The sequence below is a fragment of the Urocitellus parryii genome, chromosome 9 (assembly GCF_045843805.1).
Source record: "Urocitellus parryii isolate mUroPar1 chromosome 9, mUroPar1.hap1, whole genome shotgun sequence".
In the NCBI taxonomy this organism is placed as follows: domain Eukaryota; kingdom Metazoa; phylum Chordata; class Mammalia; order Rodentia; family Sciuridae; genus Urocitellus; species Urocitellus parryii.
Window position 1 is genome coordinate 22,817,172 of NC_135539.1, and position 61,672 is coordinate 22,878,843.

At 44.7% G+C, this 61,672-nt stretch overlaps 1 protein-coding gene and 1 non-coding gene across 2 annotated transcripts; one reads left to right on the forward strand and one right to left on the reverse strand.

Annotated features, from left to right (window-relative positions):
- Nucleotides 1-17,119: 17,119 nt before the first annotated feature.
- LOC113190929 (U6 spliceosomal RNA) lies at nt 17,120-17,222 on the reverse strand. The gene has a single exon (XR_003301840.2). It is a non-coding gene; the product is annotated as a U6 spliceosomal RNA (small nuclear RNA).
- A 5,334-nt stretch (nt 17,223-22,556) lies between these two features.
- On the forward strand, nt 22,557-52,681 carry Tmem248 (transmembrane protein 248). Its single transcript, XM_026400325.2, has 7 exons — nt 22,557-22,783; nt 41,312-41,488; nt 44,391-44,676; nt 46,922-47,072; nt 47,725-47,908; nt 49,373-49,516; nt 50,014-52,681. The coding sequence occupies exons 2-7, from the start codon at nt 41,330-41,332 to the stop codon at nt 50,032-50,034; spliced, it is 945 nt and encodes a 314-aa protein (XP_026256110.1). The 5' UTR covers nt 22,557-22,783; nt 41,312-41,329; the 3' UTR covers nt 50,035-52,681.
- The last annotated feature ends 8,991 nt before the right edge of the window (nt 52,682-61,672 follow it).

Here is a 61,672-nt window from a genome sequence, read left to right on the forward strand (position 1 = left end):
TGCAAAAGAAAGGAGACAAAGGGCAGAGAGACACGTGAACCCGAAAGCCTGGAGCTAATGCACCCCCTTCCTCCAGGCCTCTCACACCCACACTTCTGGGAAATCTGTAAATGTGGAGTCCCTGGAAGTTCACCCACTTGTGAAAGTCACCTTGTGCACCGTTGGTCAGCCTGTGCCATGAACAGATGAAGCAATGGCGGGACACCGGCTTAAGAACCCTGTTGTCCAGGGACTTTAAAGCATTGCCTGCTGATCAGGTCTGGAAGACCACATGAGCCCGAGGAACCTGAGGACACATCAGGCCCCAGGACCCTGGGCGATTACCAGACCAGGGCACCGCACTCTGTCGCCAGGCCCCTTGTCCCTCAGCGCACATCGCCTGCCCTCCTCAGGTGGTCTCTGCCTCTGCTGAGTGTCCCTAAGTCCACTTCTGTGCACTTTGTCCAGGACCTCACTTGCTCCAAGCTGAGTTCCCTCTCCAGCCCTCCTCGGACCCCTGCTGCTGACAGCTCTACCCAAGGTCAAGTCTTCAAACAGAAATGAAGGGAAGGTGGTGGAGGGATGAGAAGTTGGCAGGTGGGGAGGACCTGTGCTGCAGAGCTGAGAGGCTCGCCTTTGGTTTTGGGATTTTTGTACCATTTTACAACCTCCCATGAATTGATTGGCATGAAGGTGGCCAAGGAATTCCAAGTTGTTGCAGAACACGATATTCTTACTGCATCAAAGTGTTCTCTACATGATAAATTTAAAGGGAAAAACTATTAGAACTCTTCAGATAGAGGGGTCTCCAAATTAAAAGGATTTAGTCAGCCATTACATAACAAGAATTTTGAGGCTGCTTTTGCTGAAAACATGGGACTCTTCCCTTGAGACTGCAAAATGTGGAAAGAAATTTACATTTCTCCCTCTGTTTTGCTTCTGTCTCCTCTGTGCTGAGCCAGTCAGCTTGGATTCCAGGAGCAGCAGGTCTGGCCAGAAACATCTTGTAATGAGTAGAAACTGCCCAGCTCCTCCCACCTGCCACAGCCACCTTCTCATCCCCAGACAGTGGTCAGCCAGACTGCCGTAGTCGGGAGGCTCCTGTCAGTACCCCAAGGACAAGACTGAGGACGTGGTTCCCCTTGTCTTCCTAATGTGGCCATAATGACCGAAGTTTCTTTCCTGCTTTCACTGTTATTTTTCCCATTTAGTAAAGGACAAGTGCCAAATGTGACTAGGACCCTGGCTTGGGGCTCCAATCTAGGATGAGTACAATTAGATACTAGCTAGAAAGGACCAGGTCTTCTGACACATTCTTGCAATTAGCAGCCGCAAGCTAGGTAGCATCTAAGTGTCTGCCAAACCTACAGTCAGGAGCTGTTGGTGATGACAGTTTGGAAGGGAAAAGATGAGCTGTTTACTCTGAACTTATGCTGGCCACTGATGAGGGTCCCAGGGCAGCTGGAAGCAGGAAGGGCCATGGGTTTGTACAGTCACTGAAGAGAAGTGTTTGTTTCTGGATTGGGGAAGTAAACAGGAAGGTTTGTGAGTCAAGATGTGCAGTCACAATGTGGATAGCTTCTCTCCTCCCTCGATTCTCTAGCCTCTAGTTGAATTCAGGATAGCTCAGACTCCTTCTGTGTCACTTTCTGATGGAGAGACGCAGGGTCAAGAGCAGTGGCACCACCTGTGATTCATTCTTGTCAAGAACAATCAATTGCCATCTAACCAAGTTCTCCTCCCTGATGTCCAGTCTATGATGTCAACCGGAAATACAGCAGGTCTTTGTTTCCAACAAGACACATGCGTGAGGCCCTAGTAGACCATGGAGTCATTTATACTCAAGTTCCCTATCATCAGCCTGGAACTGAGTTCTCATCTGCCTCCTGAGGAATCAGGATGTGGGGGCCCATGGCTCCCAGCCAGTGTCCTTCCTGCCCTTAATCATCACCGCTCTTAACCCCTAGGAAGACTGCCCTGAAATAACCCTGAAATAAATTTTCTATTACTCTGTCTCCCTAGACCTGCAGCTTACAAGAAAGTAAATTCAAAATGACTAATCTTTTTTTTATCAGAATTCTCTTTTTTTAATACCTTTATTTACTTTGTGTGGTGCTGAGAATGGAACCCAGTGCCTCACACGTGCAAGGCAAGTGCTCTACCGATGAGCCCCAGCCCTGACTCATCTTGTTGGTGGTTATTTTGCTTTTTACAGCCCTTCTATGTCTGTAGAACCCACCTCTTCTGCTCAGCAGCCTGTTGGAACTCTGATTCTATCTCGTGGAGTATTGCATATGAGTCTAAGGTCATAAAGCCACTAAAATGTTGGGGGCTTTTTTTTTTTTTAACCAGGGATTGAACTCAGGAGCACTTGACCTCTAAGCCACATCCCCAGCCCTGTTTTGTATTTATCTAGAGACAGAGTCGCTCTGAGTTACTTAGCACCTCGCCTTTGCTGAGGCTGATTTCAAACTCATGATCCTTCAAATCCACTGGGATTACGAATGTGGACCCCCATGTCCAGCTTAAAATCTTAGTTTGTTGCAATTTTGACAACATACAGGGAAGAGAAAAACAGAAAAGAATAAAAAATATGGGACATTTTCTGTGATAATTGTCCTGGTTCTTTAAAAATGACATCTTTATGGGGAGAAAAAAAGATGAGGGGGGACTGTTTTAGAATCAAAAAGATTTAACAAAAGGGGGAAAAACACCCACAATTTAGGACAACTTCATATGTCTGGAAAGGAGCTGATTAGTAGGTGATGTAAGTGTGACATTTTCACTGTTTCCAGGGGTGATACCTGGTGTTGATAGCCGTCATGGGGCTCCTGTGGGGCTGGGCAGAGGGGAGTGCGGGCAGTCTGCGTGTTTTCAACTGTAACGGCAGAGGTCCGTGGGTCACGGGTTCCCGTGATGCTGGCTGGAGGGGCAGTCTGTTTTCTGTTTTGCTAGACCATGCCTTCTCTCTCCTCTTTCCTCTGGCTGGAGTCAGAGCTTTACTTGGGGCTCTTTGGTTTGTTCTGTAGGCTTTTCTTAGCTGCAGGTTTCTTTTGAACCCAGTCTGGGAAACACAGGAGCCTGGCTTCCAACACAGCTAGGTGGTGACAAGACACCACCTGGTTCAGCCTGGGAGACCAGCTGTGCATAGTGAGCTCCTAGGGCCGGTGCAGGCCGAGTGGGGAATCTGAACTCTGCCTGCAGTGCAGGAGCGTGGCACCCTGTCCTCTCTGGGGTGGTGTGGAGGCTGACTGGAGACCCAGGACTCCTGCTGCTGGGGTTGAATCAGAGTTCTGCTCTTAAAAAAAAAAAGCCAGGCGCCATGGACACGCCTGTAATCCCAGCGACTCGGGAAGCTGAGTCAGGAGAATTGCAAGTTCAAAGCCAGCCTCAAAATGAGACCCTGTCTCAAAAAAAGAAAGAAAGAAAAAAAAAGGACTGGGGATGTGGCTCAGTGGCTAAGGACTGCAGGGTTCAATCCCTGGAATAACAACAACAATAAAAAGCTTTTAGCCAGCCTAGATGTCCATCAGTGGATTCATGTATTTAAAAAAAATGTGGCTGGGGCTGGGGCTCAGTGGTAGAGCGCCTCCCTAGCATGTGTGAGGCACTGGTTTGGATTCTCAGCACCACATATAATAAATAAAAATGAAGTTCTATCAATAACTAAAAAAATAAAATAAAATAAAATGTGGTATAGGGCTGGGGTTGAGGCTCAGTGGCAGAATGCTTGCCTGGCATGTGTGAGGTCCTGGGTTCCATCCCCAGCACCAAAGTTTTTTTAAAATGTATTCAATTATGCGATAGGAGATGGTTCTCATTCAGCAGTGGTTCCACTTAGGATTTTCAACTTTACAATGGTGGGAAAGTGATATATGTTCTGTAGAAATGTCAAGTTTTGAACTTTGATCTTTCCCTGGGCTCTCTCCATGCTGGGCAGTGGCCCCCAGAACTGTTCCTAGCCGGCCACCGATCCCAGGGCACCGAGTCAGGCGGGTGCTGCCAGGTTGGGGTGCTCAGGAGATCGGGTATCTTCTGTGCGTCCTTGACCTACGATGTTTTCCTCTTACAGTGGGTTGGCTCATCAGGAAGTTCCCCAACATTAGTCAAGAAGAGTCTCTATCAGCACAAACAGGTGGAAACAAAACGTAAAACAATGCCACTGGGGCCAGGGCTGGGCTCAGGCAGAACGTTTCCTAGCCTGCGTGGGGCACTGATCCTCAGCAGCACATAAAGACATAAATAAGTAAAATAAAGATACTGTGTCCATCTACAACTAAGAATTGAAAAAATACAATCCATTTACAAATGCTTGACATTAAATATTAGGGTATAAATACTACTGGACAATTATGCTGACAGCTGCACCAACTGCCAATGATGAAGCCAAGGAAGAGCTGGACAAGCGGAGGGGCGCATTGGGTTCGTGTATTGGATGATTCTCCCTGAACTGACCTTTAGATTTAATAAAATTCCAGCAAGATTTCCTTTGGTAGTTCTTGATGAGCATATTCTAAAATTCATGGGGGAAGGCAGAGGAACCAGAGAAACTAGAATTGCCTAAGCAATTTGGAAAAAAAAAAGGGGCAGGGGACATAGATCAGTGCTGTGCATGTGTGTGGCCTTGGGTTCAACCCCTGGCACTGCAGAAATACCGAATGGAAGGAGGAAGGGGTCAGGGAGAAAGGGAAGAGGACTCCTCAACTTGAGGTCCTTCACTGGGGGGCGGCTGGGACTCAGTGGTAGAGCACTCGCCTGGCAGGGGCGAGGCTCAGGTCTCACTCTCCAACCCTGTGGGGAAAACAAAAGCAGGATTCAGTTACAGCGATTGAGAGGGCCCTGCAGTCGCATAGGGGATGGATGGATGGATGGACACACCTTAGGACCAGTACAAAAGCAGCACAATGGAAGGGTAGATGCTCAGCAAACGGTGCTGTAGAAAGTAGACAGCAGTAGGCCCAAGAAAGAGACTCCTCCTAGGAGTACTTTGACTTCTATGATTTCTGCAGAGAGACAGTCTTGGGTAGGACCAGGTCAAAGGGTCTTAGACTTGACGCCAGAAGCATGATACATAAAGGGGAAGAAAACAATGAAAAATCACTTAATCAAAATCAAAGACGTTGTTCTTTGAAAGACCCTGTTGATGGAGTGAATGACGGAAGAGAGAGAGAGAGTATCTGCAAAGCACATATCCAACCAAGGGCTAATATCCACGCTGCATGAAGAGCTCTGTCAACTCCCCCGTTAGAAAAAATCAAAATGCTACTGTCATGTAAAACTAAAAATAAAAAATAGAAATAGTTTTTTTTAAAAAATAAGTAAATAAATGTGTTGAATTTATATTTTTAAAAAAATTAGAAAATGAGCAAGATTTGAACATGGAAGAGCATACATGAGAGCGCTTAGTGGGGAAAGTACAATCTTCTCACAAATGGTGCTGGGAAGACTGGACAGCCACGTGCAGAACCGATGGTGTTGGACCCTCACCTCACACTGTACTAACTCAAAATGGGTCAAGGATCTGAAACAAAACTGTGAGACCCAGAAGAAAACATGGAAAAGTGTGCTTGATGTTGGGTGTGACTGCTGTTTTTTGGGATATGACACCAAAAACACAGGCAAAAAAAATAGAAGTCAAAATTTAAAACTTTTGCAGGACATGGTGGTGCACGCCTGTCATTCCAGCAACTTGGGAGGCTAAGGCAGAGGCTGGCAAGTCAGAGACCAGCCTCAGCAACTTAGTGAGGCCCTATCTCAAATCAATTAGTAAAAAGGGAACTGGGGCTGTAGCTCAGTAACAGAGCGCTTGCCTCTGTGAGGCACTGGGTTCGATCCTTAGCATCACATAAAAATAAACAGGCATTCTGTCTATCCACAACTACAAGAAAATTTTCTAAATTAAAGGGGCTGGAGGTGTGTGACTCAGTGGTAGAGCACTTTCCTAGCATGTGGGAGGGGCCCTGGGTTGATTCCCAGCAAAACACACACACACACACACACACACACACACACACAGGGTAAATGGATTGCTCTGTGGGAGGTTCCCAGGGCTCAGCCACGGCTTCCTGACTGGGCTCAGGCTGAAGCCTCCCCTGGTTGCCTGCTGCTACCTACAGGTCATAGGCTGGGGCACCTGTGGGGATGTGATACTTGTGTGGCACCCTTGGGATGGCAGGCAGGTGGCACAAAGCACTGCAGAGAATAAACCAGCGAGACCCCACCTCTGAGGAGGAGGCCCAGTGCCTGTCTTCACCTGCAGGCGTCCTGGGAGGGGGAGGCCATCTGCTCTGCCCAGTCCTGGGCTTCTCTGCAGAGGGCACCTGTAGTTGGAGGAGCAGAAGGGGACACTTCTCCCTGAGAGTCAGGGGCCATGTCTCTGATGTGCTTAATTGAAAAACCCAACCTTCACCCAGATCCAAAAACTCAAAATGGCAAAAGACCTCAAAAATATTAGAAATAGTGACTCCAAATCCAAGTCTTGCTGCAGTGGTTTCCAGGAGACTAGAGGAAGCCACAAAGTGATCCCCTTCCAACCACTCTCCTCCGAGGCCCCAAGGTGTCTAGTGGGCAAAGCTGAAAGCCTGGGCATTGGTACCCTGAAGACCCCTGCCAGACTTAACGGCCACAGAACAACCCAGACCTGGCAACACTGCAGAGTCACCAGCCACGGTCAGTAGGGACAATGTCAACATCCGACCTGTGGGAAAGGGACTCAACCCATGAGGATCAGCCAGAACCCTCAGGGACTTCTAACGGACCAAAGGGAAACACAGTAAAGGGAAGACCACAAGCTCAAGCCAAGACAGTGCTCGACTGCAAGCCCTGTTCTCACAGGAAAGGAGTGGCCAGTGTAGCCTCTTCAGCCCATAAGCCAGGACCAAAGGCTGTGATCTAGCTGCTGGTGAATGGACGACAGAAAAGCAAGACAGGGCTGGGAGTGTGGCTCAGTGGTAGGGCACAGGAGAGGCCCTGTCCCACCCCAGCACTGCAAAAGAAAACCAGGACGAGGCCCAGCAGGACGAGGCCCAGCAGGATAAGGCCCAGCAGGTCGAGGCCCAGCAGGACAAAGCCCACCGAGAGGAGGCCCACTAGGATGAGGCCCACCGGGACAGAGCCCACCAGGTGAGCAGCCACACGCTGTGCTGCGTCTGAAGCTCCCCAGCTCCTTGGCTAAGGCAGAGGAGAGAGCAGGTTGGTCACCATGGGGAAGAGTCCCAGGGATCTTCCCAGGGGTCTTCCTCTCCTCTCGCCTTCTCTACTCTACGTTGGACACAGGTATCTGTCTCATCAACATGATGGTGCAGAGAGCCCAAGCCAAGTGCCAGCGGGTCTGTGGGCGGTCCACAGGGTGCTTGGATGTCCTCATCAAGGATCCACCTTCACCAGCAAGAGTGTCACAGGAAGAGACATCCCCCTGGGCCCTCACCTAGGAAGTTTCTCAGAGTAGCCACAGGAGGAGGCCAGGCCATCCCTGGACGCCTCTCTTCTGACAACAGTGTTGCTCTGGAAAGGAAGCTCGTCCATTGTCCCCAGAGGAGTTAAGTTCTTCCTCAAGTTCACCAGTCACAGGGGGCCTCCGGAGGGAGGGATGGGGAAATGCATGGAAGGAGGGGCCCAGCGGGCAGGAGCGTGTGGGGAGCTGCCTTCAGCCATGCTGCCCACTGCCCGGCTTTGAGGAGGCCAGAGCAGCCCTGAGCGGGCGCGGGGCCTGGGAGGGGGGGGACCGTGAGAACGCTCAGGGATCGAAAATTTCTGAAGACAATGTGAATTTCTGAAAATGTATCCTGTCTGTCTACGGCCAGAACTAAATTCCTGTCTTCAAAGATATTTGGCTTAAAAGACAAAACCCTTAACAGAGTTTAGGAGAGCACTGCAGTTTTATAAATGAAAAAAAAAATTGGACAGAACTGTGTAATATGAAGCAAACTCACAAGAGAAAGACAAGTAAAAACTTCTGGCTCTCATAGTCCTTTTGAGGAAAAGAGGTCATGAGATTTCACTTGGTCTCTGTTTATGGAGCCTCAGATTACCAACTTTATGTCTAGAACTTTATTTTTTAAGGTTCTAATTGAACTATCTTAGGAATTTTTAGCATATTTTATGTTTTCAGTATTCATAAAGTATTAGATCAGAAGTGTCTGTTGCACTATTGATGAAAGTGATGAAGGGAAAAATCACACTCTGTTCAGTGATGGCACTGCTACTGTAAATGGCCTTGGGCGGGGCTGGGGTCGTGGCTTAGTGGTCAGGCCCATGCACAAGGCCCTCAGTGCGATCTCTAGCACCCCGGAGTAGTAATGATAGTGATCATCTTAGGTGGTGGATTGTAAATTATAAAAGATGAATACAAAGTTGTGTCTAGTGCTTGAGCAATTAAATTCCATTTTTACACACTAATGGACATTTAACATCTTATTTTCATTTAATGCGAACCTTGTTTGGGTTATATATTGAAATTAACATATTTTGGTTCTGAAAAACACTGTTTTTACATACTGGTTTTCTTGGATTTATTTTTCCATCAGCAAAAACATTTCTCTTTTAATGTTATTATACTTTTTTTTAAAAAGAGAGAGTGAGAGAGGAGAGAGAGAGAGAGAGAGAGAGAGAGAGAAAGAGAGACAGAATTTTTAATATTTTATTTTTTTTTAGTTCTCGACGGACACAACATCTTTGTTGGTATGTGGTGCTGAGGATTGAACCCGGGTCGCACGCATGCCAGACGAGCGCCCTACCGCCTGAGCCACATTCCCAGCCCCAAATGTTATTATATTTTTATACCTTTATTTTATTTTATTTATTTATATGCGATGCTGGGGATTGAACCTAGCGCCTCACAGATGCTAGGCAAGCGCTCTACCACTGAGCCACAGCCAAAGACCCCCATTAGCAAAAATTTTTTTAAACATTGACACCTTTTCCAGTTAAACAACGTTTAAGTAAAGTCCAGATCCTTTTATTTAGGATGGATCTATTTAATCCTTGTCCCAGGAAGATTGTCGGCATGCACTTAAGATATTGGTTGTCTTCCTAGGTGATCATATATCACATGTACATATGCTAGATGCTTAATCAGGGCTAATGCCATCTAAGAAATGTTCTCATAAAATAAACAAAAAGACAAATGACAAACTACATTTGTCAGATAAAGGATTTCTAACCTTTACATAGAAAAAACTTTCAAATAAAAAAAAAATCACATGTGAGGCACTGAGTTCCATCCTCAGCACCACATAAAAATAAATAAATAAAATAAAGGTATTGTGTCCAACTACAATTGAAAAGCATTTTAGGACTGAGTGCAGTGGCGCACACCTTTAATCCCAGCAGCTCAGGAGGCTGAGGCAGGAGGATCACGAGTTCAAAGCCAGCCTCAACAATAGCCAGGTGCTGGGGCTGGAGATGTGGCTCAAGCGGTAGCGCGCTGGCCTGGCATGCGTGCGGCCCAGGTTCGATCCTCAGCACCACAAACAAAGATGTTGTGTCCACCGAAAACTAAAAAAAAAAAAAAAAAAAATAGCCAGGTGCTAAGCATCTCAGTGAGGCCCTGTCTCTAAATAAAATAGGGCTGGGGGTATGGCTCAGTGGTCAGGTGTCCCTGAGTTCAATCCCTGGTACCCACCCCAAAAAATTATAGGGCTGGGGTTGTGGCTCAGTGGTAGACCCTTGCCTCATATGTGTGAGGCACTGGGTTCAATTCTCAGCACCACATATAAATAAATGAATAAAATAAACGCCCATCAACAACTCAAAACAAATTTTTTAAAAATATTTATTTTTTAGTTGTAACTAGACACAATATCTTTATTTTATTTATATTTATTTATATGTGGTGCTGAGGATCAAACCCAGCACCTCTCATGTGTAAGGTAAGCGCTCTACCACTGAGCCACAACCCCAGCCCTAAAAGAATTTTTTTTAAAGTTCACAAAGGACATGGGAAACAATTCAGTCTTTAGACAACAATAGGAAAAATACTCAGTCTCATTAATACTCAAAGAAATGTAAAATAACTGAGTAGCAATATACAGTTTTCCTCTTTGGCAAGGATGAGAGTGTAGGTTCACACTGTTGTGACTGTGAGCGTGCAGAGCAGTGCCCTTCATTGAAGGGAGCATGGACGGTGACAGTCACAGGGGGTAGGTAGCATGTGTCAAGGGCCTGAGACCACTTTCCTCAGGCTGGGGCATGGCTCAGTGGCAGAGCCCTTGTCGGCACACACGAGGCCCTGGGTTCAATCCCACCCTCACACAAATAATAACAATGGAGGAAACTGCCCTATAAAACATTCAGCATGGTCCCAGGACTGTTTTAAAGTCCCTCAGCACCCACGGGAACAAAGAAAGGGAAGAAGCAGGGCAAAAGCCTGTAGCAGGAGTTACCATTGGGTTTGGGGGATTACAGGTGGCTTTAATTTTCCTTTTAAATATCTTCTAAAATTTCCTAAATTTGTATAATACCATGGTTGTCTTATAATCAGAAGATGGAAAAGAAATATTCTAAAGGTATGAAGACAAATCTACCCAAACCATGGCACAACACAGACTTTCAAAAGGGCATATTAGGGCCGGGCACAGTGGCCCACGTCTGGGATCCAGCGGCTCAGGAGGCTGAGGCAGGAGGATCCAGAGTTCAAAGCAACCTCAGCAAAATCGAGCTCAGTGAGACCCTGTCTCTAAATAAAATACAAAATAGGGCTGGGGACGAGGCTCAGTGCTCGAGGGCCCCTGACTTCAGTCCCTGGTGCCCCCCACACACACCAAAAAAAAAGTACATATTAGAAGTTTAAGGGCTCTGCTGGCTCTGCTGCCTCTGCGCGGGTTTCCCAGGCAACCACCCAAACAGAATGCTCCCTACAGGGTAGAATCACCCTCTGAGAAGGTTCCAAAGCCTGCCCCCTTTAAAGGAATAATGAGTTCTCTGCAGGGAAGGATCTGGTGTGGACTTCCTCTGTGGAGCGCCCACTGGGTGGTTTCACCAGAGGAGTTGATCGCTCACTTAATGAAAAGTCGAGGAAGCTGAAAGGACAGCCTTTGGATCCTGGTGCCCGCCCGAGGCTGGTAAGCTTCTTACATAGAGGACACTCGCCTGAGAGGGCCAGTGGTCAGGCTGAGCCTGAACGTCTGACAGCACCTACTGTGGGGGGGGCAAGGGCTATGGGCAGGTATTCTGGTCATCGTCTCCAGATTTGAAAAGTCAGAGGACTAAGTGGACATGACCGCTATCGTAAGTGGGAAATTCTCTTTTCAGTGTGTAAATAATAGCACCTTATCCTGAAATCCCAGTCCTTGGGTGTCCAGTGAACTGGTGGAGGGGACTGGATGAGGTGATCTGCTCAAGGTTCCTCTGAAACCACACTGACTGTGGACGCTAGAGTGGAGCTCAGGATTAGCGTGAAGGCAATGTGGAGAGACAGGACACAGACGCTGGACTCCCCTGCGGCGTGCTCATAACCCAGCAGCAGTGGAGGCTGTAAAGACAGGGAGGGGTGTAGCTCGAGATTCAGATGACCCCAGAGACAAAGGAAGGGAGGCAGGAAGGGCGCTGGCATCTGCTGGGCGTGACCATTATGGAGCCCTTCATGGTCCAAGGACTGTTGTAAAGTCCCTCAGCCCTTCATGGTCCCAGGACTGTTTTAAAGTCCCTCATGAGTCCCTCATGAGGCTAAGGAAGCACCTGAGCTCATCCCACTTCAGCACTCACTGATGTAGAGATGGGGCCTCACTAAGTTGCTGAGGCTGGCCTTGAACTTATGGTCCTCTTTGCCTCCTGAGCCGCTGGGATTACAGGCATTCGACACCAGGTGGCTTTCCCTTTGTAGCAAACCTCGTCTAACAGGGATGGTAGTAGGTGGCCTTCACTGAGTGTTTGATTCACGCCAGGGACTGTGTTAAGACCTTCACAGGACACAGACCCTGCCAGGTCCCTAGCTCTGTTTTACATGAACGCTCCTCATGGTCCCAGAGTTCTGAGGCAGGAAAGAATGGCAGGTCCCAGGAGTGCAGCCCAGTGGTGACCCACCCGCATGAGGCCCTAGGTCCAACTCCAGCACCCAAAGCCAAACCAAATCAAAGCAAAGCAAAAGTTGGCCGACGTTGGCCTAGTGTGTCATTTTTGAAAAGTGACAAGAGCACTGAAGGCAACACCCACATGCCATCAGCATACACCCTAAGAACAGGGACATCCTCCTGCGTAATTATGGAAATCCAACCTTCCTGCGATGAGCAGACCGTTCGGAGTTTTTCAGGATTTCCCAATATTGCCTTTCATTGCTCGTCGCCTAAGTAGTCTGGTCTCCACACACCTTGGATATGGAGCTGCCCCTCTGTTTCCCACGACGCTGCTGCTTCTGGGTTGGTAGTACTGATGCGTCGGCCTCGTGGAGCATTCTGTATCCCGGGTTCGCTGGACCACTTCCTTGTGATTAGGCTCAGGTTGCCAATGGCCGGGGCAGGCACACCAGAGTGATGTGTCCTCAGTTCAACCCATCAGCAGGCTGCTGACCATTTTATCATCACTACTTTAACTTTTGGTGCTGGGGTTGGAACCCCGAGCCTCCCTGTAGCCCTGAGCTGTACTCCACCTCAGCGGCCATTTCTGACATGCAAACCGCCCAGAGGGAGGGAGACAGGTGTCACTTGCTAGATTCCAAAGACAGGTCTCAGAACAGCCACACTGAGCCACCTGTGGCTGCTTCAGGACACGGGCGGCAGTGGCCATGATGTTAGGTAAGGCCAGCAAGGCTGTCCCAGGCCTGCAGAGGCTCAGTGCCTTCACCTCCTTCTCTCTCAGTCAGAACCCGTGGATCTGATGACCAGGGGGGTGGCTTTCCTCACGTAAAGGCCCGGTCCAGCTCTTGCCTCCCCTAAAGCTCTCCTGCTCTGGGTACCAGCATCTGTCCAGCACAGGGATACCACCTGCATGAGCTCGCTCAGGAGAGGAGTTTCAAACCCCGCGGCGTCTGGTCCCCCAAGTGGAGGCTCTCTGAGCTGCAGCCTCTCCGAACAGAGCGTGTGGGCATTACATGGGCGCTTCTCATGACCACACACTCTGAGGGCCTGGCCTGGCCTGGCCTTGCCCTCTCGGGAATGTGGACTCGGTTCCTCGCCTCGCTCAGCGAGCCAGGTGTCCCTTGTCCATCCACCACCTTAGGCTTCCAACCCACAATGAGGGGAAGAGCTGTCTTTACACCTTCTGTTTCACACCTTCTGCTCACAGTGACCAGGTTGTTCTAACCGGAGCTCTGCCTTGCCCAGGTAGTGCTCCTGCAGCTTGCTGCCCCGCTGAGCCTCCGTGGAGACAGGACCCACGAAGGGCAGACCTCAGCAGAGCTACGCTGGTCCTGCTCCAGGGGCCGTAGTCAGACCTCCCGCTGGCTCATCCACAGTGCAGCCCAGCCTTGCCCCGGCCAGCGTGGACGTGGGCAGTTTAGTGGTCAAACACGCACAAGATAAAATCTACCAAAGGGTACGATTTGGCACCTTCGGGTCACTGTACAGCTAGCTCTGCTGTTCATTTCCAAAACTTGGTCCTCACCCCAAACTGCTACCCGTCTCCAGTGACCGCTGCTCCCCTTCCCTTTGGTGTGGGTGCCTCATCTAGGCACCTTGGGAAGGTGGACCTGTACGGTATTTGGTGTCTTTTCATTCAGCGTGTTCCCAGGATTCACCCACAGTGTGACATACACAGCCCTGCATTCCCATGACAGGGACCTGTCCTGAGCAAAGTGTCCTCATGAGATTCCAACCTTGTGCAGACATCAGAGACGGCCTGGGCTGCAGTGGCTATGGGGGCTGCAGGCGACGAAGTCTTAGGGCCCCTGATGCAGTCCCTCCCGCCATGCAGATGGTGGCTGAAGGACATTCCATCGAGCACATGTGCTGTGTCTCCCACTCTCCTGCTGGCAGCCATGCTCGGTTCGATGCATGAGTTGGACATTCTGCTGCCCACGGGGGCTCGTGAGGCTGTTGGAGTGCTGTTCGTTGAGGCCTTTGAAGTTAACCCCAAATCCCCATGATCTGCCAGTATTACTCCTGGTCCTCACTGGGTATCTTGAGCAAGTGTGTGGGCATCTTGTGTTTCCCAATTAGAGCAACAATTTCTCATTGTTCTCCAAGTATCTGATTTAATTTCCAATTTGCTATTTTGAACTGGCTTAGGTGACATGTCCGTTCCTTCGCCTGAGACGTGCCTGTCATTCATTATTCACCTCACCCAACAGGGGGAGACCTTTCCTCAGACATGATCCATACCCATTGTGCATTCAGGTATGAGACACCACCCCAGCACAAAGTTTACGGATCACATATTCTAGCTTGTTCGTGGACTTTAAATAATTCCTTTCACATCAGCATCTGCATAGTCCCTAAATTAATTTCTTTCCCCTTGAGCAGGCCTTGGCAATGCTGCGTGCCGTGTCCTTGACACAGTAACTGACTTACTTCTCCACCCTGACCATTTGGTGCATACCCGAATGGCCGTGGCCCTTCTGGGCACTGGGGTCAAGAGATCCTGACCTTCCTGTCAATCCTCACCCTCCATTTCTGCCTTGATCTTCTTTTATAAATAAGAAAAGTCACTTAAAACTTTTTTTTTAAAGCAATCCCAGTATTCCAGCAGACCTGCCAGTGCAGGGAGATGCTGCTGCCTTACCTAAGCAGGGGTTTGGTTACCCGATCTGTAGACTCTTGGGTAACTTTTCTTTTTGAAATTTGTTCTGAGCCTTGGGATTTTACATCGTGGAGACTCTGAGGAGAGTTAAGGCAGCCTCTATTTCTGTGAAATCCTATCCAGGTTTGTGTAGCACTCTGTCAGTTGCCTGCCTTGTGGGGGTGCAGTGGTGCTGCTGGTCCATGCTACTCGGGAGGCTGAGGCAGGAGGATTGCTCAAGTCCAGGAAGTGAGACTCTGAACCGGGCACGGTGGCACACGCCTGTAATCCCAGTGGCTCCGGAGGCTGAGGCAGGAGGATTGCAAGTTCATTGCCAGCCTCAGCAACTCAGTGAGATCCTGTCTCTAATAAAATATAAAAAAGGGCTGGGAGTGTGGCTTAGTGGTTAAATGCCCCAGGTTCAATCCCGGTACCAAAAAAAAAAAAAAAAAAAAGTGAGATTCTCACAAATAAGTAAATAAAATAAAACTAATAAATATCACCACATGAAGGGCTGGGGCTGTAGCTCAGTGGTAGAGCACTTGCCTGGCATGTGTGAGGCACTGGGTTCGATTCTCAGCACCACATATAAATAAATAAAGGCCCATCGACAACTAAAATAAATAAATAAAGATCACCACATGATGAAAGCCTAAAAGTTTACTGATTTCCTGTTTTGATTTTCTTTCTTTTGTGAAGTCCTGACTTAAAAAAAAAAAAAAGAAAAAGAAAAATCGGTGTCTGCAGTCCCCTCTCAGTGTGCAGAAAGTGTCCCTGGGGGTTTATGGGCATTCGCAGCCTGTGCGACCATCGCCACACTCCAGCTGTGGAGAGTTTTCATTTTCCCTCACAGAAGCCTCTTGGCAGGAATGTCTAAGGAAACTGTGGAATATATACACAGTGGAATATTCCTCAGCATTAAGAGAGAATAAAACCATGGCATCTGCAGGACATGGATGGAGTTGGAGAATATCATGCTAAGTGAAGTCAGCCATCCCATAAAACCAAAGGTTGAGTGTTCTCTCTGATAGGAGGGTGCTGATCCATAATGGGGGGGGGGCATGGGAGGAGGAGGGACTTTGATGGGGCAAGAGGGAGGCAGGGAAGAGGAGGGGGAAGGGGTAGGAAAGATGACGAAATGAGGCGGACATCATTACCCTACGCACACATGATTGCACAAATGGGTGACCTTACATCATGCACAACCAGAGAACTGAAGTCGTGCTCCATTTGTGTTCAGTGAGCCGAAATGCCTGCTGCTGTCCAGTACAGCTGGTTAGAACGACAACCCTCTTTTCTTCCTTCCGATGGCCGCCTCCCCATTGACACTTGCCTCTCCCTCTCTGTGGTGTGCATGTTCTGAGCATGTCACACAAATGCCATCACATGATACCGGTCTTTTGTGACTGCCTTCTTTTCTCCTCCCTCCCTTTTCCCTTCCTTGAGACAGGATCTTATGGCATTGCCTGGTGGGGGTCTTTAACTGGGGGGCTCAGTGATCCTCCCACCTCAGCCTCCGGAGTCCTTGGGACTCCTGGCCTGCCACGCCCACCATAAACCATAAAGCTTTCTTCCTTCCTTTCTCTCTCTCTTTCTTCTCCCCAGGTAATGAGGATGGAACCAGGGCAGGTGCTCGACCACTGAGCCACAGCCCAGCCCTGACTCTGTAGTGCTTGAGTGAGTGAATGTAGAAGTGGGAATCCCAACCTGGTACCGCAGGGCTTCCCTGTCTCTTCTGACTTGTGGCTGGCCTCGCCTGCTTCTGGAATTGTGGCACTCAGCTGAGGCACAGTCTTTGCTCTCACCTCAGGGCTGGCTCCACAGCCGCCAGTCTCTTTCAAACCCACTTCCTGGCATTCGACCTCCAGCTCACGTCCATGTTCACCACTGGCCAGGGGTCCTCCCCCTTGTGGAGAGCGCTGGGCTGTGGGCACTATAGACTTAATCTGAGTGGGACAGGGTCTTGCTAGCTTAACCAGGCTGGCCTCAGACGTGGTCCTCCTGCCCTGGGCTGGAAGATTCTTGGCCATCACTTCTTCTGGATCCAAATCTTACCTGATCATTCCATCCTGAAGTAGAAAATGGTGAACTGAAGAACTGTTCAGGGCTGGGGATGAAGCTCAGTTGGAGAGTGCTTGCCTCACGTGCACAAGGCCCTGGCTCAATACCAAACCTGGTGCAAAGTTAGGACGGTGCACACTGTTTTCAGCCCAAGTCTGGGTGACTGCCCGATTAAACTCTAAAATGACTTACCACCTAACCTTTAAAAATTATTCTATTTTTTTTTAAAGAGAGAGTGAGAGAGAGGGGAGAGAGAGAGAGAGAGAGAGAGAGAGAGAGAGAGAGAGAATTTTAATATTTACTTTTAGTTTTTGGCGGACACAACATCTTTGTTTGTATGTGGTGCTGAGGATGGAACCTGGGCCGCACGCATGCCAGGCGAGTGTGCTACCGCTTGAGCCACATCCCCAGCCCCTATTTTTTTTTTTTTTTAAATATGGAGCGCTTCACGAATTTGCATGTCATCCTTGGGCAGGGGCCATGCTAATCTTCTCTGTATCGTTCCAGTTTTAGTAAATGTGCTGCTGAAGCAAGGATACACACACACAAAAAAATCAATCTATTTTTATTTAATACTCTTTTATTTTATTCTATTATTTTGTATGTATATATTTATTTATATAGAGATGGGCTCTCCTTATGTTGCCCAAGCTGGTCTCAACCTTGTGGCTCAAGTGAGCCCCCCTCAGTCCCCTGGGACTACAGATGCCTGTAACTACACTCAGTTTTACTCCCTTCATTTGGTTTTGCAGGGCTGGGGATGGAATCCACTGCTTTACACATGCCAGACAGGCACTGTACCACTGACCTATATCCTGAGCCCTTTTTATTTTCTTTTGAGACAGGGTCTTGCTCCGTTTCCCAGGCTTCCCTGGAACCTGTGGGCCTCTGGCCTTGGCCTCCTCAGTGGGTAGCCCACAGTTGTGTACCAGCTGACCAGCTTCACTCTTTAAGTTCTTTCCCTCTCTTGGGGGTGAGTGCTGGAAGTCGCACGCAGGACCTTGTGCGTGCTAGGCGCATGCTGCATGGCTGAGCCACATCCTGTGTTGCCCCCTTTTTAAGTTTGCAAGACCCCATGCCCACCCTTGAGGTGACACTGCCAGCTTCCCCATCTCTCTACAGCTTCCCATGTGCTGGCAGCAAGACTGCCCTTTCTCGTGTGGCTATGATAGACCTTTCTGTTAGGCCATCCAATAATCTGGGGGTTTCTGTGTGAATCTCCCCACAGTAGCAGCCAACAGAGGATGTGAGGTGGGCCCCTAGTTTCCCGCCACCCCGCAATGTGCAAAGCCAGCAGCTGCTCCTTAGTCCCAAGCTCTCAGGACCCATTTTCATAAAGATCTAGCAAAGTGCTACCTGTAGTGACATAAAGACGACTCAGCTCTGCCACTGAGTCATCCCTCTCACTGCCTCTTCTTCCCTTTCATTGTCATCTCACCCCACTTTATTTTTTGTTACCAGGGATTGAACCCAGGGGCACTTAATCACTGAGCCACAGATCAGCCCTTTTTATATTTTATTTAGAGACAGAGTCTTGCTGAGTTGCTTATGGCCTTTCTAAGTTGCTGAGGCTGGCTTTGAACTCACAATCCTCCTGCCTCAGCCTCCCAAGCTGCTGGGATGACAGGTGTGCTGCTGGGCTCTCAGCCCATTGTATTATCTTCTTTGTTGTAATGAGTCTCATGGGTTTGGCTGATTCATCAAAAATTAGAGTGCAAACCAGACAGGGTACAGATCAACTGAAGGAGGTTCTAACTTACTTTACCTTGCTAATGCTGAAAATACCAACCAAGGAACTGAAATTTGAGCTGTCCTGACATTGTTTTGTGGTTTTCTTCTGATCCATTTCTGTAGCTCCTGAGTTTCAGATTCTTTCATTTCCAGATTTCATTGGAAAATTTTATTAGTAGTATTCATTTTTGAAGTCTGTCTTACTTCAAGCTGAGGGTAGCTCGTTAATTTTCAGCCCTTTATCAGAATCACATTTCTTTCTAAATTATGCCTGAACTGTATATATATATATATATATATATATATATGTGTGTGTGTGTGTGTGTGTGTGTGTGTGTGTGTGTATATATATATATATATATATATTTTTTTTTTTTTTTTTTCGTACCGGGGATGGAACTCAGGGGCATGTGACCACTGAGCCACATCCCCAGCCCTATTTTAGAGACAGGCTCTCACTGAGTTATTTAGTGTCTTGCAATTGCTGAGGCTGGCTTTGAACTCATGATCCTCCAGCCTCCCGAGCTGCAGGGACCTGAACTATATTTTTAGAGTGGGTAGAAGTCCTCCAGAAAATCCCACTTGTGACACCAACAAGGTTTAACAGCACTCACAGCCCCTCCCAGAGCCAATGACAGGGAAAAATACAATATAGTAACTACATCAAAGTAAAGACACATCACAGCCAAAAGCTGTCTCAGCAAGAGATCTGGAAAGGCCAGGTTGAGGCTCCTATCATCTTTCTCCTGTAAGAGACAAGAAAAACCCATTTCTGTCTTGGATCAGGAAGCATCACAATCCACATGAAAACACCTTAGAACAGGGAGCTGAAAATGGAGTTTATACTATTTATTTAAAGAAAAAACATTACTGGTCACATAGGCACATCCCTGCTTGAGACTGGCCTCAACAGCAACATCCTGCAGGTCTTTTTGAGACCAGGTGTCCCTCATCAGTCTCACCAGCCTCCGTCAACACTATTGGGAGGCAGAAGCAAGCCGCTGCTGATTGCCCTGGGTTCATGGTTACGAAGGGACACTGTTTATGAGTTTGTGCCCCATCTTGGCCAGGGGCAGTGCCCTGCAGAAACTCAGCAAGACTTTTAGACTATCGCTGAGTCTATCAGAATTAGCCCTCTGCACACCCTACGTCATTGTGATCAGTGCTTTACCATCCATGTGTTTGGAGGGTCCTCGACAACTGAAGAGAGCTGGTGTCATGTGCCAACCTCAGGCAGGAAGAATGCGAGATTCAGAGGAGGGCCGTGACCCAGAGAATCCAGGGCAGTGGAGAAAGCTGTTTGCTGGAGTCTGAACTTTGAAACTACATGTGATAGTTTAGAGAAAACTTTTCTTTCGCTGCTGTGATTGAACCTGGCGCATGCTAAACAAGCACTCTACCAGAGCCACATTCCCAGACCTACAGAACATTTTGAGAAATGGGACACACTCAGATTCTGTGGTAAGGAGAGCCCAAACAGAACATTCTGGGGGCTTTGGTTTTACGACCTGCTGTGTTGAAGAGGTGGATGCAGCAGGACCAGAGAGAGCTGTTTTCAGAGAAGGTTTTATAAAGCCTGATGCTCGTTTGTCAGTGAACATTTTTTAGTATTGAAGAAGATACAGAAGAATATAACTTGAGAGACTATTTTGGAAACTATGGCAAGACTGAAACCATAGACATCATAGAAGACAGGTACAGTGGAAGAGAGAGGACTTGCTTTTGCATCTTTCAGTGTCCTGATCCAGCTGATAAAGTGTTGTTCAGAAATACAACACTGCAATGGGCAGAACTGTGTGGAGACAAAGCCCTTTCTAAACAAGAGATGCAGTCTCCTGGGCCACAAGAGCTCAGGAGGTGGACCCCACAGCTTGTGAGTGTCAGAGGTGCTTTCAGTCTTGGAGGAAATTTTGGTGGAAGAGAGTCTTGGGTGGTGGAGGAGGTAGATCAGAGTTATGGAGGAGGACATGGAGTGATGGTCCTGGTGAAGACAGTAGAGGAGGCTTTAGTGGTGATGGATCAGGATATGGAGACCAAGGCAATGGATACAGTGGCTGTAGTGGAGGTGTGAAGATCCCACTATGGTGGGAGGAGCTAGGATGATTTTGGACCACAGCAATCACATTATGTACCCATGAAGGTGGGCAATTTGGGGGAAGACTCTGGAAGTCCTTATGGTGGTTATGATCTGCTGGTGGAAGTGGAGGGTGTGGTGTAGAAGGTTTTAAAAACACAAAGGGCTGCAGTTCTTAGCAGGGGAGCAGGAAAGCTGCAGGTTACTTTGAGACCATCACCCCAAATGCATCAGAGGAGCTGGAACCATGATCCATAGTCAGGAAAGTTACTGCAGCTCACACAGGAAACCCTTCTTTTTTAATTTTTCATGTTTTTTTTTTAAGAGAGAGAGAGAGAGAAGGGGGGGAATTTTTTTAATATTTATTTTTTAATTCTCGGCGGACACAACATCTTTGTATGTGGTGCTGAGGATCGAACCCCGACCGCACGCGAGCGCGCTACCGCTTGAGCCACATCCCCAGCCCAACCCTTCTTTTTTTAAAAAAAAATTTTAAAATTGTTGACGGACCTTTATTTTATTCATTTATTTGTATGTGGTGCTGAGAATCGAACCCAGTGCCTCACACAGGCAAGGCAACCGCTCTATCACTGAGCCACAACCCCAGCCCATGGAAACCCTTCTCGTCCAGGCCAACAGGTCACAGTTTGCAAAAAGCGCAGCTGTTAATGTAATGTAAAGTCAATTAGATGTACGTTCCCAGGGTCTTTTATCTGTTGTAGCTTTGTCTTTCTTTCTTTTCATTACTTCAGGTATATGCCCTGTAAATTGTGGTAGTAATACCAGGAATGAAAAATTAAGAAATTAAAAAAAGATATCTAGGAACTTAGTATGCCTTTAATTAGTATGTGCCACTGTCTTCTGCACACCCCACAACTTTCCAGCTAAATGGTGAATAATAATGTTGTTTTTTAAATTAAATATTTAGTAGATACGAAGTGCTATATATAAAACGTAAACGCAACAATTCAGTAAGTAATTATGTGCCCATCACCTTTCTAGAACACCTCGCAGGCGCTGAAGGGCTCTGGAAGCTCCTCCCCCTCCCAACTTACCCTCTTCGTAAAAAAAAAATTTTTTTGTAGTTGTAGGTGGACACAATACCTTTATTTTATGTTGATTTTTATTTGGTTTCTGGGGTCGAACCCAGGGTCTCATGCATGCTAGGCAAGCGCTCCACCATTGCGCTACAACCCTTAACTCTCCCTCCTAACACCTGACTTGAAGTTTGTGCATCTAACGCGCTTTATGTTGAACCCGCCAGTTCCGTGTGCATCTCTAAGCAATGCGATTGGATCTGCACGTTTGGGAACGTCCTGTACTGGAGACGCTGCAGTGACCGTCCTGTGCTGTGCTATCCTCCAGGCGGTGTGCTGAGATCCACGCCCACCGTCGCACGACCTTGGTTCAGGGTCCCTCGCGCCGCTGTCAGTCACCCGCGAGAATATACAAGTCCGTCTGCACTGGTTGCTTATCGGCACCTGTTACCCGCAGTATCCAGCGACCGCAGAGGCGCTGATGGAGATCGGTGAGGCCCGCGGGGGCCCACGTCCGAGCGCCCCCTGGGTGACACGCCCCCACGGGAGGTCGTGCGCGCCTTAGTATGCGGTAGTTCTCGAGCACTGGACTGACTGATCGCACAAGACCACACTCGTCCACCGTTTTCTTTCGCGGTGCTGGGAACGCGGTCCAGGGCTTCACGCACGTTAGGCAAACAACCGCGCTCTCACAGGGGCACCTCGCCCACAGGAGCACAGTCGGCCTGAACACGAGCGTGCAGTCACTGCATTCGCGATCGCTATCGCGCCCGCGCGCACGGCCCGGTCCCCTGCACCAGAACCGTTCAGCACACCCCGAAGGCGCGCAGGAACTGAGTCGCTACGTGCGCGCACACACTTTTGCGTACTTCACGCCAACGCACTGTGCACGCGCACGACGCCCTCGCGTGGGTCCGCGAGCGTATGCCACGCAGGCTCCTAGGGGTGCACCCTGCCGGGAGGCGGGGCCCCAAGCCAGGTTCCGAGGAAGCTTGTCCTGGCCGCGCCGCCGTCTACGTCTGCGTCGGGGGTCACGCAGCGCTGGCAGTGGCGTGGGTGTTTTTCACCCGGAAACCGCGGCGGCTGGAACCCGTGAGGAGCCGACTGCGGCGGCGGGAGCTGGCTGGGCTCTTGTCCTCGCGGCGCGGCGCGGCGGGGAGAATGGTGCCGGGAGACCGCGGGCCCGCCGCGCGCCGCCGCCTGTGAGCCCCGCGCGGCCGGGGCGCCCGCCCAGCCGCCGGCCCGCGGGAGGGTGAGCCGACAGGGTCGGGAGGGAGGACGGAGAGGGCGGAGAGAGAGGCCGGGTCTGTCGGAAGGGAGAGGGGAGGCCTGGAAGGCAGCGGGCCCGGGCAGGGAGACCGGGAGGGCCAGGAGCGAGGCGAGGGGCCGGGGGAGGCAGGGAGGCTGGAGACGGTGAGCTCGACGGGACCTGGAGGCCGGGCGGGCCGAGCCGAGTGGGGAGAGGGGGCGATGAGGCGCCGTAGGGAGGACCGGGCCCCGGCAGGTCGCCGGCTTTGACTCCGGTGGCGCCTGAGGCGCCGCCGTTTGCAGGCTGGACGCCCGTGGGAGGGGAGGGGCGCTTGGCGCGGCGTGTGCAGACGCCGGTCCTGGGTGGGCGGCTCCGGCTCTGTTCTCGCGGGTTGTCTGCACGGTCGGGCGCCGTGGAGCGTGCGGCCGGGCCTGCGGTGCTGCGGAGCGGCTTTGGTCGGAGGAAATCTCCATTAGCAGGTTCCGCCCTCGCGGGTGACCAAGGGGGCTGCCTCGAAGCCCCGCCCGACTGCTGCGCTCCGGCCCCGGGGAGCCTCCGCGGGGAGTGGGAAGATCATCTCCCGGGCGGGGGTGAGCCTCCGCCCGTCTGTGCCCGCGGTGCCCCTTTGGACTGCGAGGGGCTGGGCGTCCGCACGCCGGTCGTCGGTGAGTGCAGCGTCAGTGTTTAGCAGGCTGGAGTGCTTTCTACATCCTCGTCTGAGAATTCTGGGAAGAAACAGGCCTGCTGCACACCGAGACCCACTTGGTGACTCTGAGTGGCTTACGTCCCAGGAACTAGGACGTGGTATGCTGACGTTGTAGTAAAGGGCCTGCTAGGATTTCTGTCCAGGTAGACTGGAATCGGGGTACTAAGGTCACCAGATGCTCATTATTCTGCTTTTGGGCTCCAGAAGCAGGTGCACCATGGAGGAAAGAGCTAGCGAAATGTAAATACAATTTCTGTCTGCAAGGAAGCAATAAGCTATAAAATGTGGCGGGACCGAGATGGCATAGGGCTGTAACTGCTGTTAGGGATTTTGTTAGGTTCAGGAAAAACTTAATAAAAGTGACCTTTCAGGTGGACCTAGAAAGATCTGGAGGATTTGGGTCATTGAAAATTAGCTGGGAAAATGAAAAAGTGCAGTCAGTTTGTGACAGAGCATCCTAGTTTGTGGCAATAGGTGCCTCACAGTGTTGGCAGAGGCAGCTGGTTAGGGTTAAATGTTAGAGACAGAAGCAAATATTAACTACTGGTTTCCGGTTGGGTTTTTTTTGTTTGTTTGTTTGTTTCTTTCTTTTGTAGTTACAGATGGTCAGAATGTTTTATTTTATTTTTTATTTTTATGTGATGCTGAGGATTGAACCCAGTGCCTCATGCATGCTAGGCAAGCACTCTGCCATTGAGCTACAGCCCCAGCCCCATTTCTGGTTGATTACTTGGTTATAAAGAGTTGTTTTCATTTGATAAGTCTTATTTTATTAGGCAGTCTATGGCAAAAAGCAGTGTTTAACTTATTTTAAGGACAGTAAAAGATGCTGATTGTCATTCCTGTCTGGTATTAACCACTGGGAAATTAAATTTGGTGTCTGTGAGTGTTTCAGTGCCCATGAGTAATCTGCAGGAGCAGGGTTCTAATATGGTCTAAACAGCTGTGGCCAAATGACAAATGTAAGTCCTTTAGCTGTCTCCTGAGTTTTTCTTTTCAATTTGTTTTGTGGGGGAGGGGGCACTGGGAATTTAACCCAGGAGTATTTAACCACTGAGCCATAACCCAGCCCTTTTTATTTTTATTTTGAGACAGAGTCTCATCAGGTTGCTGAGGGTTTTGCTAAGTTGCTAAAACTGACTTTGAACTTGGGATCCTCCTACCTCAGCCTCCCAAGCTGCTGGGCTACAGATGGTGCCACTGCCCCTGGTTCCTGAGTGTTTGTAGTGGCATCTTGCCCACTTCACAGAGAGTCTGTTTGTTTCTCTTACTCGGTGCTGTTGAAGAACTTTTGAAGCCATTCAGACAGAATACCAGGTTGCTAACTTTGGAACATGATTGATCTCAGGGTCTCACTGGCTTCAGGCTCAGCTTTCTTTAAGCACACTCAGAAATGCTCCACTTTCCCTGTTTGATGCTGTTTTCCACTCTTCCTCCTTCTCCACTCGTGTTCTAGCTTTTCCTCATTACAAACATCTGAAAAAATGGTCCTGCTGGGGGACACGTATAACACACTACAAGAGTGATGGCTCTGTGGAAGGTTTTTCAGTATTTATATGCTACAGAATTCCATTATCTTGTAAGAGGGCGTTAAAAAGAGACTTTTTAACAACCTGAATGTGTAGGGTTTATTTGGGTAAACTTGGAAATCCTTAAGTTGTCTTGCCCAGATTAAAATAGTTTTACAAAGATCTGTAGCTCTCTGTGTAATTTTCTACCTGAGTGTAATCCTGGAGCCACATGGCAGTCTTTGAAGCATGGCTATTTGCCAGTTGGGCTTTTGTGCTTTTGATTACAAGTATCATTTTCAAAATATTTCCTGATATTTACACTGAGTTTTAATGTTATAAGATTTTCTATTGAGCCTGGAGCATTCATCTAATCTCAGCATCTCTCATAACTTATTTTCTTAAATATATGTTAGTAAAGCCCCAAAACATTGATTTTTAGTATAGGAATACTTCTAATTTTGTTTAAGATGGTCAGCTAGTTAAAAAATAAATAAGTTATTTTTTTGGTCTTGGAACTATGGTGAATTTACTTTTTTAAAAATAAGAGAAGCACATGTTGGAAGTTGCCATGGTTTCATGTCATGTACTTAAAAATGGAATCATAAGTACATTAAATGTGAGTAAAAATCCAGCTAAAATCTGAAATTTGAAAATAAATGGTTGTAGACTGTGTCCTTTCATTTTGTCTTTATGAGAATACTGTTGTCTAAACATTTAGCCACAGAATTTCAGCTTTATGCCTTTGGTTATAATTTCTCTTTTTTTTTTTTTTTTAAAGAGAGAGTGAGAGAGGGGAGAGAGAGAGAGAGAGAGAGAGAGAGAGAGAGAGAGAGAGAGAGAGAGAGAATTTTTAATATTTATTTTTTAGTTCTCGGTGGACACAACATCTTTGTTGGTATGTGGTGCTGAGGATCGAACCCGGGCCGCATGCATGCCAGGCGAGCGAGCTACCGCTTGAGCCACATCCCCAGCCCCATAATTTCTCTTTTGATCACTTTGAATTATCACAAGTTTACCAAGAGTTTACAAACCTTATCTGAGTGAGACGCAAGAAACCACTGGCAGAAGAGAGTGCTTTATGCTCTCATGAGGTATGCCTTGATGGAACATTTCAGACTTCAAAACAGTTTATTTAATTGCACTTTTATTGAAGTCCATGCTAAACTATATAGTGTGTGTCTGTGATCTGTGAAATTGGTTTGTTTTTCAATTTGGCATTTGACTCTTATCAACCCTGGTGTTGTGATTGATGGTACGGCTTCTGGGGTCGGACAACAAGTCAGAATCCATCTCTGCTGTTTATTTGCAGTGTGACCTTGTACAAATTACTCAGCCTCTTTTGATTGAGTTTCCTCTTCTGTAAAATGAGGATAGTAATTTCTACCTAGCAATGTTGGGAAGATTAAAAAATTTGTATGTTAAGTACTTGGAAGCGTGCCTGGTATATTAGGAATGTTATTTTGTCCCTCCTTAGCCCTTCCTAATCTGTTTTCTGCTTCTGTCATTCCAGTGAAAGATTTTTTTTTTTTTTACGTTATTGTTGATGTCTTGACTGCAAAATTGTGTGGATGCTTTTTTACCTCTATCTCATTTGATGAGGTCAACTCTTCACGCAAACCGATCCCATCTGTTAGGCAGCAGTAGAACTTAATGGTTAAAACACGGGCTCTAGGGGCCCAGTGGATTTAAACCAGGTTCACTGACTGTGGCATTGGGCAAGTGAACAAACTCTTCATGCCTTAATTGCCTCACCTCTAAAATGCATTTAAGAATCTCGTAGAGTATGTGCAAAACTCTAGAACAGTGTCTCTCTCCATAAAAGCAGGCAATACTGCTAACATTATCAAGCACCGTCTTAGTGCGGGGACTGTTTGAGGTGGGAGGAGTGCCCAGACAGCATCAAGGAAATGAGGGACACCAGCAGGATGCATCTGCAGTTCAGTCTGACTGAGGAAAACAGCATCAGTGGGGCAGAGAGATGCTTTTGAGAGTCATTTAAGAGATGGAAGCCACTGGGCTTTAATGAGAGAGTGTACTGGTGGACATCTTTCAGGAGGAGGAGGAAACTGTTAGGCAGCTTGTAGTGTTTTGGTCTTGTTGGTTTGGTTAACTGTGGGTCATCTGAGTTCCTGAAGCTGGATGTTGGATCTGGAAGTTAGGGGATCTAGCATGGGCATGAATGAGTGTGGGGCACAGGTATGTGTCACCCTTGAACAGAAGTCCCAGCTTGAACATCAGCTTTTGAAGGAGAATGAGGAGGGAGGGCCCAGGGGAGTGCGATTTTGTGTGTCAGGTGCTCCGCAGGGTGGCTAGAACTCCAAAGCAGGCTTTGTACTTGGCACTTCAGAGGTTACTGGAGGCCTCAGGGTTCTCTTGGTCTTCTTTGCTTCCCACTTGTCCCTTGGAAGGTCTGTTCTGCCTGCACTCCCTGCTTCATGATGGGGAGGGAGGAAGGTAACTATTGCTGGCTCTTGGTGCTTGGGTGCTTGGACTGGCACAGGATGCCAGGAAGTGCCCTTAGGTTGGTGCAGCTTGGATGATCTGCTGTTACATCCATTACTGTTGTTTGTTTGACTCAGCGTTTGCAACCCTTGGCCTTGAGGTCCTTTGGATATTTGAGAAATATAAATTTGTGTGTGTGTGTGTGTGTGTGTGTGTGTGTGTGTGTGTGTAGTGCTGGGAATCAAATCCAGGTCCACTTTTGTGCCTTAATTTTAATTTTTGTATCAAAATGAGCCGTTCTCCCACATCAAAGTGACTTCCTGCTGTTCTCAGGACAAGACCAGTGTGTTTCTTGATGTGCTTATACAGCAGGCTTGCCTCACCCACTTTCTCCCTGTGCCCCCTCCCCAACCCAACTCCCAGCTTCTCTGAGACATGACTGTTAAAGGAGAACTTTAAGTAATTTCCCATTCAACCCGAGTTCGGAAGTCTAGTTGAAGTTGAATGGTGGTTTTGTTTTTCAAGTGAAGTGAACTTTCTGGTCTGGGTCACAGGTAGAGGTTTAATGTGTCTTAAATGAAAACAAATTGGGTCAAATATAAAAGTAGGAGTATTGTCTGGAAGCATAGAATCCCTCTCCAAGGATTTTAGTTTAAAACTAGAATAAAACTAGTTCAAACTTTTGACAAGTAACCATGTGATACACTTGAAAGTGCTTGGGTTTGGGAGAGAGGGAGGGAGAAGAATGAAAGGCCTATAATGAATGAGCATTTGCTTCCTTTCTAATAAAGTGCTGCAAGCAGGTTGCAGAAGTTTTTCTCCACTGACCCCCCCTTGGCGGCCTCTCCTCGTTGACTACTCCTTTCCTCCATGCAACTGTGTTTCCTTACTTAAAAAGTCAGCTCCTCACACCCACCATCCTTCCATCTGAACCATGGCATTTAGCTGTTGCCTCAGTTTCCCATGCCGTTCTTATCTTTTTATTATTGGATTCTTCCCTGCCAGAGAATACCAGAGACTACCAGGATCTTGCCAGGTGCAGAGCTCAATTTTCCCTGAGTACTTTTTATTTCACTTGATTATTTTTATTTATATTTATTTGTGTATTTTCCAGTACTGGAGATTGAACCCAGAGCTTTGCATTTCCATGTTGTACCCCTACTGATTACTTTTTTTGGGGGTGATACCAGGATTGAATTCAGGGACACTCAACAACCCCTGAGCCACATTCCCAGCTCTATTTTGTATTTTATTTAGAAACAGGGTCTCACTGAATTGCTTAGCTGAGGCTGGCTTTGAACTTACAATCCTCCTGCCTCAGCCTCCCAAGCCGCAGGGATCACAGGTGTGCGCCACTTCACCTGGCCCACTGAGTACTTTTGAAGGAACAGAGAGGTGCAGGAATCTTTTCTTCTTGTATTCTCAGTAGTAGTTCACCTCATAGCCTTTGTCTGGTACCTCTGGAAACTTTGGCTGGGAACTCTTCTCCCTGGCCTTACAGGACACCTCCCCGTCCTGGGCACCTTTTGGCGCATGGTCTCCCTTCTTTCCTTGTCCTCCTCTGTCCTTTTCTTTTGCTCCAATGGAGAAGCCCAGGCCTGTCTGGAGAGCAGTGTGCTTCCTGGTCTGGGGACGCTGCCTCTGAATGCACCTTCTCACTTTGTACTTAGGCTTCTCCTCAAAGTACAGGTCACTCTGAGCCCTCTAAATGCAGTTGCTGCAAATTAAGGGTCACCTTTCTTGGCACCAGGACTGGTTGGAAGACAGTCTTGTTTTCTGTTTTCTAGGGTATTTAAAGAAATCATTCCTTTGAGTTCTGTTTTTTTTTTTTTTTTTTTTGTGGCACTTTTACACTGAGCTACCTTCCCAGCCTATTTATTTATTTAGGGTACTGGGTATTGAACCCAGAGGTACTTTGCACTGAGCCACGTCCCTAGCTCTTTTTATTTTTGAGATTGGGTCTCACTAAGTTGCTTAGAGCCTCACTGAGTTGCTAAGGCTGGCCTTGAACTTGTGATCCTCCTGCCTCACCCTCCCAAGCTGTTGAGATTACAAGCATGTACCACCTAACCTGGCTATCCCAACCCTTTTTATTTTTTATTTTGAGACAGGGTCTCACAGAGTTGCCCAGGCTCGCCTGGGATCCTCAATCCCTCATCCTCCCCAGTAGCTGGGATTATAGGTGGGTGCCATTGCATCTGGCTTTAATAAAAGTTCTACTTTTTTTTTTCTTTCCTATTTATTGTCTTCATTAATGAAGAAAATGAATGGAGTTAAAATTTAATGTTTTATTTTGATCACTCACTAGATCAGTGGATTAATGATGATCATATTTATAAATTTTATTGTTGAAATTATTAGAAATGAGGCTAGGGTTGTAGGTCAGTGGTATCATGTTTGCCTAGCATGTATAGATTTGATCACCAATAGCACAAAAATAAAAAACTACTAGGATGGAAATGCAGATTTGTGATTAAAATTTTTTTAGGAAGAAGAAAGGTACATGCTGTCCCACCAGCGAGAGAGCCACCAGTGTTTACATTTGAGAGTATGTTGTCTTTTTTCCATATGTGTGCTTGCTCAGGAACATTCTTCAAAAACCTGAAATAGCTTCACTTCTTGTAGAATCTCAACATATACAGGCTTTTTTTTTTCACATTACTATTCCTTAAACAATACAGAATAACTAATATTTACATAGCACAGATATTGTCTTAGGCATTATTAATAATCTAGAGATGATTTAAAATTTATAGGCATATCACTAGGTTATATGCAAATACTACACTATTTTATCTGAGGGACTTGAGCCTCTGCTGGTTTTGGTGGCCAGTGCTAGTGGGGTCCTGCAACCTCGAAAGGGACAAAGGAGAACTGTATGTTGCTTCAGGTCCTGTGTTTTTAAAGGCTGCCTTGTTTCTTCCTTCATATTTTATGTAACCAGTCGCCTGCTGTCATTGAATATCCAGTTTCCACTTTTCACTCCTTTAAATGCTCTTACTAAGGTAAGCATCTGTTTTCAGGAGTGGGTGTTTTGCAGGCTGAGTTCTTAGAAATTCAGGGGTAAAAGTGTGCCAGGTTTAACTGTTGATATGTATGGCCCGGTGGTTTCCAGAGGTGGTTCACACACCCTCCCCTGTGCCCTTGCAGATGATTTATGCTCCTGTAACTTGTGGGTTCCTTGGGGCATCTTTAGGACAGTCCTAGTATTTTCACTGGCCTTAGTCCCTGTATGGCATGCAGTGTTGTCACTGAGCTAGTCTCAGTGCTCTTGGTATGCATTGGGGGACTTCAGTCCCAGGCTGGCTGTGCTTGTGAACTGCCTTTGCACTGCATTGTGAACCTTGAGTCTCTGGACTTTTCAGAGGCAGCTCTCAGCCTTGGTAATTTTTCTCCTTCCTGGTGAGTTCCAGGACTCTAATTGGAGTTGGAATTAATTTAGGGAAAGGGTCAGAAAGAGTACTTTTCCTTTTCTTTATTTTCCTCAAACAAAACAGTTTATTCTTTAATTAAAAGTGGCATTTACTATTGCAAAGATTACAGTAGCTTTCTTGTAACTATTAGCAGGGAAAATAAATTTATTTAACCTTTATTAATTTCTTGTCTGAAAATGCCTGTGAATAGTAGAAAGGAATTTTAAGTTTCTAAACTATTTGGAATATTAATAGTTTTTATTGGAAAATGCTTTTGCCTGTTTGATGACTACCGTTGGCCTATTCTGGAAAATTTCCCCACATTAAAATGGTTTCACAACATTAGCTAACTTGTGTATATTTAGGTTGATGTAGCTCAGTGTTTAAATTTTTAAAAAGTATTTTTAGTTGTAGATGGACATAATATCTTTATTTATTTGTTTTACTTATTTTTTTATGTGGTGCTGAGGATTGAACCCAGGGCCTCACACATGCTAGGCAAGTGCTCCACCACTGAGCCACAGTCCCAGACCCTCAGTGTTTAACATTTGATGTGACATGGTTGTAATGACTAAGTTCTCTCTAGAAGTGATTTTTTTCCCCCTTTTTAATAGTGAGGGTCTTGCTCAGGTTGGCCTCAGATCCTTGGGCCCAAGCCATCTCTCCCCTATTTCTGCCTCTTTGACTGGACTGCAGGCCTGTACCTTTGCAACTGCTGTGGAAATGGTTTTTATTTTGTTTGTTTGTTTTCAAGGTGGTGGGGATGGAACCAGGCCTCCCACATCCTGGCAAGTGCACCACTGAATCATACCCCCAGTTTTAATTCTGTTTTTTCCTTAATGTTTCGTAATTATAGCTTCAGGTATTGAATGGATCCTTTTTCGGGTTTTGTTGTATTTTATTTTTAGTAAATTGAATCTTTAATTTACTGTTGATGTGTTTTTGTTTCTCAGGTTAATTTTAATCTAACTAATGTCATTTCTAGATTTTTCTTGTAAGTTTATTTTAAGCCTCGACTTATTTGATTCATTTAATGCACTTGCTTTTTTTGTGTCGGAGGTTATTGGGGATTTAACCAGAGTCACATTCCCAGCCCTTTTTATTTTTTGAGACAGGGTGTTACTAAGTCACTTGGGGCCTTACTAAGTTTACTGGGGCTGGCCTTGAACTTGTGATCCTACTGTCTCAGACTCCTGAGATTATAAGTGTGTTCTACCATACCCAGCTGTGTGTGTCCCCCCCCCCCCGATATATTTTTTAATTATAGATGGACACAATACCTTTATTTTATTTATTTAGTTTACGTGGTGCTGAGGATCCAGCCCAGTGCCTCATGCATCCTAGGCAAGCACTTTACCACTGAATCACAACCCCGGTGCCTCTGGCTATATTTTAAAAATTATTTATTTATTTATTTATTTATTTTAAAATCAGACTTTTTCATTTCCTTTTTTTTCCTTTATTCTCTTTTTAAATTTTTTTGTGGGGGGCCAGTATTGGACAGGAAGCCGAGTGCTTTGTATGTGTTAGGCAAGAGCTCTTTCTCCACAGCCCTGATCACCTATTTTAAATTTATTTTATTTTTATTTAAAAATATATATTTTTTGTGGTACTGGGGATTTAACCAAGGGGTGCTTTATCACTGAACTGAAACCCCAGTCCTTTTTCATTTTTTTAAAATTTTGAGACAGGGTGACACTAAGGTGCTGAGGCGGGACTCAAACTTGTGATTGTCCTGTCTTAGCCCAGAGTTTCTGGGATAACAGGTGTGCACCACCACATCCAGAAAATTACCTATTTTTAAAATTTAATTAATTCTTTAACTGGTACATAAAAATGTAAAAGTCATGCACATTAATGAGGTAATGTGATGATTCAGAACATGTATGCTTTGTGTAATGTTTAAATCAGATAAATCTCTTCAAACATTCATAGTTTCTTTATGATAAAATGTTCAAAATCCTTCCTTTAGCCTTTTGAAATATGTAGTACGTTGTTGTCACATAGTTATTTACTTGCTTATGTCTGACTATAACTTAGTACCCATCGGTAGCCTTTCCCCTTCCCTCCCTCCTCACTTGTCTGTTTTATGTCAAGATATTGAGGTGCAGAGACAAGGCTGACGGCTTGGTTGGGAAGGTAGACTGACATGGGCAACAGCAGTCAGATGTCTCAGGCTTGCGCAAGAAATTTTACAAGCATAGTGGGTGTTTAAAAGTCAAAATGGTCACTTTTCTCCAAGGGGTTGCTGGGAGGGGCCTGAAACAGTTCCATAGAGAAGGTAACCATTGAGTCTTGGGAGAGGATGAAAGGGATGTCATTCATGAAAGTTGAGAGAACCAGTGGACTTAAAAGCTTCAAGGTATAGCTTTGTCCAGTATGTTCTGGGAATTGCAAGCAGGTGGAATACGGTATATTGAGAAGTAGACAAGACCTAGCTCATGGTGGACTGCCATTCTAAGTGGACTTAGATCTTTTGGTTCCTGATTTCAGCAGGAACATGATTAGATTTGCATTTGGAAAAGTTACTCTTGACAGTAGCGTGAGACTGGATTATTTGACAAGTGACAGATCCAGTTTAAACTTTTAGAGTCACAAAAAGGATGAATTGCAGAACGAAATAAAAAGCAAGTTCAGGGGCTGGGGATATGGCTCAAGCGGTAGTGCGCTCGCCTGGCATGCGTGCGGCCCGGGTTCGATCCTCAGCACCACGTACAAACAAAGATGTTGTGTCCGCCAATAACTAAAAAGACATAATTATTTTTTAAAAAAAGCAAGTTCAGAAAGGAATGTTAAAGAAATAGACTTGTTAGCATTCAGTAATTGCTAGAATACAGATGATGAGGCAGAAGTCTAGGGTGTTTTCTGAGGATTGGACTGAAATGGAGAACATAGGAAGAGTCAGGGTGGTTAGAAGGCAGACATGTTTATTTGGACATGAGATCCTGTGGGTACAAGGTACCCAGAGAACATGGATGTGGAGATCCTGTGGGTACAGAGGTACTCAGGGAACCGGGATGTGGAGATCCTGTGGGTACAGAGGTACTCAGGGAACCGGGATGTGGAGATCCTGTGGGTACAGAGGTACTCAGGGAACTTGGATGTGGAGTTCCTGTGGGTACAGAGGTACTCAGGGAACTTGGATGTGGAGACCCTATGGGTACAGCACTCAGGGAACTTGGATGTGGAGTTCCTGTGGGTACAGAGGTACTCAGGGAACCTAGATGTGGAGATCCTATGGGTACAGAGGTACTCAGGGAACTTGGATGTGGAGATCCTATGGGTACAGCACTCAGGGAACCTGGATATGGAGATCCTGTGGGTACAGAGGTACTCAGGGAACCTAGATGTGGAGATCCTATGGGTACAGAGGTACTCAGGGAACTTGGATGTGGAGTTCCTGTGGGTACAGAGGTACTCAGGGAACCTGGATGTGGAGATCCTGTGGGTACAGAGGTACTCAGGGAACTGGGATGTGGAGATCATGTAAACAGAGGTACTCTGGGAACTTTGAGTAGAGGTATCAGGGCTGTGAGGAATGCTCAGGTGTTAGTCTGTGGGTGGCTCTGAAGTATGCTTTTTGGAAGAAAAACAACAGTATGTACTGTTGGGTTATATTGGTAGAAGAGGTGGGAGAAAGGAATACAGCTACAGGAGGGGACATGTAGGGCAATTTATATTATGAAATTTATATTATGTTTACTAACAAAGAAAATTTAAAAAATACAAATTGAGACTCCAGTTGACCGAGTTAGAAAAACTCAACTGAGTAAATCCAAAGAAAGCTGATGAAGGAAAATAATAAAAAATATGTAGGGCTGGGGTTGTAGCTCAGTGGTAGAGTGTTTGACTAGTATGTGTGTTTGAGGCCCTAGGTTCAAGCTCTAGTACCACAGGAAAGAAAAGTATGGAAATTATTGAAACTAGAAAACAAAAAAGTGGTCCAGATACAATCTCTAAAAACAAATACTGTTTTTTTTTAAACATGAATATGACAAAGTTCTGGAAAGGTTCATAGAAAAGAGAAGGTGAGCACGAAAAACACGCACTGAAGAAAATATAACTACAAATACATTAAAAATTGAGCAAATCACAAATTGATTCTGTGCCATAAAGTTTAACAACCAACATAAAGTGGTTAATTTGTTAGAATAATATATCGTCAAAATTGACTCCATAGAAGTAGAAACAGATTTATAGCCATTAAAAAACATGATGAAGTTAACCCTACCAAAATACTAAACCAAACAAAAACTTGGCAAACTCAGATGATTTTTCTGGCCAACGTCTATCTAATTTCTTAAGATATAGAAGTGTGTAACTTATTCACAATGCTCTAGAAAGTGATTAAATACAGAGAATATGGTAGGGGCCTATAATTTTCTTATCTCACTTATGAATGGACATGAAAATTTAGAATAGAAAATTTAGCAAACATATCATTAGTGTAGTTTTAAAAAAATCATTACCAGGAGCTGGGATTTTTCAAGCACAAGGCTCTGGATTTAACCTCCAGTGCCAGAGTAAAAGAGCCTCTACAAAAAAAAAAAAAAAGCTCATTAAACTCATGTAATGAGTGCAAATATTAGTCAACATGAAAAAGATCAACCAGTTCATGTTAAGAGATTAAAGGAGGAAAATTGATTGCTTGGAAAATTGCAGATGAAGCATTCATAAAGTCTAGCACTTGGCTAGGGGGTGTAAGCACGTTGCTGGAGTACATGCTTAACATGCAAAAGGCTGTGGTTTCAATCCCTGGCACCAAAATTAAAATGATATTTACAATAAACATTTCTTTGCAAACTTGGAACAGAAGGTGAGAGATTTCCAGTAGAAACATAACAAACCCCTTATCTATCTATCTATCTATCTATCTATCTATCTATAGATGGATATCTATAGATGTGGAGCTGGGGATCAAACCCAGGACCTTGTTCATGCAGGGCAAGCACTCTACCAACTGAGCTATATCCCCAGCAGTGAAGTTTATAAACATTTTCTGTAAAGCCAGGAATGAGGCAAGAATTCCTATTATTGCCACTTCTATTCATCATTTCATTGAAGGTACTAATCCTAGTAATAAAAAAAGAACAAAATTGATAAAAGGTTGGAAAGGAAGATCATACTTTTGTTTACAAGTGGTATGATTATCTATATAGAAAACTCAAGTGAAGGCACAAACAGGCTGGTTAGAATTTAAAATATTCAGCAGAGCCTGACATCAAGATCAGGATGTAAAAGTCTTTTTCATTTGTATAAACTCAATAACAATAGTCATTGTAATTGCTAGAGGATACCTCCAGCAGTAGCCAGATGAGTTAGTATGTCTTTGAATCTGACAAGATAAATAATGAACTTTCAAGAAAGTTTTTACAAGTGGTGCTGGTGTTTGAACTCAGGGCTTTGGGCATGCTGAGCATGTATTCTGCCATTGAGTTACATGCCCAGCCCTCTCACCCACCAGAGAAAGTTTTTTTGTTTGTTTGATTGTTTTTTAAATCTTTGTTTATTTTTATGTGATGCTGGGGAACAAATATGTGCCACCAGAGAAAGTTTTTAAAAATTATTGAAAAAGAAAAGTAGGCCAGGTATGGTGGCGCATGCCAGTAATCCCAGAGCCTCAGGAGGCTAAGGCAGGAGGATCGCTATTTCATAGCTAGCCTCAGCAAAAAGTGAGGCACTAAGCAACTCAGTGAGAACCCTGTCTCTAAATAAAAATACAAAATGGGGCTGGGGATGTGGCTCAGTGGTCAAATACCCCTGAGTTCAATCCCTGGTACCAAAAAAAAAAAAAAAAAAAGAAAAGAAAGAAAGAAAAGAAAGAACAAGAAAAGTAGACCCAAATAATGGAGGGAAATACCACATTCATCGCTTAGGAAATTACAATATTATAAAGACTTCCCGAATTAGTGAATTTACTTTAATTTCCACTTAAATCTTAGCAGGAATTTCTGGGAACTTGTAATTGGAACCTAAAATTCACATGGGAGATTGAAGAGCAGAGAATAGCCACCACAACTGTTTCTTTTGGGGTGGGGGGCGGTGCTGGAGTTTTGGTGCTTTCCACTGAGCTATACCCTCAGCCCTTTTTCTTTTAAATTTTGAGACAGGATTTCAGTAAGTTGCTGAGTCTGGCCTTGAAGTTGATCCTCCTGCCTCGGCTTCCAGAATTGCTGGGAATAACAAGCATGCACCACCACACCTGGCTAGCCAGGACCATTTTGAATAATAACAATAAATGGTAGACTTCTTGTGGTTGATAGCAAAATTTAAAGCTGCGTGGTACTAAGGTAGGGGGAGAGAGAGACAGTGATGAAACAAACAATAGAAGCCTAGAAACAAACCTAGGTACACATGCAAGCTTGCTGTGTGAGAGATGTGGTATTGTAAACCCACCAGGAAAGGGTGAGCAGTTCAGTAAATGGGCTGGGCAATTGGCCGCCCGAACGGAGCAAGATTATAAAGTAGAGAGCTGGTTTCAGGCTTTCCAAACTAATTCCAAGTAGAGGAAAGACTGAAAGTAAAGAGAACTATAAAATTCATAGAAGAAAATGAAAAAGTCTTTATGGTGATAGTATTGGGAAGGGATTCCCAAATAATTCATACATACACAATCATGAAAGGAAATAGGTGATAGATTTAAATACGTTAAAGTCAAGAACTATCAATCGAGGAAATGCAAGTCAAATTGAAGTGAGATACCACCTTGTGTACAGTAGGATTGTTATAATAAACAACAGATAATGAGTGTTGGCAACACTGTGGAGAAATTGGAACATTTTTACACTGCTAGTGAAATGCAAAATAGTGCAACTGCTTTGGAAAAGAGCCTGGCAGTTCCTCAGAAGATTAAATAGACCCTGCAGTGGCACTTCTAGGTTTGTAGCCAAGAGAAATGAAAACCTGTCCCCACAAAAACCTTCATACATGTTCATAGGATTATTTACACTAGCTAAAAAGTGGAAACCCAGACATTCACCATCTAATGAATGGATAAATAAAACATGTACAAGTTAGAGATCTTGTTCAGTGGAATATTTTTGGCAATAAAGGAATACAGTATCGTGTACTACAACATGGATGAACCTTGAAAACATTAGTCTAAGTGAAGTCTAATTGTATTTATTTGAAATGAATGGGCAAATCTAGAGAGATGAGGAGCATCATTAGTGGTTGCTTCAGGGCTAAAGGAAATGTGGATTGCTGTAAAGGGTATGGAGTTTCTTTAGGGAGTGATAAAAATGTTTGAAAATTATGATCTCTCCATACTCGTGATGGTTGCCCAAATCTGTGAGTATATTAAAAACCATTGAATTGTATACCTCAGATGGGTAATTTGTATAGTCTGTGAATAAGAGATATCTCTAATAAAGCTATTTTTAAAAAGTCAAGAACTCTTTGTATGACAAGGCATATCATAAACTATATTAAAGAAAATCCAGAGACTATAAAATTGTTAAAGATTCAGGAGGGGCCGGGGTTGTGGTTCAGTGGTATAGCGCTTGCCTGGCATGCGTGAGGCAAATGTGGGTCAGTATGATCCCTGGCATGCCATAAAAAATAAATAAAGGTATTGTTCATCTAAAACTAAAAAAAAAAAAAAAAAAAAAAAAAAAAAGAGCATGTAAAGAACATAAAAGGTGGGCTGGAGTTGTGACTCAGTGGTAAAGCACACGCCTGGCACATGTGAGGCACTGGGTTTGATCCTTAGCACTACATAAAAATGAGTAAGTAAATAAGTAAATAAAGTATTGTGTCTGTCTACGACTTGTGGGGGGGGGCGGGAGCAGTAGTAAATGACCAAACCATTTAGGCAGTTCACTTTTGGTTTTTTTGTTTTTTTTTTTTAATTTTTTTAAATATTTATTTTTTAGTTCTCGGCAGACACAACATCTTTTGTTGGTATGTGGTGCTGAGGATCGAACCCGGGCCGCACGCATGCCAGGCGAGCGCGCTACGGCTTGAGCCACATCCCCAGCCCCGGCAGTTCACTTTTGAATGGACCCAAAAGGGTGATAAAAAAGTGAAGAGGTAGCTGGGCGTGGTGGAGCACACCTGTAACCCCAGTGGGTTGGTAGGCTGAGGCAGGAAAATCAAAGTTCAAAGCCAGCTTGGCAATGGCAAGGTGCTAAGCAACTCAAAAACAAACAAACAAAAAAACGAAAAAGGGCTGGGGATGTGGCTCAGTGCCCCTGAGTTCAATTCCTGCCCCCTCCCCCCGAATAAAAAGGAGGTGCTGGGTTTCTGAAGGTGAAGTTTAGAGTGATATATACCATTTTACATCCATCTAGTTGGCTCAACGTGGTATGACAGAGCATCAAGGCTCAGCACAGGTATTGGGAAATAGAGCAAGGCCTTTTAGAGATGGTCTCACTGAGTTGCTTAGCATCTTGCTTTTTGTTGAGGCTGGCTTTGAATTCAAGGTCCTCCTGCCTCAGTCTCCCGAGCTCTGGGATTACAGGTATGCACCACTATGCCCAGCAAGAAAGGCCTTTAATTGCAGGTTTTGGGTGGGGGAAGTGTAACCTCGGACAACCTGCTTATAGAGCATTTTGGATCATATCAGGTCAGGTTGAAGGGGGACCCTAACTCCATGAATGACTGGAACTAGAGCCTTTCTGGTACTCATTGTAAGTCCCTTTGTGAGTGAAACAGTGGGAAGAACCTAGCTGGGATATTTCTTTCTGTCCAGCCATCTATTCTGTATTTGAATTATCTCAGCTATATATATATCTCTCTCAGGTAGCCATCTGGATATAAATCTATATCTACATTTATATCTAGATATGTGTCAGTTACATTCAGAGGACTATATGGGCATAGATCAAAAGATAAATCTCAGAAACAGAATGTTAAGTGGAAATGTATGAGGGTTGACGCATACCTATAATTCTAGTGACTCCAGAGGCTGAGGCAAGAGGATCGCAAGTTCAAGGCCAGCCTCAGAAACGAGTTCTTCAGCAACTTAGTGAGACCAAAAGGGCTGGGAATGTGGGTCATTCAAAAAAAAAAAATTCAAATAGTGTTAGTAATTATATCTTTGTATATATACATGTATATATACTTTTACTTAGTACAGAAAACATGCTTGGATAATGGTACTTGCCAGTTTAAGGACTGAATTTTCATCTGAGGAGAGGGAGTAAATATTATTTTCCATCTCAGAGGGCTCCTGTGAAGACAAGAGGCCCAGCCTGGCTGGTCTGAAATATGTATTTTGGGTTCTTAGAGTCTATTCATTTACCTTTTTGTCTCTAAAATTTAAAAACTGGTACAGAGTTTAAGGGGTTGCTTTTTGTGAATGTGGTACGCTCACACTTGTTCGTTGTGTGCCAGCTCTGTTTAGGAACCAGGGGCAGGGCTGAAGACAGGCAGAAGATCTCTGCTTCAGTAGATCTCACAATGAGGGGACAGCATGGACAAGTGGTGAAATTTCAGGTGGACATTGAGCCTTGTGGAGGGAGCAAAGCAGGGAGCTGGGGCAGGTCAGTGTGGTCAGGGAGCCGTGGGGCAGAGGTCTGCTGTCCTGAAGAACATGCATATGAGCTCTCAGGAAAAGCTTCTGAGGCAGGTATAAAGGGTCACAAAATAGGTCATGCTTAAAAACCTCAAGCAAAATAAAATACTTAGGAATAAACAAAAGAAGTGTAAGCTTGCACTACTAAAATGGAAAACATTGTTGAAATAAAGAAAACCTGAATAAATGAAAAGGGCATCCCAGCCATGCTCGTGGACTAGAAGACAACACTGTTGAGATGATATTACTCCTAGCCCACCCTCAGATGGAGTGCAGTCCCCATCAGAGTCCAGTGTGGGGGGAGCTGATGGTGGTCAAGTTGGAAAGGTCCACAGGGCAAGGTAGGGCGCGATCACAGACTTCATCCTGGGTTGGTGGACGCTTGGGATGTTTAAGTAGGGGAGTGATGAAATCCAGTATTTAGTATTTATTGAGTACCCACTGTGTGCCTGGTACAGGTGCACATGAGTGATGGGGTAGTCAGTAGAATGGTGTCGAATAAACAGAATTTAGCTTTTTAGTGGTGAGAAATGAAAACATTTTTAATTTATTTCTGTCCAGTGACATACTTAAACATCTTTTTAAGTAATATGGAAGTAGTGGTATTCATTATAGATATTTAGATGGTTCAGTCTGAAAGACAGTGCGTATCTTTCAAAATCTAACCACTTTGAGGCAATAGCAGTCAGCGTTTACTGCTTTCTCCTTCTAGTCTTTTAATTAATTAATTAATTAATTTTGGTGCTGGGAATTGGATCCAGACCCTTGCACGTGCCAAGCATTTGCTCTTCTTCCACTGAGTCACAGTACCAGCCCCTTGAATGAATTTATTGGTCAGTCATTTCTCAGGTTCAACTACAAGTGTCTTCCGTAACACCCAGCACTACTAAAGGAAACAAAAGTGAGAATCAGTCTACACGTCTGATGATCCATTTCTTTCAGGTGGAGCTGGTCACAATAATGTTGAGCGCCAGCCCCCTGGAGAGCCTGAAGCTGCATGTCAGCAGTCGGCCCCCCCTGGTGGTCTTCATGATCAGCGTGAGTGCCATGGCAATAGCGTTCCTGACCCTGGGCTATTTCTTCAAGATTAAGGAGATCAAGTCACCTGAAATGGCAGAGGTCAGTATGTTCTAACTTCTCTTGGGCTTACGGGTGGAGAAGTGCCTCTTGGCTCTCTGCATGTCTTTGTTTAGTTGTGAGTTTTTGCTCCTGGTGAGAAACATGGGTTTTTATTCAGAATTTTCTGTCTTCCACCCCTCAACTCACTTTGTTAGGAAATATTATTGTTTGATTTAAATAATGCTGCTGGTTAATATTTCAGCAATAAAACAGATGTGGTTTGGAGAGTATATTTTTAAAATGATTTGTTTCAAGAAGCTAGAGAATTCACTTCTTTGATATTTATAATTAAGTTGCTCACTGCTATTTGCAAAAATTGAAAATTTGGTACTTCAAAGTCACACATTGTCATTGAATTTTATCAGCTGTTCTGATGGCCTTTTTATTGGCCAAGAAGGGATTCTAAAGAAATTTGAAAGTAGGATCTTATTTCCAAATATATGTATCTTTTTTAATCATGGAAATCTTCAGTTATTTATAAACTTGCCATTTAGATTGTACATTTTCAACAATTTAAGTAAGTTATTGGGGCACTAATCTTTAGGCATATAATAGTTGGGACACATGTAGTGCAGATTTTGAAAGTTGTGTATTTTATATGTTAGAAAACAACAAATTTAATAGTTCTTGTTTAATAGAAGTGAATTAATTTTTTAAATTAATGAGTAGAGATGATGCTGGATTAATGGTAAGTGGTTTGGGTGGAAGAACAGAGTCTGTCTTCCCTGGAGTGTCTCCTCTTACACCTTTCTTCCTGCTTGCCTGCTGGTGGATGTGGGTGAGATTGGGGTGTTAGTGTTGCTCTGCTGAGTGTGCGTTTGTGTGCCTTGTGCTGGAGAGGAGAGGGTTCTGAAATTGGGACTGTGGCTTTCTCTTGTTCTCTTTGGCATTCTAGATCGGAGGTGATCTTGGCAGTGGGGACAGTCTTCACACACAAAATGTCTTACATAGGTCAAGTAACAAGTTTAAGCTATTTTTATTATGGAACCCTTTCAAAGAGTTTCTTATCAGGGCACATATTGGCTGACTTAATTCTTCCTCTCTCTTGTCTCTACCTGAATCCTTAAAAGTTGCTGTAATCACATTAAAGCTGAAAATGGACATTCTAGTCACAATCAGATCTCTGCTACATCCTGGCATTTCTTACTTGCAGAGCTCAAACTCCTGTGGAATATGCAACCAAGGCCAATGGTTAAGATTTATTCTGGGGGCTGGGGTTGTGGCTCAGCGGTAGAGCGTTTGTCTAGCACATGTAAGGTGCTGGATATACCCCTCAGCACCACATAAACATAAATAAGCAAAATAAAGGTATTGTGTCCAATTATAACTAAAAAAAAATTTAAAAAAAAAAAAGATTTATTCTGGGCAATGAGCCCTTGATAGTCAAAGTGGCTCCTGGCGTTGGCTTTGGCTGACCGTTCAGCATGGGATTTGGAAAGGCAGGAATGCATGGGAAAATTTGGGGCTGCAAATCAGAACTTAATTCTTCCTTCAACAGTGGAATTGAGAGCCCCTAATATGCTCTGGGCCTTGGTTTTTTTCATGTCTGCCATATGCTGGGATAAGATTAGAATGTTCACTTCTCAATCCTGATGTTTCTACTGAGTTTGTAGGCATTAGGAAAAATGAAATATGATATATCCGTTTATCTTAGTAAATGTCAACATACAGTTGTATTGAATGCTATAAGATAGATTTCCTGACTTCCTGGGGATTACTCAAATGCTTTTAAAAATTAATACTGCTTGCTTCTAATTCCAGTGGCTTGGGAGGCTGAGGCAGGAGGATCTCAAATTTAACGCCAGCTTTAGCAACTTAGTGAGGCCCTTTCTCCAAAAAAAAAAAAAAAAGCAGGGCTGGGGATATGGTTAAGTGCCTCTGGATTCAGTCCCCATTTAACCTCTTACTCCTGCAAAAAATCTATGAGTTTCTGTTAAATTTAAAATAGATTCTTGGGCTGGGGATGTGGCTCAAGCGGTAGCACGCTCGCCCGGCATGCGTGCGGCCCGGGTTCGATCCTTAGCACCACATACAAACAAAGATGTTGTGTCTGCCGAAAACTTAAAAAATAAATATTACAATTCTCTCTCATATAAATGGAAGAATAAAATACATACTCTTAAAAAAATAAAATAAAATAGATTCTTGTTGCGTTCTTTATAGATACTGGCATCTGTTTCTCTATGACATAATCAACTGTGTTTTAAAAACTGTATTATGATTTAAATCATTGATGCATGACAGCAGGATATGACATTAGGAGAGAAGTCTGGAGCTGGGGATGCAGCTCAGTGGCCGAGCACTTGCCTGGCCTGCACGAGGCCCTGGGTTCTATTCTATTCCTAGCAGTGCAAAAAAGAGAAAGAACAGGAAGAGGAGAACAGTACTGCAAATACACTCTGTGCCCTTCCTAAAGTGGGAGCAGGCACCAGATGAGCATCGGGCTTTACTGCTGTTTTGTGTTCTAGGAAGAGAAAGCAGTGTATGTAGAATTAACCTGTTGAGGAATTGTTTTAAAAAATTATCATTGTAACTCTGAAATGAATTTGGATTAGTGCTTTTATTATTTAGTACTTTTTTTCAAGTTTGATTCTGAAGCTAGATCTTCTTAAAAGTATAATAAGCTGGGTTTAAAAAAAACCACATTTTTCTCAAGTGCTTATTTAATCTTACAGGGTATTTGCTGTCTCATGGCACAGTAGTTTTTCTTTTTGGTGTGCATGTGGCAGTGAGTAGGCAGACTGCACTGTCCTGCCAGTGTATGGTGGTGGTGCAGCGATTGACTCCACATCATGGGCTTTTCTTGTGAGGTGGCACCACACTGAGGGTTATGACTGTGTCTCTGCGGTAGGAGACTCTGGGACTGCTCACGTTTCTTTCTCTCTATCTCACTTTACTGAAGGATTGGAATACTTTTCTGCTGCGGTTTAATGATTTGGACTTGTGCGTATCAGAAAACGAAACACTAAAGCATCTATCAAATGACACCTCAACTCCGGAGAGCACAATGACCAGTGGGCAGTCCAAAGTGTCCACTCAGTCCCCCCAGACCCTGGAGGACTCAGGCCCAGTTAACATCTCAGTTGCAATCACCCTAACCCTGGACCCACTCAAACCCTTCGGAGGCTACTCTCGCAACGTCACCCATCTGTACTCAACCATTTTAGGACATCAGATTGGACTTTCAGGTGTGTACGAGATAGTCAACCACATATGGGTCTATCCATCATACTGTTTGTTTTTGCATGTGTGTCTCCTTTTGTTGAGCTTAAATTCTGAGGTCAAGAAGGAAGCATGTGTACCACATGTTTTCACTTAGTAAAGTACTGAGCATAACGTAATCCCTTTCTAAAAGCTTGTAACTAAAATCAGAAACTGATGGGCTGGAAGTGTAGCTCAGTGGTAGAGCACTTAATTCGAACCTGTGATGTCTTGGGTTTGAGCTTCAGCACCATACACACCAAAAAAAAAAAAAAAAAAAAACTATAAAGTTTGTTTGTGGTCTTACAATTCACCCTTGAACAGGAGTCTGATTTTACTTGGATTTTTTTTGCAGGGGGGTTGGTGGAGATTTGCAACAATTTGAAAAAACTTATAGATGAGCTGTGTAGCCTAGAAATATTGAAGAAAATATAAAAATTGTAGATATGTTAGTAAATTTTTAAAAAATATATATTTTTTAGTTATAGGTGGACACAATACCTTTATTTTATTTTATTTTTTGTGTTGCTGGGGATCAAACCCAGTGCCTCACCCATGCTAGGCAAGCATTCTACCACTGAGCCACATCCCTGGCCCTGTTGGTAATTTTTTAAAAATAATTTACTACCTTAAAATATGTCTTTTATAAAAAGTTCAAATTTATCAAAATGCATTTTGTAAACAGAATTGTATGTGTTGACATTTGCAGACAAGAGAAATGTGAGCAAATCTAAAACGTGGCATTAAATTGTAACTGCATAAAACTAACTGTAGTGCACACTGCAATGATTTCATAGTCCTTTCTTATTGCTGTTGTGATCTCAAGTGTTATAAGTATCCATATAAGTTAAGATACTGGGTGGCGCTCATCATTGCTGAGTGAGCAGTCCTCTCTTCACTAGTAGTTCAGCATGTTGTAAACGTGATCTCGCTGTACTAGTGTGTCAGTCCACATGTATACTATAGATACAGCACACAACCTGTGCTAATCAACTGCATTGTCTGTACAGCTTCCAATCAGTGCAAGACTGAGTTAAGTTCTTGGGGACTCAAAAGTTATATTCAAATTTTCTACTGGGTGGAGGGTAACCCTTATGTTTTTCAACACTCAATTGTGTGTACAAACACATAGTTTTTATTGAGTCTATCCTGTGGAATTTTCAGTACTTACCATGAGGACATTGTCTTTAGTCTACTTTCCTCCCTGCTTAGTGCTGAGGACTGAACCCAGAGCCTCATGCATGTTAGGCAGGTGCTCTACCATACCTGAGCATTGTTTGAGTGCCCATTGTTAGTCCTGTGCTAGCTGCTGAGAGAACTAGAAACAGTCTAAGATCTGACCTGCTCCCCTTGGAATTTTGGGATTACAGAAGAGACAAAAATAACATGAGTTAACATATCTATCTAAAAATAGTTTCTGGCACAAAAGAAATGCTATATAAGCACTTGTTAGATAATATGAAAACTAAACACCTATAAAAACAAAACATGGATACTGTCCTTTGACTAATGCTACACCTGTGAGGTACTGATGGTTCTGGAGGACAAAAAGGCATTGGAAGTGGAAAAATCAGAAAAGGCTTCATGTGAGATTCTTGGAAGATTAACCTTTGACTCTTTGTTTACTGAAAACTTGTTTTATAAAGTCCTTAAAGGAATTTGTAGTGCCTGCCTGTCTCCTGTTGCCTGTTTGAGAGCTAATCCCATGGTAATGAAGACTTCTGGGTTTTCCATGTAGCAAGCATGGATATCATCTTCTCACACAATGTAGAACTTTTAGTTTAAGCTCTATCACTAATCAGTCCCAATATCTTTCTTAAATCTGATAGACCTCTGTATGTAAAAAGGGAACATTAACCCTTCTTTGGCCACATTCGTGGGATATTGGTGACTTACAAATGAAGTCAGCAGACAGAAGCAACTTGAGAATGCTGTGTGCTGCAGGGTCTAGAACAGCAACGCAAATTCCCCTAACCAAGCTCTCCAGTGCAGATGCTGCCTTGGCTTTGGTTGGCATCTCAGGCCCTGGGTGAAAAGGGGCATCTCTTCGTGTGCCACTTGGTGGCTCTGCTAGTTGAACAGGTCTCATGCTTGGGATCAGGACTGTTCCCACAAAGGCAGGTGGCAGGTAATTCCTGGGTGGGTTTATATTCATGACTCCCTTGAATCCCAGAGAAGAATGTATGAATTCTTGCCATTATTTAAAAAAAAAAATGGGTTTGTCTTTCACAGGCAGGGAAGCCCACGAGGAGATAAACATCACCTTCACGCTGCCTGCAGCTTGGAGCTCAGATGACTGTGCTCTTCATGGTCACTGTGAGCAGGTGGTGTTCACAGCCTGCATGACCCTCACAGCCACCCCTGGGGTGTTCCCCGTGACCGTGTAAGTATCTCTACTCCTGTCTGATAAGCTATTCCAGACATCTGAGGGTGTAAATTGGACCTTACTTTCTATTAAACACATTTTTATTTCTGAAACCTGCTACAGTTTTCTGAGCATCGGTGTCGCTTTATGTTTAAGGTGTTCTTTCTTGGGCTTTTGTGACTCTCTCTATATAAAGGAGATAATTATCTGTAAAGAAATATGTGAGATACGCAAGATAAATCCTATACTTACAAGAGTTCTGTGCTGAATACAGAGGAATTGTACTGGGATATATCTATTTTAGACATTTGGAGGTTTGCAGGATGAGGTCAGAAAATGAATAATGCCTAATGCAAAAGTTTGTATGTAAAGCTTTGAGTTGTAACTAAGAATTTTGGTAATTTGAGAGTAGGTGTAAAAGGAGCATCAGTGGCCACATCAGATGTGAGATGACAGTGAGTTGAATTCTGAAGGCAAGACTCCATTGCTCAACACCCAGATGTCAAGTGCCTGTAGTTTTCCTGTTACATGTTTATTTAAAAAATAAGACTGAAACTACACATATAATGTGTTCATCCCAAAGAAGCATGTGTATTTCCCACATGTATCATGTTGAAGATGCATGGTGCATTGGGAATGGGTCGCTGATGGTCTTTCCCTCTGCTTGCAGGCAGCCACCGCATTGCGTTCCTGACACTTATAGCAATGCCACACTCTGGTACAAGATCTTCACGACAGCCAGGGATGCCAACACAAAATATGCTCAAGATTACAATCCCTTCTGGTGTTACAAGGGAGCCATCGGAAAAGTCTACCATGCTTTGAATCCCAAGCTTACAGTTATTGTTCCAGATGTAAGTGAAATGTGTGTGTGTCCTTAAATGGGGAGTGTAGGCCCTGGTTACTTCCTAGGGTGAGCTTAGTCCCTGTGACTCTAGATTTCCAGCTGAGGTTGTCCTGGGTAGAATAAATGAGATTTGGAAAAACAGGCCACCTTTTTGGCTAAGAAAAATTTGATTATTTTCTTTATTTATTGTTTTGCCCAGCAACTGCTATCCCCTAACCTGTAGGGCTTGCAAGAGATGTTTGCATGGTCTCACTGATGCCTGCAACCATTCACAGAATATGTGGTTAGTGTCACCAGGAGCAATTGATAGTTCTGTTTGGAATTCAGAAAGATAGGCCTTGGAGGAAGTGTGAGTCTTGGGCGAGGTGTTGTAGTCTGAATAGGTCTGACTTGAGGAAAGGAGGAGAAAGCCCTGCTGTCTGGTTGAGAAGGTGCTATGCCAGCTTCCTCCTGGTGAAGGCTGCACTGCTGTTCTCAGACGTTAGGTGGAGTTCTCTCTTTAGGCCTGGCCCTTTCCCTTTTCTGTGGCTCTTGTTCGTATGTGTGGCACTGGGGTTTGAACCCCAGCTCCTTTTTATTTTTTATTTTGAGACAGGGACAGGGTCTCACTATTTGCCCAGGATGGTCTTGAACTTGCCATCCTCCTGCCTTGGCCTCCCAAGTCACTGGGATTATAGGTATGGACACCACACCTGGCCTCTATGGCTCATTTTTATCAAGTGTGGGAGTTGGTAGGTCAGGGACCTCCAGAACTGAGCAGGAGAGATGCGGCTGATGGGCAGGTACCAGGTTCCAGAAGGCCCTCCCTGCCTAGCTGAGGCATTCAGCCTTTCTCCTGGGGCAGATGGTCACTGCCTTTGTTGGGCAGCAAGGCACTTGTAAAGCAGTGCATTAAAAAGATGGTTCTGCCACCTGGGACATGTAAATGGGAAGGAAAAGGAATGGAAGCATGTCTGGGTTTCTCCCACAAGCAGCAGGGCCTGGTAATAGATTGCATATGGGGGGTTGCAGAGGAAAGAACCCAACAAACCTCAACATGGTCAGCAAGGAACTTACGAAAATGGTAAAATGCAGAAGGAAGGAAGCTGGCTCTGGGGAGGGTGAAGTGCCGAGGCCCTTCTGGTGGACTCAGGATGGAGCCTTCAACCTGAAGGCAGTTGGGGGAAGAGAAGCGAGGGGGCTAAAGACAGGTGTTGGGTCTCCACAGGGAGGAGGCCTGGGAAGGTGGGGTGTGGGCAGTGTGGGCTAGAGGCCAGGCAGAGGAAGGAGTGGGTGACACACTGCTGAAAGACACTGTGCCTCCACTGAATGGGCGTCAGCTGTGGGGTTGTGATGACAAGCGAGGACTATGTTTCAGCTTGAGAGTGAGGCTGATGCCAGTCTGGAGCTGGGAATCCCAGCTTCAGAAACTCAGTGTTAAAGTCATTCAGAACTCAGTGCAGATGTTTCTGTTTTTTTCTTGTTTATTTAGGATGACCGTTCACTAATAAATCTGCATCTCATGCACACCAGTTACTTCCTGTTTGTGATGGTGATAACCATGTTTTGCTATGCTGTTATCAAAGGCAGACCCAGCAAATTGCGTCAGAGCAATCCTGAATTTTGTTCCGAGAAGGTAGGTGAGCTGGGGATGGAGTCTGGCCCAACACTTTGCTGGAGGGTATTCTGTATATGGATATTCCCAGTTAGTTCTTTACCCCACTTATTGTGAGCAGCACCATTTCTCCAAAGAAGTCTGTCCCTGACTTTTCATTACAAGTAGTCTTTACCTGACCCTGAATTGTGATATTGGGTTTTCAGCCATAGACCCAGGTTCCTTAGCAGTTCAGAGGTGCCGACCGCGGCACGTGCTCTGAAGCCCCCTTGGAGAACCACTGATCAAGTGGGCTGCTTTCTGCACCTCTCAACACAGTGGTTCCATAAGTCAAGTGCTGCTTGCAGAAGACTTTAGACTTCTAGTAATTCCTGCCTAGGTGAGATTGTTTTCTAAGGGGCTGAATAAGTCTCCACCTGATCAGTGCATGCAGTCAGTGTGTCCTGGTCTCTGGGAGGTTGCTGGAGCCCTCATGGGCCTCGCTGTTGGACTGGATCGCCTGTCTTGCTCTCTTCTAGGTGGCTTTGGCTGAAGCCTGATCCCGCAGCTTCCAGTTTTCTGAGAGAGACTGAGAACCATAATGATTGCCTGCTGAACCCAGCCAGGGCCTGGCCACTCTGTGAATACATGATCTTGCAGCGTTGGGTTATTCCAGCCAAAGACATTTCAAGTGCCTGTAACTGATTTGTACATATTTATAAAAATCTGTTTGGAAATTGGTCCACGATGCACGTGCTTGGCACTGGGTGCAGCCGGAACTCTTCAGCCTCACCTGGGGGGGCCTGTGGACTTGGGATAGATATGCATAATATTAGAGAGCTCCTGTGTCCTGCTGCAGGGGAACAAGTCCTGGTGTTTTTAACCAAGGTCACAGGCGTCTCACTGCTGGTGGGGTTGAGGTCTGCTTTGGTTCTTATTTCAGCCCAATGTGTACAGAATGTTTGAAACAGTCTGCACCTTTGATATGATACTGCATTTCCAAAGCCACCAATCCATTTTGTGGATTTTGTGTGTCTGTGGCTTAATAATTATAGTAACAACAAAGATACCTTTTACTTCATTTTGCTTGCAAGGAAGCATACCTATTTTCTGTTTTTGTTTTTGTTATTTTTTTTTTAAAGAAAAAATAAAATAGTCACATTTTAATACTACTCTAGTTAGGACAGACTTGTGCTTTTATCTTGAGTAAAAAGTGAAATATTTAAAAATCACCTATATGGTAAAGATCTAAGTTTCATTTTCCATGTGGATGGTGAGGAACCTGGTTTTCAAGTTGGCACAGAATTTTCTTCTGTCTTTTTTCCCTTTGTTGCTCCTTCCTTCTGCATAAAAGTTAAAGCAGCTTCCTCACCGAAATAGCTTACAAATTAAGTAAGAGGTCCTAGAGTAGAGTGACAGCTTGCTGCTCTGCTTCTGGCCTGCAGACAGTGATATAGGAAGAGAGAATGAAACGTAGTGGTCAGGAAAGGGTTTCTTGTTTGTTTTTGGAAATGAGATTCATTTTTGGTTTCCATTTATTTTTATATAATCAACACATCTTCAGGAGGAGAAAGGCAACTACTATATCGTGAAAACTCCACCTGTAAAATTTGAAGGGGTGCAGTTTTGATTTGCTTTTTGTCAAGGAGGACCAGAAATGTTTGATTACCTAGTTCCTCTGTCCCTTTTGCCCTCTGGTCCTCCGACATTTAAACAGAAGTGTGCATTATTTTCTCCAGTCCCTGTTGGTATGTTGTTGCTGTGTTTCTCAACAACTCTGCCTTAATAACTCATTGTTGTTGATGACTTCTGTGTCCCCCCAGGCACTGTCAGAGCAGAAGGGCAGTTAAAACCGTGGACAGGACCACCATCTCTTCTTTCCCTTCATTTTAGGTCTGAGGTCTGTTCTAAGTTAGAATTAGTTTCTGCAGCCTGAAGTTCATTGACCCAGAACATTTTATACCAGGCCTTTTTGAATGGAAAACAGTTGTGGGCTTTTATCGAGATTGTTAAAAAATAATCATTGTAGCTATTTGATATATTAGTATTTCTTCTTTTTTTTTTCCTTTTAGTACATTTCAAGCACAGTAACAGTTTTTGTCTATACAGTTTTTATTTTTATTTTTTGGTATGATGTGAGTTGCTTACATGATGATGATGGATGACTAATTTGTTAATTTAGTTTTTTCTTGAGAGACTTTGAGAGTGTAATGAGACAAGATTGAGAAAGCCATTTGGCCAGGCCTTTAGAAATGTCAGTATCATTTGAACCATCCTATTTTAGATTAAACTGCTACTGAGTTAATAGAATCCCAATGAAGTGGAGTTGTAGGGATAGACTCATAACTGGAAGAGTAATGTAGAAGGAAAAAGACAAGTGAAAAAGGTCAGTTTCACTGCTTTGTTCCATTCAGCTAGTTGCCAGTGTTAATTGCCCTTGCTTTAATTACAGGGAGTACTGGAATCTGTAACCAGGGGAGGGACACGTTAGGCATGGGGAGAGAAAGTGCCAGAAGTACTTGGGCAGTATGTCTTGTCCTGAGGCCAGACATACACTTTACAATCCACATTCACCACAGCAGGTAATTCTCGAAGATTTAAAGCAACACACAGGCAGGTGTGTGAAGGAAGGCTGGGGAAGAGGAGAGGCCCTGGGTCCTGGGCCAAGAGCCTTTCACAGACCCTCAGGAAGTTAGGGGCCTGTTACTGTTGGGGCGCATGCATTCAAGGCTCAGTCCTCAGCTTCCTCTTGCTGGTGGACTCAGGATTAGAAGGGGTCATAGATGGGGCCCTTTGCCATTTAGGGGCAGCAGCACTGGCTTGTCCTCGGGCATCTTGGACTGGAGGTCCATTCAGAGGTCAGCAACTTACTGTTAAAATGGTTGTTCAGATCATATTGATCTCTTTCCTTTCCCTTTTGTCCTGTCACTGTATGACTCGAATCAGTTTTGATTCTATTTGTAAGTTTTCTCATCGTTAGGAACCTGCCATTTCTGCTGCGTGTTCTCTGGCGGTGTGTCAGGATTCAGCATACTGGTTTTCAACCCTCCTGCAGGCACTGGGGTCATGAGGGCCAGCGGATCCACTTCACTTATCTTGCTGCATGATGGTCAGAAGCTGATCTGTTATGGCATTCAACTCCCTGGTTAATTTTCTGTGTTTGAAGTATGTGCATATGTGCTTTACAGAATAAAACATCTGAATTTATTTCCAGTGTCTCCTTTTCCTCCAGTTTGATGGGCATTTTCTGAGGGAAGAACATGTGCAATAAGCAATTGAGAGTTTTTTGCACCTGTTTGTTTGAAGCATCACCTGTTATTAGGATGAGTAGTAGGCATTGTTCCTACTAAGGTGGCCTCACGAAGCCTGGGTCTTTTTCCTAAGAGCACAAAACCTCTTGTCTTTTACAAGATCAGTAAGAGCTGACAGACCTGACCCAGATCCTCCCCAAGACTTAAGCAGTGCACAGTGGGGAGCATTGAAGAAATAAGGGAGTTAAGGATGCCCTTCCCTTTCTGTGAGCACCAGGCCCAGTTAACGGCAGACTGCAGTCCCCTCTGCTGTCTCCGGGCTCCTCAAGCTCTGTTCTTCCTCTGCCACCACAGACATGACATCCTCTGTAGCTTCTGAGGCAAAAGGAAGGTTGTGTTCACTAATGCAGATTCTTCTCTTCAGTGGGCAGAGGTTCCAGTCCGTCTCTCACCCTGCAGCTAGATGCCAGGTTTATGAGGTCAGTCTCAGGGCCAGGCTTAGCATTGAGAAAGGTGATACCTCAATGGACTCTTTGTCTCCACCTCCTTCGCCACTTCCTACCTTCTTTCTGTAACAGGTGGGACACTGTGCTTGGAATGTCTTGTGCTACTCACTTCTCTTTGCTTGTACTCTTATCTTGTGCATGAGGTTTGCCTCCCATCATTACATAGACCACATCTCCTTTGTGTATTTTACAGGCTATATAAAATCTGATTCATGCTAGGTTCTCAAGTTAGAGATTTTACTTTAAAACCATTTCATTTTCCTTCTGGGCTTACTGTGCTTTAAGTTCCTGTAGACTCACAGATGAGCAAGGATTACCAGGGAAGTGGAATGAATACACAGACCAGAGGAGCTCTGCAGCTAGTTGAGCTTCTTGTGAGCTTTGTTGCTGTCTCAGAGAAATTTCTCTGCTCATTTGTGAGAACCCCTCTTCTTTTCACCACTAAAGATCTGAAAAACTTATACCATTCTAGTTGCAATTTGAGGGGTGTACATGAGTGGTTTGAAAATGGAAAAATAGATGGCAGTTAATTGCTATGTTGAAGGGGAGGGAAGGAGTGGAGTTTTGTTTTGATATTCAGGTTCTTTGAAGAGTCTTCTTTGTTCATTCATTAACAAATATTTCTTGGGTTCCTTCCTCTTGCGTGCCAGCCACTGACAGTAGGCAGTACGATACTTCGTAGACACAAGGCTCCCCTTCTGAGCCCTTATACCTTCTAGCTGGGGAGACAGTTCATCAACATAGAAATAATAATCCAATGTCAGGTAGTGATGAGATAAAGATTACCTGAGTAGAGCAGATGGACATGGCACCTCGGTTGGGGTGGTCACAGGGCATCTTGGGAGACGAGCAATTTGAAGATAAATGTGAGTGTTCAGGATTGATGCCTTCCATGTGGAGATTAGAGGCCCTGGTTTGTTGCTGGATGAAGAATGGTAGAGACCTGCAGAGACCTGTTTTCCACCTGAGGACAGGATCATCCTGGTTGCCACTTGATGGCCCCAAGAGGTGTGGTGTGCAAGAGGATTCTTCCCTGGCTGAGGCACAGCATGGGTGTCATGAACCCAGGCCCCTTCTCAACCTCCTTTATGCCATCCTTCCAGAGGCTGGACAGCCACCATGGGTTAACCTTTCTGTGTCCCTTTCCTCTTCTGTAAAAATACCCAGTTCAATGCAGAGAGGATTCAACATAGCTAGTACCAGGCACCAAGAACAGTGTTGGACACACAATGTTTAGAATAAGGAAGTGTAGGAGGTGTCCGACAGTGGCCTTGGTTGCTTTTGGTTATCTTTTGGGACATGGGGACTAACAAAGCAAAGGGAGGCTCCCTTGAGCTTTATTCTTCGTAACAGTGGTGATGCCTGAGCCATGGCTTCTTAACCCACATTGGGTTCATGGGAACCAGCCTCTGGAAGGATGTTTATCACCAAAACAAATGTCATGCAGGGATGTGCAGGTCAGGTACATGCAGGTCAGCGGTACGTGCAGGTCAGCGATACATGCAGGTCAGGTAATCTCCCTCACTGCATATGGCACGCACTGATAGTCTTAAAACTTTCTGTTTTATTAGAAAGTTCTTTGACTACTAAATTGATTGCATGGTTCACAAATGGAAGGCAGCCGTGGTTTCAGAAATTTATTTAGATGATCTCTGAGACCCCTTAAACTGGCTGAGGGAGTTCTGAGTCAAAGCCTACATTCTAGCTGTCAAGAATTAGTTTTATCATTTGTACAAAGTTGCAGTATTTCTAAGTCTTGGAGACTTGGCCAGACCTCATTTTAAAGATGAAGAAGCCATTAATCCAAAGAAAAGAGATTGGCCCTGGGCTGGGGGTGGTGGCTCAGTGGTAGAGTGCTTGGGTAGCATGCATGAGGCACTGGGTTTGATCCTCAGCACCACATAAAAACAAACTAGTGTATCTACCTAAAACTAAAAATACATAAAAAATAAACATTAAAAAAAAAAGACTGGCCCGGACGCTCCCAGTTAACATTTCTGTGCCTTTAAATGTTTTCTCCACCAAACTGCTTGTCACTACCAGCCCCTTCATCTGCAGTCCAACTCCCAGCTTACATCCTGGATCTGGAAGACCTTTCCAAAGGCACTTGGCTCTTCATTCTGTCCTTGTTCTCCACCTGGATCTTGGTGACTACATTGCAACATGTTGGTGACCATAGGACTGGATCACAGGCCTCATCTGCAGAAACTGGATATCCAGCTCAGCACCCAATGGACACTGTTCTCTGCATGGTGGATCCTTACCATTGATAGACAGGTCTTGCCTCTTGCATGGCCACTGTCCTGCTCCAGCCTGCCCTAGGGGCCAACCTTGGACACACTTGGGACATCAGGGATCCCTTGGCTTTCCCTGAAATGTAACTGAATTATTCCCAGACTCCTCTTTTTAAGACTTCTTTTATCTTAAAGAAGGTCATCACCAAGAGGTGACGAAGGGATTAGATGCTTGTGCCTGTAAGTCACTGTGACTGGGGCAGCGATCCGTGCAGGTCAGGTGCATGAAGGTCAGCGGTACACATAGGTCAGGCAGCGAGCAGTACATGCAGGCCACTCCTATGATGGCACTGCTGGAGTTGGGTGTTGTTTTCCCAGTAAAACATACATACTCTTTCCCAATTTACTTGCATTCCTGGAAAATAAAGTATATTTAAGTGAGCAAATAATAGTTTGTGCAAAATAGAGTTAGCTCGCAAGCTCAAATGACTTAAGATTTTTTTCATCTTTACATGAATGTTGGGAAAGACTAGAAAGTATAATAGATGACATATCTTGGCATTATACTGTCTAGGAGCAGGCCCCTAATCACCATGAGCAGGAATGCCTCAAATTTCCAGTGTGTCCCCTGGGGGTGGAATTACTTAGAATCAAGACTTCAGAATTCTGCTGAAGTTGAAAAGGTTCCCTGTGGCCTCAGCTTTTAACTTTAAAACTGCTGTCACTCCCTGGCCCTCATGGGCCACCTACCTGTGGTCAGTAGTTGTTCCTCCTTGGTTAGCCTGACTTCAGCCTGGACCTCAAGACAGTGCTGGGGTTTAAGGAGGTCCTGCACTGACCGTGCTGCAGGAGGAAGCCCTGCCCAGGTCCGTCTGGCATTCAGGTAGGCCAGCTTCCACCCAGGCAGGCACTGAAGCTGGGAGACAGTGCTGTTATTCCTCTTTAAAAAAAAAAAAAAATATATATATATATATATATATATATATATATTATATTTTTTATTTGTTCTAATTACTTATACAAGACAGTATAATGCATTTTGCTACATCATACTTACATGGAGTATAACTTCTAATTGCCTGATAGTCCATGATGTATAGTCATACAGGTCATGTAATCATATGTACACATAGGGTAATGATGTCCTATTCATTCTACTGTCATTCCTACCCCCTGACTCCTTCCTCTTCCTTCACTCTCCTCTGTCTTGTTCAAACTACCTCTGTTCTCCTCCCACCCGTTGTGAATTAGCAGCTGCATATCAGAGAAAACAATTGGCCTTTGGTTCTTTGGGATTGGCTTATTTTGCTTAGCAGAATATTCTCCAGTTCCATCCATTTACTGGCAACTGCCATAATTTCATTCTTCTTTAGGTCTAAGTAATGTTCCATTGTGTATATATTACCACAGTTTCTTTATCCATTAAACTGTTGAAGGCATCTAGATTTGTTCCATAATTTAGCTATTATGAATTAAGCTGCTATAACATTGATGTGGCTGTGTCACTGTAGTAGACTGGTTTTAAGTCCTTTGGGTATAAATCTTGGAGTGGGATAACTGGGTCAAGTGGTGGTTTCATTCCAAATTTTCTAAAGACTGAGGAAGACCTGGTGATAGGAGAAGGTTCAGTGGGTGGTGGGTCCCCATGGTCTTCAGTTTCTCTCTCCAGCATTCTGCAGTTTTCATTGTACAGGTTTCTCACTTCTTGGTTAGATTTATTTCCATTTTTTTTAATGTTATTGTGAATGGAATTGTTTCTCTGATTTCTTTCTCAGCAGATTCATCATTAAAGGGTAGGTGAGCTGATGCAGGAGTGCTGGGGTGTCCTGCTTTGCAGAACATGCTCATCAGTTCTGGAAATCTTCTGGTGCAGGGTGTTTTTTTTTCAATAGAGTTTTTTGTTGTTGTTGTTATTTGTCTTCTTGACATAGGATCATGTTATCAGCAAACAAAGATAATTTTTTTTTTTTTTACTATTTGTGACCTTTTAATTTTCTCCTCTTGCCTGATTGCTCTGGCTAGAGTTGAATAGGAGTGGTGAGAGTGAACTTCCTTGTCTTAGTCCTGATTTTAGAGGAAATGTTTTGTTTTTCACCATTTAGTATGATGATAGCTTTGGGTTTATTACACACAGCCTTTATTATATTGAGGTAAGTTCCTTCTAGCTGTAGTTTCTTGAGCATTTTTAATATGAATGGTGCTGGATTTTTCTTTTTTTAAATTTATATTTTAGTTGTAGTCGAACACAATGCCATATCTTATTTATCTGTTTTTATGTGATGCAGGGAATTGAACCCAGGGCCTCGCACATGTTAGGCGAGTGCTCTACCGCTGAGTCACAACCCCAGCCCTGGATGCTGGATTTTTCAGACTTTTTCCTGTATCTATTGGAATGATCATGCTATTCTTATCCTTAATGTTAGTTAGGTGGTGAGTCACATTGATTGATTTGAGCCAGTCTTGCATCCCTGTGATGAAACCTACTTGATCATGATATAAAATCTTTTTAATGCAGATCGATTTATACACACACACACACTCACACAAAATATGCATTATATATATTTATTTTATATTTTGGTACCAGGAATTGAATCCTAGTGTGCTTAACCACTGAGCCACACCCTCAACTCTTTTTTTTTTTTTTTTTTTTAATTTTGAGACAGGGTTTCACTAAGTTGCTTAGGGCCTCACCAGTTGCTGAGGCTGGTTTTGAACTCACGATCCTCCTGCTTCAGCCTCCCAAGTCACTGGGATTACAGTTGTGTGCCACTATTCCTGGCTGATAATATTTTATTAAGGATTTTTGTGTCTGTATTCATTAGAGAGATTGGTCTAAAGTTCTGTTTCCTTGATGTATCTTTGTTGATTTTGATGTGAGAGTTATACTGGCTTCATAGAATGAATTTGGCAATGCTCTCTCCCTTTCTATTTTATGGAATACTTTGAGAAGGACTGACATTAGTTCTCCTTTAAATGTTTGGTAGAACTAAGCTGAGAATCCATGTGTCCTGGGCTTTTCATTGTTGGAAGGCTTTTAATTACTGTTTCAGTTTCAGTGCTAAGTTGCTAAAGCTGGCTTTGAACTTGTGATCCTTCTGCCTAAGTGTCCCAAGCCGCTGGGATTACAGGTGTGCGCCACTGTGCTTGTCTCTTAGTCTGTTTTCTGTTGCTATAACAGAATACCTGAGGGTAGTGAAAAGAGATAGATAAAGAAAAGGGATTTTCATCTTGAAAGCTGCAGTGTCCAAGATCTGGCCATGTGCTGATTCATGTTAGGGAAGTGGGCAAAATACAAGGGCAGACTCAGTTTAAAAACAACCAGTCTCTAAGGCTGGGGATGTGGCTCAAGCGGTAGCGCGCTCGCCTGGCATGCGTGCGGCCCGGGTTCGATCCTCAGCACCACATACCAACAAAGATGTTGTGTCCGCTGAGAACTAAAAAATAAATATTAAAAATTCTTTCTCTCTCTCTCTTTCTCTTTCTCTCTCTCTCCCCTCGCTCACTCTCTCTTTAAAAAAAAAAAAAAATCAACCAGTCTCACAAGAGGAAGAACTGAATTTATCAAGTCCCTGGAGAAAGGCATTAATCCCAGCTGGGCACAGTGATGCACAGGCCTGTAATCCCAGCTCTTTGAGAGGTTGGGGCAGGAGGATCACAAGTTCAAGGCCATCCTAGTCAACCCATCCAGGGTCCTAAGCAATTTAGTTAGCCTTATCTCAAAGTGAAAAGGACTGGGGACTTGGCTCAGTGGTAGAGTCCCCCTGGGTTCCATCCCCATAACAAAACAGTAACAATAAAACACAACAAAAGCAAACAAAACCCCAAAGAGGCCAAAGAAATGAAGGCTTCGGGGAAAAAAGTTAGTCTGTTCTCTGTGGAAATTCCTTTTCCAGTTTTTATTTTACATTGTTTGCTATTCACAAAGAAGTACTGCTGTTAAAAACGACCAAACCTTGAAGATCATTTCTTCTGAACTGTGGGATATTTTGCTGCCCAAAGACTCTGTCTAACACAGCTGCCTTCCTTGAAGATGCTTTCCATTTCCACACTGCCTGGCGACCGTGTGGAAATGGAAAGAGCTCAGCTCCCTGTTCCGAAGGAAATACAAGATTCGAAATGTGGGTTTTCCTTGAAGAAAGGGATGATGCTAATTAGAAGCTGGGAACAAAATTGCTAGTACTCAGAGTTTTTTTTCGCCTTTTTTTTTTTTTTTTTTAGCAACACAGTTGCTGTGCTATAAAATATTTAGTTTGTAGTGAAAAGAAAATGAAATTTACAAGCTTCTGAACTCTACAAAGAGCTTGGGACTTGGGCTAGGGTTGTGGCTCAGGAGTAGAGTGCTTGCCTAGTACGGGTGAGGCCCTGGGTTCGATCCTCAGCACCACATAATAATAAATAATTAAAGTTATTGTGTCTAACTACAACTAAAAAAATAAATATTTAAAAAAAAAAAAAAAAACGGGGGCTGGGGATGTGGCTCAAGAGGTAGCGCGCTCGCCTGGCATACGAGTGGCCCGGGTTCGATCCTCAGCACCACATACCAACAAAGATGTTGTGTCCACCAATAACTAATAAATAAATAAATATTTAAAAAAAAAAAAACGGCTTGAGCCGGACAGCGATTCAACCTCAAGAGAGTCTCAGAACAAGTGTCCTCTGATTGCTTCCTTTTATGTGGTATGCAGAGATGGCAACTTCTACTTTTAACTGTGTCGGTGTGGAGCTTTATGGGATTTTAAACTTTGTTACAGGCAGCCTAGCTCAGGGAGCCTGCCTTGGTCTGAGCTGGCTGGATTCTGTTGCCTACCAACATAAGAAATTGGCAAAAGATGGAAAAAGGAGAAGTGGACTTTGTGTAGTTTGGTCCAGCAGGGGAGACACAGTTGGAATGCTTTTACTCTGGTCCCACAGAAGTGGTTCCAGTCCATGGAGACAAAGCCAGGTGGTGTGCGACATAGATTTAGGCTATGTTTACCAGGGAGTAGGTTAATCTTAATTTCCTTGGCGTCTGTCCTCGGCATGAGGTAGATTTTATTCTTGGTATGAGGAAGTTTGATATGAGCTGTTTCACTCTTTAGTCCTATGACTGCCAAAGTTTGTAAAAAGCACTTCAGGTGATTGGGGAAGGACACGGACTTGGCTAAGATAACAGATAATAATGGTGTTATGGGTTAGACTTGAGGTGTCCCCCAAAAGCTCATGTGGGAGACAGTAGAAGAAAGTTCAGAGGTGAAATGATCTGGTTCCGAGAGCCTTAACCTAATTAGTGCATTAATCCCCTGATAGGGATTAAAAGTGTGGTGACTGAGGCAGGTGGACTGTGGCTGCAGGAGGTTGTCCTTGCCTTTGTGGTTTATATTTTGTCCCTGATGAGCTGAGAGTTCTTTCTGCTTCCTGATGCCCTGTCGTGAGCAGCTTTCATCCTCTCTGCCCTTCCACCATGATATCTTCCTCATCTTGGGCCCTGAGGAGTGCAGTCAGCTGACCGTGGTCTGAGATCTCTGAAACTGTGAATCATGCGCTCTTTCTCCTCTAAGACTTGTCAGGTCTTTTGCCACAGAGTGAAAAAGGTAACTAAAACAAATGGCTTCTTACTGAAGGATGTTAAATGAAGATTCTAAACTTGAACATTTTTTCTTCTGAAATTTTCATCTGTGAACACCTACGAGGCTGCCAGAGCAGTTTAGTTCCCCATGACTTTTATAATTGGCAGCCTCCTCTCTACAGATGTCTGCAGGCTTAGATGAATCACAGGGCTTCAGAACGGTTCAGAATCCGGTACCCCGGGAGGAAATAGGAGATGGACACGTGGGCCAAGTGGGTAGTTGCTGAGTTATGCGTGGGCTCATCTAAGGCTGAGTGGCAACCCTCCATCTGCAGAGGAGACGGGTGACTGAGGGCAGACGAGCCCAGGCCGCTCACAGGTTGAGTGTCCCTTATCTGAAATACCTCAGGTCCAGAGGTGTTACAGATTTCATAGCTTCTTGTTTGTTTTGGATTTTGGAGTATTTGTATGTATATGGTGGAATATCTCAGGGATGGGTCGCGTGTATATTTTGTCCACACCTTGTGCACACGGCCTGGGGTGATTTCATTCAGAGCCTTAGTGAGCCTGTGATTATTGTGACTCTGAGGACAGGTGTGGAATTTCCCACCTCACATCAAGGTCAAAAAGATTCAGATCTTGGAGCATTTCAGGATTTG

Bases quoted from the DNA above. Each gene is read 5' to 3' on its own strand.
- Tmem248 (XM_026400325.2), top strand. From the start codon at position 41,330: ATGTTGAGCGCCAGCCCCCTGGAGAGCCTGAAGCTGCATGTCAGCAGT. The intron at 44,677-46,921 runs GTGTGTACGAGA...TGTCTTTCACAG, and splicing joins ACATCAGATTGGACTTTCAG to GCAGGGAAGCCCACGAGGAG. The intron at 49,517-50,013 runs GTAGGTGAGCTG...GCTCTCTTCTAG, and splicing joins CTGAATTTTGTTCCGAGAAG to GTGGCTTTGGCTGAAGCCTG.